This window comes from Silene latifolia, unplaced genomic scaffold (genome assembly GCF_048544455.1).
Source record: "Silene latifolia isolate original U9 population unplaced genomic scaffold, ASM4854445v1 scaffold_57, whole genome shotgun sequence".
NCBI lineage: Eukaryota > Viridiplantae > Streptophyta > Magnoliopsida > Caryophyllales > Caryophyllaceae > Silene > Silene latifolia.
This window is the reverse complement of record NW_027413480.1, coordinates 197,368-269,456: the sequence shown is the minus strand read 5'-3', so window position 1 is coordinate 269,456 and position 72,089 is coordinate 197,368. Positions and strand designations below refer to the sequence as shown.

The 72,089-nt window shown below is 38.4% G+C and overlaps 1 protein-coding gene, 1 long non-coding RNA gene and 1 other non-coding gene across 9 annotated transcripts; all 3 read right to left on the bottom strand.

The window, feature by feature from the left end:
* Positions 1-29,129: 29,129 nt before the first annotated feature.
* Positions 29,130-32,722, bottom strand: LOC141639798 (uncharacterized). 7 transcript variants are annotated; one of them, XR_012542671.1, is made up of 9 exons: positions 32,147-32,722; positions 31,772-31,853; positions 31,455-31,679; positions 30,958-31,047; positions 30,499-30,544; positions 30,093-30,387; positions 29,904-29,957; positions 29,685-29,768; positions 29,130-29,349 (listed from the first exon to the last, which is right to left on the bottom strand). It is a non-coding gene; the product is annotated as an uncharacterized LOC141639798 (long non-coding RNA). The 7 variants fall into 7 exon arrangements; XR_012542673.1 differs by having other exon boundaries at positions 29,904-30,178; positions 30,316-30,387; XR_012542670.1 differs by having other exon boundaries at positions 29,904-30,387; positions 32,147-32,291; positions 32,505-32,722.
* Positions 32,723-35,117: 2,395 nt separating this feature from the next.
* LOC141639773 (high affinity nitrate transporter 2.4-like) lies at positions 35,118-51,690 on the bottom strand. The gene is made up of 4 exons (XM_074448822.1): positions 51,302-51,690; positions 50,670-51,178; positions 45,301-45,416; positions 35,118-36,096 (listed from the first exon to the last, which is right to left on the bottom strand). Exons 1-4 carry the CDS (start codon positions 51,591-51,593, stop codon positions 35,427-35,429), a joined length of 1,587 nt encoding a protein of 528 aa, XP_074304923.1. The 5' UTR covers positions 51,594-51,690; the 3' UTR covers positions 35,118-35,426.
* Positions 51,691-56,556: 4,866 nt separating this feature from the next.
* Positions 56,557-56,663, bottom strand: LOC141639832 (small nucleolar RNA R71). Its single transcript, XR_012542697.1, has one exon. It is a non-coding gene; the product is annotated as a small nucleolar RNA R71 (small nucleolar RNA).
* Between the last annotated feature and the right edge of the window lie 15,426 nt (positions 56,664-72,089).

Sequence of the window (72,089 nt, the reverse complement as noted above, 5' to 3'; positions counted from 1 at the left end):
ATTTACGTATTGCATTCATTTATTTATTTTATTGTAACGATAGTATGCATCATATTCCGCCTAAAAACCAAACCACCTAATAATTGCATGAAAACTGACACATATAGACGTCACGAGTTAGTTTTCTTTGACATTCGCATGTCACACGTTTTTAAGCCATCACCCAAATTAATTCATTCACGCAAACGCTAGTTATTCGTTCACTTAATATGAATTATAATTTAGTTGATGGGATCTTCCTCGTATAAACAAAAATTGAGACTAGTCTTTATAGGTCAAACTCCAATGAGTCCCTTCTTCGTCGGTAGGCATAATATGACCCCTTCTACGTCGGGTAAGTTGGAACTGATTGACCTATTTTATCTCAACACTATGGTCACTCGTACGATCCTGTGACTGTGGTGGACTATAGATAGGATTTACGGAAATCTATCGACCAAGAGTTCTTCCGGAAGAATTAGCTAAACAGTTGGCTTATCAATTTACAGAAATTGAGTCTTGGGATCACTTGTATCATTCTTGAGGGAGATCAATTATGCAAGTGCGAGAGTCTACATGTTTAAAATGAATTTTAAATAGACTTAAATCACCTCGATGAGTTGCTTATTTCGTTTTGTTTTTCTTCCTTTTTCAGTGTAGAACACGAACATTTAAACTGCTAATAACATAATTGGTGGCCGTGAGGACGACCCAATGCCAAGTGTCACATTGGACCGTGAGTCCTGGCTTCGGATCTTCATGGATCGGATGAATCGATCTACTCGATCAAGAATGATGGATCAAACTTCACGGACTGGGAGGCGGCATTACGGAATGTTGCCATTGCTGATGGGAAGCTCAAATATCTGATTGAGCCCATCCCACCAAACCCAGGCCCCACGGTTGAAATTAACGAAATCGACAAGTATAACGATTTCGCCATGGAAGCGGGTGCGGTAAAGAACGTACTTATTTTTGCAATGGAATCCAATTTGCAGAAACGCTTCATAGCTCAAAGTGCAAACAAGATTTTCACTACACTCACTAGGGAATTCTCAAAAGCACCGAGAATCGTGACCTATGAGCTTACCACTCGCTTCTTTGATGCGAGACTCCGAAAGGGCCAACCAGTTAGCCCACACATTCTCGGCATGATTGAGAATGTCGAGAAGCTGGAGACCTTTGATTGTAAGATCAGCGAGAACATTGTTATTGACCGCATTCTTCACTCACTCCACGATGGTTATTCGCAATTTAGAGCGAATTACTATATGAATGATTTGAAGAAAACTCCCCAAGAATCGCACTCCCTCCTCGTACAGACCGAGAAGGACATGAAGTTCGGTGGGAGCATGAAACAAGATGTTCTCGTTGTGTCAAACAAGGGCAAGGGTAAGGGCAAAGTTCAGCCACGGGCCTAGCGAAGAGGCAAACCGAAGTTTAAGAAGTCGGGATCAGGTAAGAGTGGGCCTGGTGAGGCAAGTAACTCATCGGGCGCGACAAAGAGCAAGACCGAAAACATGGAATGCCATCATTGCCACAAGACTGGGCATTGGAGGCGTACATGTCCTGTTTATCATGAGGACATAAAAGCTGGTCGCGTTAAACCTGTTGGTATGTCTTCTCCTTCTACTTTTATTCATATGATTGAGATTAACCACGCAAGTTACGGAACTTGGGTACTTGATAATCGGTTGTGGTTCTCATCTCGTGTAATCATGTGCGGGGGCCTCCGAAATCTCAAGCCTCTCGTAAAGGGTGAGGTTGACCTACGTGTCGGGAATGGAGCAAGAGTGGCTGCCGTCTCGAGGGGAACATATGTGATCCAGCTTCCTAGCGGATTTGAGTTATCATTATATGATTGCTATTATGTACCCATCTTTGAAAAACATTATTTCGGTTTACGCACTTGACAAACTTGGTTTTTCATTTGTAATAGAGAATAATACTTGCATTTTCTCTTTACACAATATGATTTATGGCAAGGCAGTCTCCATGAATGGAATTTATGTTTTAGATCAGACCACCGAAATATTACACGTAGTGAATAAAAGGTTAAAGGTTGGTGACAAAGATCAAACGTATCTATGGCACTGCCGTATGGGACACATAAATGAGAAACGCGTAAAACAGCTCATTAAACATGGAGCTATCTCGGCTTTTGATTTTCAATCATTTGGCACGTGTGAATCATGTCTCATCGGTAAGATGACTCGTATTTCCTTCAAAGGTGTTGGAATGCGCGCTGCTGACCTATTAGGGCTCATACACACGGATGTATGTGGTCCTATGTCAATCACCGCACGAGAAGGCTATAGGTATTTCATCACTTTCACGGATGATTTAAGTAGATATGGCTATGTCTACTTAATGAAGCACAAAAGTGAATCCTTTGAGAAATTCAAAGAATACCAAAATAGGGTACAGAACCTACTTGGTAGAAAGATAAAAACACTACGTTCAGATCGTGGTGGCGAGTATCTTTCTCACGAGTTTGATCAACACCTTAAAGACTGTGGGATCGCCCTACGATTAACTCCACCTGGAACACCTCACCAATGGTGTGTCCGAACGGAGAAATCGAACACTACTTGATATGGTTCGATCCATGATGAGTCACACGGTGTTGCCCGACTCGTTGTGGGGTTATGCTCTTATGTCACCGCTCTAATACTTAACCGAAGTCCGTCTAAAGTCATGACAAGACTCCATATGAACTATGGAAGGGAACGGCCCCTAACTTGTCCTTTATACGGGTTTGGGGCTGCGAGGCTTATGTCAAGTGGAGACCTGAAGATAAGCTCGGCCCGCGATCGGTCAAGACATACTTTATAGGTTATCCTAAGGGAACACGTGGTCATTACTTCTATTCGCCAACCGAACAACGCGTTTTTGTTGCGGCTAGTGCGACATTCTTAGAGAAGGAATTTCTCGAGAATGCAAAGAGTGATAGAACCTTCGACCTGTCGGAGATTCCAGAACCACATACCGAGCAACTATTGGAGGAACCTATTCCTTCAATCCCGGCTGCGGTTAACATTCCTGAGGAACCTAGGAGGTCGGGAAGAGTCTCTATTCCTCCAGACAGATACATTGGTCTGGTCGAGGAACATGACATAGATGACATTCTACTCTTAACGAGTAGTGAACCCGCAACCTATAAAGGTGCCATGACCGATTCGACTCAAAGTCGTGGCTTGAGGCCATGAAATCCGAGATGGACTCCATGTATGAGAACAACGTGTGGGATCTTGTTGACTTACCTGCTAAGGTTCGTCCCCTTCAATGCAAATGGCTTTACAAGATAAAGCATTCTGTGGAAGGTCAACAAGATATCTACAAAGCACGACTAGTTGCTAAAGGTTTCACCCAAGTGCCAGGTTTGCACTACGATGAGATTTTTGCACCCGTAGTCATGCTGCATTCCATTCGGATTATCTTAGCGATTGCCGCTTTTCATGACTATGAAATTTGGCAAATGGACGTGAAAACCGCCTTCTTAAACGGCTTTTTGGAGGAAGAGTTGTACATGGTACAACCCGAAGGTTTCATTGATCCAGCACATCCTAAGAAAGTGTGCAAGCTTAAGCGTTCCATTTATGGACTTAAGCAAGCATCAAGGAGTTGGAATCATCGCTTCGACCAAGTGATAAAAGAGAATGGATTTACTCGATCGGTCGAGGAACCATGTCTATATATCAAGTCGAGTGGGAGCAAGATTGTCTTCCTAATATTGTATGTTGACGACATACTCCTGATTGGGAATGACATACCTCTCTTAACTTCGGTGAAAGTATGATTGAAAAACCACTTCCAGATGAAAGATCTGGAAGAGGCACAAAGAATTCTAGGCATCCGTATCTATCGAGATAGATCACGACGGATGCTATCTCTCGATCGGAGTCTTACATAGACAAAGTCCTAGAGAGATTCAGCATGACTAACTCCAAGAAGGGGTTCCTTCCTATGTCTCCAGGGGTGCATTTGAGCAAGTCTCAGGCACCAGAGACACCGGAAGAGAAAGAGCGCATGACACGGATTCCTTATGCTTCGGCTATAGGATCAATCATGTATGCCATGATATGCACACGTCCTGACGTGGCATATGCATTGAGTATGACAAGTCGATTCCAACAAAGATCCGGGTGAATCACATTGGTTGGCTGTCAAGAACATTCTTAAGTACCTACGGAGGACTAAAGATTGGGCATTGACTTATGGAGGCCCGCAAAAGCTATGCGCAACGGGTTACGCAGATGCTAGCTTCCAAACGGATCGAGATGACTCGAAATCTCAGTCTGGATTCGTTTTTACTCTTAATGGCGCTGCAGATCACCGGAAGAGTTCCAAGCAAACGATTCTGACAGATTCTACGACGAGTCCGAGTACTATGCCGCGTCTGAAGCTACAAAGGAAGCGATATGGATGCGTCAATTCTTACATGGACTATCTGTAGTGCCTAGTTCGAATGACCCGATCACCATCTATTGCGACAATAGTGGTGCCATCTTCCAAGCTAAGGAGCCAAAGTCTAGCCACAAGTCTAGACATGTACAACGGAAAGCTCATCTAATCCGGGATTACGTAGAGCAAAAGGAAGTAGTGATAGAAAAGATTGCTACAGATGATAACATAGCAGATCCTCTCACTAAAGCATTACGACAAGATAAGCATGAAGGGCATGTTAATTCCATGGGAATTAAACGTGTTCCTAAATTGTAGTACTCTTTTATGGATCAGATTCATTCTCTCTTGTACTCTATACGACATCATCGTTTTGATATTTTATATATATTTTGTTTTTCATGTGGATTTGTACGACAAATTTTGAACACCACAAAGTGAACTGAACGAACATTATATTTTTCAGTCCTTAATTGCCCACATGAGCTGTTAACTCTCGCAATTATTTTGTGACGTTGGTTGATGGTGGGTTCAACTAGCCATAAGTCAACAGGTTGGTGACCAATCACAGAGGCGATTTATACGGATATTTCGTAGGACACAATTGTGACAACGACGTGGAGTCCTAAATGTTTTATAACATTCGGTGCCCGGTCGTGGATAGGACCTCCATGGTGATCCTAAGAGTCGATTCTTTTGACTATCGACCGTCTCTTGAGACTAAGGCAGATTTTTGGGTGACTTTGGTTTCTTTCTCACGGTCATCCGTAACAGGGGGCCAAGTAGATTGTTTCGGTCATTTCATGCGTGCTCGGATCGGAAGGAGCTCGAGTTGAAGGAAATATTCAGCCTTTATCAGTACTCGATATTTCTCGGGGCAACTCGAGGAGTCAGAATCGCGAAATGCATGGCCATGCTCGGATACGGATTCGTTTTATCGGTTAAGTTACTCTCTAGTCGGGAAACCACTCTAGATACAGATCGATTGTAAAATACGACCTTTATGGATCCGGATCTGCAAATTGTTTTACATTGAGTGGGAGAAATTTTAAATGAATATGAGAATCGGTTATCGCACATACACTTGTACGGACAAGTGGGAGTTTGTTGGAGCTTGTGTCCTCCAGTTAGTGCGGATAACGTCATTGCACATACACTTGTACGGACAAGTGGGAGCTTGTTGGGGTTGGTGTCCTTAACAATTAGTGCAAGGACTTATAAACCTCTAAAAGGATCAAAGGGCATACTTTTGGTATTATTATCAGTTGATCCACGTTTATCAATAACGGTTAGCTTGCTAGATAAGTTTGACGTTATTGTCATACAGATGGCGGTGATCAACTGGTCCCTAAAAGTCACACCTATAGGATACGTTTGAGTGATGTGACAGTATGAAAATACAGTCATGTAGATGCCAATTTTGACTAACCAGTTAGTCTGAGTTATTTGACTAATAATTAGTTAAAATGTGATGTTGAGATATTTTATTTAATACGGATTAAATAAAAATGGCTAAGGCGAATTAAGCAATTAATTTGTGAAATTGAATATAAGCGTTTTATATTTAATTAAATGTATATTGAATATAATTATACAATACTGTTTTGTCGGACATGTATTAATAATTCAACTAACCCGTATTATTAGTTGATGCCTTAATTTCCGATAACCGATAACAGTTTATAATGAAACCGCGTCATATACACTTAGCGAGTCATGGACCGGACCACGAGTTTAAGTGAAGAGAAAATGAAAAGCCCATTTGGGCTCCTCTCACTCGGTTTGGCCGAGGCTCCCATAGACAAAAGGGGAGTCTTCTCCTCTTGTCTAACTGGAATTCATTTTGCAAACATTTCTAGGGTTTTGGGAATTGTGCCTCCCGAATTCCGGATCTCTCATCCAACACAAACTCACAAAACAATCCCCTCGATATTGCAAGGCAATTAGGGGATTCTCTCTAGCACAAGGGCATTACTCGGACATCTTGGGTGCAACAATTAGGAGGAGATCTACCTTGATCTCTCATTGCCTTTTGCACTAGGACCGAAGGTTATTTCTAATCTTTATCGTTTCATCATGTTTTTCGTTTTATGACTATAATCACATGTAAATTTTGCGTTATAATCCTACAATTAAAGGGTAGTATATGGATATTAACCCACAACCAATGTATCTGTCTGGAGGAATAGAGACTCTTCCCGACCTCCTAGGTTCCTCAGGAATATTCACCGCAGCCGGGATTGAAGGAATTGGTTCCTCCAATGGTTGCTCGGTATTTGGTTCTGGAATCTCCGACAGGTCGAAGGTTCTATCACTCTTTGCATTCTCGAGAAATTTCTTCTCTAAGAATGTCGCACTAGCCGCAACAAAAACACGTTGTTCGGTTGGCGAATAGAAGTAATGACCAAGTGTTCCTTTAGGATAACCTATAAAGTATGTCTTGACCGATCGCGGGCCGAGCTTATCCTCGTGTCTCCACTTGACATAAGCCTCGCAGCCCCAAACCCGTATAAAGGACAAGTTAGGGACCGTTCCCTTCCATATTTCATATGGAGTCTTGTCAACAGCTTTAGACGGACTTCGGTTAAGTATTAGAGCAGCTGACAGAAGAGCATAACCCCACAATGAGTCAGGCAACACGGTGTGACTCATCATGGATCGAACCATATCAAGTAGTGTTCGATTTCTCCGCTCGGACACACCATTCAGCTGAGGTGTTCCAGGTGGAGTTAGCTGTAGGGCAATCCCACAGTCTTTAAGGTGTTGATCAAACTCGTGAGAAAGATACTCGCCACCACGATCCGAACGCAGTGTTTTAATCTTTCTACCCAATAGGTTATGTACCCTATTCTGGTATTCCTTGAATTTCTCAAAGGATTCACTTTTGTGCTTCATTAAGTAGACATAGCCATATCTACTTAAATCGTCCGTGAAAGTGATGAAATACCTATAGCCTTCTCGTGCGGTGATTGACATAGGACCACATACATCCGTGTGTATGAGTCCTAATAGGTCAGCAGCGCGCATTCCAACACCTTTGAAGGAAATCCAAGTCATCTTACCGATGAGACATGATTCACACGTGCCAAATGATTGAAAATCAAAGGCCGAGATAGCTCCATTTTTAATGAGCTGTTTTACGCGTTTCTCATTAATGTGTCCCATACGGCAGTGCCATAGATACGTTTGATCTTTGTCACCAACCTTTAACTTTTTATTCATTACGTGTAATATTTCGGTGGTCTGATCTAAAACATAAATTCCGTTCATGGAGACTGCCTTGCCATAAATCATATTGTGTAAAGAGAAAAAGCAACTATTATTCTCTATTACAAATGAAAAACCAAGTTTGTCAAGTGCGAAAACCGAAATAATGTTTTTCGAAAGACTAGGTACATAATAGCAGTCATATAATGACAACTCAAATCCGCTAGGAAGCTGGATCACATATGTCCCCTTTGAGATGGCAGCCACTCTTGCTCCATTCCCAACACGCAGGTCCACCTCACCCTTTACGAGGGGTTCGATGTTTCGGAGCCCCTGCACATGATTACACAGATGAGAACCACAACCAGTATCAAGTACCCAAGTTCCGTAACTTGCGTGGTTAATCTCAATCATATGAATAAAAGTAGAAGAAGAAGACATACCAACAGGTTTAACACGACCCGCCTTTAAGTCCTCATGATAAACAGGACATGTACGCCTCCAATGCCCATCTTGTGGCGGTGATGGCATTCCATGTTTTCGGTTTTGCTCTTTGTCGCGTCTGATGAGGTGCTCGACTCACCAGGCCCACTCTTACCTGAACCCGACTTCTTGAACTTCGGTTTGCCTCTTTTGCTAGGCCTGGCTGAACTTTGCCCTTACCCTTGCCCTTGTTTGACACAACGAGAACATCTTGTTTCATGCTCCCACCGAACTTCATGTCCTTCTCGGTGCATGCGAGAAGGGAGTGCAATTCATGGGGACTTTTCTTCAAATCATTCATATAGTAATTCGCTCTAAATTGCGAAAAACCATCGTGGAGTGAGTGAAGCATGCGGTCAATAACAATGTTCTCGCTGATCTTACAATCAAAGGTCTCCAGCTTCTCGACATTCTCAATCATGCTGAGAATGTGTGGGCTAACCGGTTGGCCCTTCTGGAGTCTCGCATCAAAGAAGCGAGTGGAATGCTCATAGGTCACGATTCTCGGTGCTTTCGAGAATTCCTTGGTGAGCGTGGTGAAAATCTTGTTTGCACCTTGGGCTATGAAGCGTTTCTGCAAATTGGGTTCCATTGCAAAAATGAGTACGATTTTAATCGCACCCGCTTCCAAGGCGAAATCGTTATACTTGTCGATCTCGTTAACTCCAGCCGTGGGACCTGGGTTTGACGGCATGGGCTCAAGCAGAAATCTGAGCTTCCGTCGGCGGCAGCGGCGATTCCGTAATCTTTGCCTCCCGATCCGCGAAGTTTGATCCATCATTCTTCGATCGAGTTGATGATTCATCCGATTCATGAAGATCCGAAGCCAGGACTCACGGTCCAATGTGGCACTTGGCATTGGGTCGTTCAAGTGACCAGCCATATTGTTATTAGCAGTTTATATGAACGTGATCTACACTGAAAAAGAAAGAAACAAAAACGAAATAAGCAACTCATCGAGGTGATTTAAGTCTATTTAAAATTCATTTTAATCGTGTAGACTCATTGCACTTGTATAATTGATCTCCCTCAAGAATAATACAAGTGATCCCAAGACTCAATTTCCGTAAATTGATAAGCCAACTGTTTAGCTAGTTCTTCCATAAAAACTCTTGGTCGATAGATTTCTGGAAATCCTATCTATAGTCCACCATAATCACATGATCGTACGAGTGACCATAGTGTTGAGATAAAATAAGTCAATCGGTTCCAACTTACCCGACGTAGAAGGGGTCATATTATGCCTACCAACGAAGAAGGGATTCATTGGAGTTTGACCTATAAAGACCGTTCTCAATTTTTGATTATACGAGGAAGATCCCGTCAACTAAGTTTCAATTCATTTTAAGTGAACGAATAACTAGCAACTGCGTGAATGAATTAATTTAGATGATGGCTTAAATCGTGTGACATGAGAATGTCAAAGAAAACTAACTCGAGACCTCTATATGTGTCAGTTTTCATGCAATTATTAGGTGGTTTGGTTTTTAGGCGGAAAATGATGCATACTATCGTTGCGATAAAACAAATAAATGAATGCGATACGTAAATAAAAATTTCTAGTGTGGCCTATCCTAGTAAAAAGAACATAATACAACTTTGGAATCCACCGTTGGACCCGAAAAGCTTGTCTTGATGTTCCATCTTTGTCCATGTAGCGGGAGTGAGCATCTAGTCTCCTTCTTTAGTCTTCTCAAAATTACAATTAAAATTTACAAAATATAAACCTATTTACATTCTAAATAAAAACTGTAATTAAAAGAAATAAAGGGAGATACGAGATCTCAAAATACAACCAAGACCGTGTTCCATCATTACGGTAACACGTTCTACTAAGGCCACACTAAGTTACAACCGTTTGCAAAAATAAATAAATACGTAATTAAAAGCATTCAAAAATCAAAATAACGATAATTAAAATGCATCAACTAAATTAAATTTATTCGTGACATAATTCCGTAATTATGTTAAATTTATCCAAACCACCAAAGATAATTAAAATTATATGACAAAACCGCTTTAGTCAAGTTAATTTTAATCCGAGATAATCCGTTACTATAAATCGTTTTAAAGTAACTTAATTTTACGTGGGTGAACCGTTTCACTATCAAGCGAGAGCATAAATCCGTTTTATGCAAAATTGGCCGAGAGAAAAAAAAAACAAACAAAAAAAAATTTTTTTTTTTTTTTCTGCACTGCTGTACGTGAACAGTACCAGGAAGAAAATTTTTTTTTTTTTTATAAGGCAGAAATGCCGAGAGCCTCTAAAGGCCAAAAAAAAAAATCAATCGGCTTAAACGAGAGCAACAAGAGATCAAAACAAAACGGTTTGATAAAACACAATTGCAATTTTAATCTAATCCGTATCGAAATCAAACTACAATTGTTACATCTTCAACATATTGCAATAATTATCGGTTAAAATTACAACATGTGAAGAACGATTGAAAACAAGAGATCGAACGATCTAACAAAAATGTGTGGCACACAAATCAATGCAAAAACAAGAAAAACAGGCCGTGATACATGAAAGGCCACACGGTTTTCTAAAAAAAACTGGCCGAGACAAAAAAAATTTGCCACACGAAATTTTATGCAATCATTTTGATAGATCTTTAACATATTGCGATGAATATCGATTACAAAACAATATGCAAAGATCAAAATGAAAACAAAACAAAAGGCAACCATCACCGTGTATACAAGACACGGATCCCAAGGCACAAAACAACAACAAAAACGCAGCAATAATAAAAAAAATTGCCGAGGAAAAAAAGTTTGTGCCGCAAGGATTTTAATCAAAAATTTACCGATTCAAAATCCGTTAGATGAAAATCACATAGAAAAATTTACGTGGCCTCGCTCTGATACCACTTAAAGGGTAATATCCGTATAAAACCCATAAATTGAAGGATTATAACGCAAATTTTATACGTGATTAATAGTCATAAACGAAAACCATAATGAAACGATAAAGATTAAGTAATAACCTCCGGTCCTAGTGCAATTCGGCAATGAGAGATCAAAGTAGATCTCCTCCTAATTGTTGCACCCAAGATCGTCTGAGAAAAGCCCTTGTGCTAGAATGAATCCTCTAATTGCCTTGCAATATTGAGAGGATTGTTTTGTGAGTTTTAGTTGGATGTGAGATCCGAATTTTGAGAGGCACTTTTCTCAAAACCCTAATTATTTTGCAAATGATTATCATTAGGTTAACAAAGAGGAGAGGGCTCCCTTTTGTCCATGTTTGGCTCGGCCAAACCGAGTGAGAGGGGAAGCCTTTGGGCTTTTTCATTTCCTCTTCATATTAACTCGTGGTCCGAATCCAAATTACTAAATGTATATGACGCGGTTTCATTATAAACTGTCATCGGTTATCGGATATTAAATCATCAACTAATAACACGGATTAGTTGAATTATTAATACATGTCCGACAAAGACAATATTGTATAATTATATTCAATATACATTTAATTAAATATAAAACGCTTATATTCAATTTACGAATTAACCGCTTAATTCGTCTTAGCCATTTTTATTTAATCCGTATTAAATAAAATATCTCAACATCACATTTTGACTAATTATTAGTCAAATAACTCAGACTAACTGGTTAGTCAAATTTGGCATCTACATGACTGTATTTTCATACCGTCACATCTCTCAAACGTATCCTATAGGTGTGACTTTTAGGGACCAGTTGATCACCGCCATCTGTATGACAATAACGTCAAACTTATCTAGCAAGCCAACCGTTATTGATAAACGTGGACCAACTGATTATGATACAAAAGTATACCCTTTGATCCTTTTAGAGATTTATAAGTCCTTGCACTAACTGTAAAGGACACCAGCCCCAACAAGCCCATGCCAGCAGAAACCACTCGATCGAGTGGAATAAAACCACTCGATCGAGCAAAACTCAGGATAATCTACTCGGTCGAGTAGAATAGTTACTCGATCGGGTAACCCCTCTTTACAGCACTTCTGGATCGAGTAGAAAAGCACTCGATCGACCAACCAAGGATGTAGAAACCACTCGATCGAGTAATAAAACCACTCGATCGAGTCTTCTGTCTTCAATTCAGCTCAAATCCACGCCCGACTGCCTCGTAAACCGTGCCTTCACGCACTCCAATGCAGTATCTCACTCAGGAAAATCCCGTCTTCTCTAAATGCATGCAAAAAGGACGAAAAAGGGTACGATTCCACTACTTTCGCGTTCATTTCTACAAAATGGACAAAACGAACCAAAGTAGCCAATTCGGGGCATAATACTATATAAATAGTACAAAAATGCATAGAAATACGTGCTAAAATAGGCTAAAAAGACTATACAATATGCACGTATCAACTGTCCTTTCTCAGAGGTTGTGCAATGTATAAGTTGGTTTCTCACCTTCATACACTTAAGCCTGCACTAAGGAAATTGCATAGAGAATCCTATACTAGTGTCACTGATCGAGTTAAAGGTCTACAACAGAAGTTTCATATCTTTCAACTAAATTTGCAGCATGATCCTACCAACACCTTACTCCTTGTTGAGGAGGAAGAAGTTAGTCAGGAATATTGTTAGTTCAGAAATGTGGAACTTAGTATTGCTTAACAACGGGCTAAGGAGTTTGATATTAAAATGGGGGATGCAAGCACCACCTATTTTTTCTCCAAAATTGCTGAAAGGAGAAATAGCTTGAATATTACAAAAGTAGTTGATTTGCAGAGCACTATGCACACTGAGTTCAGTGAGGTCTCCAAAGCTTTTATTGATTATTGTTCTAGGTTATTGGGTACTGAAGATCAGGTGACGGGGTTTGATCCTCCTATTATGGCTAATAGTAAATGTCTAACTGCTGCAGAGGGTGTTTCTTTACTTGAGCCTGTTACACCTATGGAAATTAAAGCTGCTCTTTTTTCCATTAATGTGAACAAGAGTCCTGGCCCAGACGGATACTCATCTGTTTTCTTTAGGGAAGCTTGGGATGTGATTAAATATTACTTTACTATAGCCATACCTGACTTCTTTGCCACAGGTAAGCTGCTCAGAGAGGTAAAATCCACCCTTATCTCTCTCATTCCTAAAGGCAATGCTCCTACTTCTGTCTTTGACTATCGTCCAATATCTTTTTTTACCACAATTTACAAAACCATTAGTAAGATATTGACTAATAGACTTAAAAAAGTTATGCCCCTCATAGTTAGCAAGGAGCAAGCTGCATTTGTAGCTGATAGATCCATATTTGATAACACTTTCCTTGCCACTAAGCTTGTAAGGGGCTATGGAAGGAAGTATAAAACTCCCCGATGTGTGGTAGAGGTGGATATAAGGAAGGCTTTTGACACTGTTAGTTGGAAATTTCTCAAAACTATACTTCCTCAATTTGGCATTCAAGTGTAATTTTGTGATTGGATTATTACGATGGTCACCAGTTCCAAATTCTCCTTGAAAATTAATGGGAGTTCTGTTGGGTTTTTTGAAGGAAAGAGAAGACTAAGGCAGGGGGATCCTCTATCCCCGCTTCTTTTGTTACTCTGTAAGGAGGTCCTGTCTAGGATCTTAAGAGATATATCCAAGGTTAGTCAGTTTAGCTGTCATCCTAAATGTGTTTGATGGACTTGACTCACCTAATTTTCGCTGATGACCTACTTGTTTTTGTTCGTGGAGACCTGCCCTCCGTAGTTGCTGTTTAGGATAGCTTGAGTCTTTTCTCTAGTTTTTCTGGTCTAACTCCTAATCCAACAAAGACTAATATCTATTTTGCCGGGGTTAGTGATGCTATGAAGAAACTGATTCTGGACAGCACTAGCTATGTGGAGGGGACTTTTCCCTTTAAATATCTGGGTATTCCCCTTCATTTTTCTAGACTAACCAGGGATATGTTCAACTGTTAAACTCTGTGGTTATTGGCATTGAATCTTTTTGGTGTGCTTCCATCCTGCTACCAAAGGGGATTATCCAGGGTATTGAGAAAGATTGTAGGCAGTTCCTTTGGGCGACGGATGTCACAGGAGGATGGTTTTCTTCAGTTGGAACAAGGTGTGTAGAGATAGAAAACAAGGGGGGTTTGACATAAGGGAAGTTTTAAGCTGGAATAAAATGCTTTTGTTAAAAATGTTTTGGAAGTATTGTTATAACTATGATTCCATTTGGATGTGCTGGTCCAAGGAATACATTTTTCATGATAGGCCTTGTTGGGAACTTGAGGCTGATATTGTTACTTCCCCTATCTGGCATCAGATTCTGAACATGAGAAATGAGTTTGTGGCCAGAGTGGGCAGCAAGGAGATAGCCAAAGGTTTCTTTCAGACATGGCATCATCATGGCGGACTACCTTTGAAGGAGGTGTATGGTATTTTTCATGACACAAGTCCAGTTTTAAAATGGATGGCGCCACTGTTAGAAGGAGTTGTCATTCCCAAACATGCTTTCATTGCTACTCTTGAGGCTCACAAGGCTGTTCCTACTATTGACAATATCTGTAGCAGGGGCATGCCTATGGTGAGTCGTTGTACTCTCTGTTTCAAAGATGTTGAGACTAATAGTCATGTGTTCTTTGATTGCCTTTTCTCAAAGACAATTATGCAGAAGATTCTTCATTGGCAGGGGATCACTAGACAAATTCTCAGCCTAAAGCATGAGCTCTACAAGCTAGCTTTATACAGAAGTAAAAAATGGCGGAAGAAGCTGGCTTGTGTTGCTTATGCTGCCCGGATTTATAGTATTCGGCAAGAAAGGAACTTTAGAATCTTTGTAGGGGCTCATCGTACAATTGAACAAATGCTAAACTGAATTAAGTATTGTGTTTGCGTCAGGTTGTACGCTTGGAGTAAGAGGATCGTAAATTATGAAATGTTTAGCTTACTAGTAGGATGATGATGTCTAGTGAAATCTCCTAGGGGCCTATTCTTTATAAGATCTTGTGTTCCCATTTTATTAATGAGAACTCTGACCTCTTTCAAAATAATAAATAATAATAATAACAATAATAATAACAACAACAACAACAACAACAACAACAACAACAACAACAACAACAACAACAACAACAACAACAACAACAACAACAACAACAACAACAACAACAACAACAACAACAACAACAACAACAACAACAACAACAACAACAACAACAACAACAACAACAACAACAACAACAACAACAACAACAACAACAACAACAACAACAACAACAACAACAACAACAACAACAACAATAATAATAATAATAATTTAGAGAGAGAGAGAGGAGGAGGGAGAGGCGATCGTGCGATCTGCTGCGGCTGCGTTCACCGTTTTCACTGTCACCCTCACTCTGTCACCGGGACCACTTCTCAGGCCGGTCTTCCTTGTCGTCGACGGTGAGATTGACAGTGGGAATATTAGTAGCCGTTTCAGTTTGTGGGTTGTGTGAGTTTTGCGGATTAGGGCATTACGCAAACAAACTATTCACGTCCTCTTCCCGCCGTCCGCCGCCAACAACCATTTAACGACGACCTTTAGACCTCACGTCGTCGTTCGTGGGTGGCTGTTAGTTGGCATTTACGGTGCTGCTGTTATTTAGGGTTTTGCGGGGTATTGTCTTTTGCAGTGTTGTCGTCGTCTGCCTGTGTCGGTCCTCCACTGCACCACCACCCTTAGGCCTTCAGACCTCACGTCGTCGGCCTTTGCTGTGGTGGCTGACGGTGCTACCGTGAGGTTTTTTTTCCCTTCCCTTTTTTCCGTTTTCCTTTCTTTGCGATTTCGGCGTTCTATGTTGGCTGCTGCTTCTTCCTTTCTCTTGCAGTTGGGTGTCGGTCTCTAGTGGTGGTCTGGTTCTCTTGTGTCCGGCCACTGCCTTGCTGGTGTCTGTTTCTGCCGTGAGGGTTTGTTGTGGTGGTGGGTTTGTGGGTTAGCCTAGTTCTTGTTGTGTCTTTTGGTTGTCGGTCATTGGTGGTTCTAGTGTCCCCTGTGTCCGGCTGCTTCTCTGCTGACTGCCGTCACTGTCGTGAGTAGGTTGCTGCTGTGGTGTTTCGTTGTAGTGGGTATTGCTTGCGGGTTGTTAGGCTGGCCGTGGCTGGTTTGTGTTGTTTTTTTTTTTTTTATTTCGACTGCTTTGTTTGCTTAGAGCCTCTGGCCGTTGGTGGGTGTACCGTGTGGTGGTGTTCATCATGGTGGTTATTGGTGGCTATATTTTCCGTGCCGGTTGGAGGCTTTCATGCCTGAGCTTGTGCGGTACCATTGTCCTTTTACGGGTCTTCATGCGAGTCGGGATGGTTTTGGTAAGGGCCTAACTAAGGCTGCATGGCAGAAACATTTTCAGGACCGACATTGTCAGGATGGTGCGTTGGACCTTACGCGTCAGACTCTTACTGATAATTTGACTGTTTATTCCAATGCCGAGAGTACTTTGAGACGGATGGGGCTCTGGTTGTGTGGGGTGTGTTTTATGACCTGCACCACTCGTGTTAGATGTCGGCATAGTCGGGGTGATATTTTGCTGCCTCTGGAGCGTGTTGATGGCCTATACAGTTTTCATATTTATGGTATTCCGAGACCTTTGGCTCCCTCTACTTCGGTTTCTTCTGATGATGGTGTTGAGATTGTTCAGTGGTCTATATCTTCTCTTGATCGTTTATTGTCTTTGGGCCTCTGCACCGTAAAATATATTCCTCCTAAGTGTCGTCTTGGGTTTGCTCAGGCTTCAAAAGGAGCTCTGGATGATGTGGCTGATTCCCCTAGTGATCTCTCCCGCTGGATTCGTTTACTTGTTTTACCGCTGTGTCTGCTTAAGACTTCGCTCCTTGGAGTAATGTTGAGTGTAGGACTGTTATTCGGCGCCAGCGTCAGGAGGAGGGTATTGCCAGGGCTATCCTTGCTTGGGGGGGGTACCTGGGGGGGGGGGCATTTGCAGCTGTTGCAGGAGTGTTTTGATGAGGGTCCTTCTTTGTTTAATGTGGAGGAGGATCTGGATTTGGGTAAGCATAACCTCCATCAATGTCGGCGGAAGATTTCTGATGGTCACTATACTGCTGCTGTTCGGGTGCTTTCTTCCTCTGGGGTCGCCCCCTACTCCGATGCCACTCTTGTGGCCTTGCATGAGAAGCATCCTGTCGCCCCACCTCCTACTTTGCCTCCTTTGTCTGGGGATCATTATCCTCTGGTTGCCTCTGAGTCAATGGTTTTGGATATGATTCGGAGCTTCCCACGTGGTAGTTCTTGTGGGAGGGATGGTTTTCGTGCCCAGCACCTTATGGATTGTTTGAGTGGCGCTGATGTGCCTATCTCTGATGATTTGATCACTTCTATTACTAGGGTGGTTAATCTTTTTCTTGAAGGTCGGTGCCCTCTTGCTTTGGGTGAGTACATTGCCAGCGCCCCTCTCACGCCGCGTGTTAAACCAGGTGGTGGGGTCCGTCCTATTACTGTTGGTACTGTCTGGAGACGACTTGTCTCTAAGGTTGGTGCTTTTCTGGTGGGTCCTTCTTTGTCGTCTTATTTTGCTGGTTTACAGTTTGGGGTGGGTGTGTCCGGTGGAGGAGAGGCTATCTTACATGCCTTGAATCGGCTCATTGAGGCTCGGGGTGCTGAGGTGGGACTTTCCATGTTGCTGGTTGATTTCCAGAATGCTTTCAACCTTGTTGATCGTACGACCATGCTTCAGGAAGTCCGCCGTCGTTGCCCGGTTCTTTCCCGTTGGGTGGAGTTTTGTATCCCAGCCTTGCCCGTCTTTTTTATGGGGAGCATTGCTTGTGGTCTTGTCAGGGTGTCCAGCAGGGTGATCCTTTGGGTCCGTTGCTTTTCGCTTTGGTTTTGCATCCCTTAGTATGCAAAATCCGGGACACTTTTGACCTCACTATGCAGGCGTGGTACTTGGATGGAGAAGAATTGTATAAATCAGGGTAACGGGCCTCTTGTTTTTCCCTAGAGTCACCATTTTGGGGGATACTATGGAGGTGGGGAAGGTCTTGGATTTGATTATGGCGGATGGCCCCCGTTTTGGACTACACCTTAATGTCTCCAAGACGGAGGTCTTTTGGCCTGTTGAGGATCCTCGGAGTCGGCTCCCTGGGGTTTTCCCCCCTTCTATTGCTCGGCCCGTGCGTGGTGTTACAGTTTTGGGTGGATCTGTCAGTACTTGCCCTGGTTTTGGCAGTGAGATTGTGGCGAGGAGAGTAACTAAGACCATTGAGCTAATGGACTTGGTTGAGAGGATTGAGGACCCGCAATGTGAGTTGCTTCTACTTCGAGCTTGTACTGGTATTTATAAGCTCTATTTCTCCCTTCGTACTTGCTCCCCTAGTGTTTTTGGGTCCGTCCATCTTCCTTTTGATGCTGCTCTTCGTTCCAGCTTGGAACGTATCGTCACCGCGTCTGGCCCGGGTTTTGGGGATTGGCAGTGGCGCCCTACTACTTTCCCTTTTCATCTTGGTGGTCTTGGTGTCTATGCAGCGGGGGATGTTTTACATTATGCTTTTATTGCGTCCCGTTTGCAGTCTGCTGATTTGCAGGCTAAGCTCCTCGGACCTTCTGGTATTGTAGCTGCTATCCCTGCTTTTGATGATGCCGCTCGGGGTTTTACTGCGACTACAGGCTCTGGTATCTTAGGTAACCCTAGTGAAATTGCTGCCCCCAAACTTATGAAGAAATTGGCAGACATTTATTTCGAGACGGTTGCTGCTGTCTCAGGGTCTGTTTTCTCTTTGACACCACGCCAGCTTGCTTTGTGGCAGTTTCAGTAGGGTTCCCACTCCTCTAATTGGTTGTGTGCGGTTCCCATCTCGGGGTTGGGTCAGACTATGAACGGAAGGACTTACCGTAGTGTGCTTGGGTATCGTCTGGGTGTTCCGTTATTCACGGTCTCTAGGCCCTGTCCTGCTTGCTCTCGGGTTTTTGCTGATGATGTTTTTGGGGACCACGTTGTTTCTTGTACTGGTACTATGGGCGTTAAACATTGGCATAACCTCATCCGTGACACTCTTTTCGACATCTGCTATAGATCTGGTATTTCTGCGGGAAAGGAGGTTGGTATCGGTTTGGTTAACGGGCATGGTGGTTCTCTTCGTCCTGCGGATTTGCTGCTTTATTCTTGGGACAGAGGACGTGCTGTGTGCGTTGACTTGACGAGGTCTTCTCCTTTGACTCGGATCGGGATGACGGATTTTGTGCCTGGCGGGTTGTTGATCTTCTCGGCGTAAGTGTGCTAAGTACGGGGGATTTGTGCGCGGCGTGGTTATGGTTTCCTTCCCTTCTCTTTCTCATCACTTGGGAGCCGGGTTCGGATGTTGTTGCCTTGCTAAAGCGGATCCGAAAATTCTCGGTATCTCGGGATGCGGGGCTCGGGTGCCCGCTTACATTTTTACTAGACTTAGCTTTGCTGTTGCTAAGGGTGTGGGAGCCCAGCTTGTTTCTCGGCTCCCCATCAATTTCATGTAAACTTTTATTTTTATTTTAATGAAAGTTGCGCGCATCGTTTTTTTATAATAATAATAATAATAATAATAATAATAATAATAATAATAATAATAATAATAATAATAATAATAATAATAATAATAATAATAATAATAATAATAATAATAATAATAATAATAATAATAATAATAATAATAATAATAATAATAATAATAATAATAATAATAATAATAATAATAATAATAATAATAATAATAATAATAATAATAATAATAATAATAATAATAATAATAATAATAATAATAATAATAATAATAATAATAATAATAATAATAATAATAATAATAATAATAATAATAATAATAATAATAATAATAATAATAATAATAATAATAATAATAATAATAATAATAATAATAATAATAGGTGAAGAAAGGTTAGTGAGAGAGAGAGGAGAGGCGATCAACAGGCGCGTCCCTGCCGTCAACTTCCTCATCATCACAGCACCTTTCTTCACCACCATGATCGCCTCGCCACGCCTTTCTTATCGTCGGCTTTAGGGTTCAGTTTAGGGTTCAGGTGGGTGTTTTATTGCGGTTTTGTGAAGTTTGAAGGTGATCGTGTTTCTCCTCTAGGGCTTAGTATTGTGCTCTCATCCGCCGCTGACTGCCGCCATCCACCCCACGTCGACCATTTGGTCCTCACGTCGCCGGTCAGGGGAAGGAGTTATGGTTGTTTCACGGTGGATTTCAGGGTTGCGGGGGAACCATTTCGTGCAGCGTTTTATCAGGCGGCATTGTCGTTTTCTTTCTGCGACCACTGTCGTCCTGCGCCACCACCCATTGGCTTTCTGACCTCAAGTCGCCGCCATTGCTGTGGTGGTTGACGGCGCTGCCCCCTGCCGGTGAGTTTTTCTGTTTTCTTTGCCTTTTTGTGTTCCGTTTTTGTTTCTCGCTGTTTTCTGTTTTGCGACGGTGGTCCGGTGGTGCCCCGGTACTGTGGTCAGCCGCTGCATCCTTTGCCTCCTGTGTGTGTAGGTGTAGTGGTGTTTGGTTGGGGTCCGGGTTGTGCAGTTCTTTTAGGGCTATTGTCAACCATTTTTGTGGTGGTTGGTGTGTTGGTCGCCCCAGGTTGTTCAATACCGCCTTGCGCGAGGAAGGGTGTTGGGTTTAACTGTCCTTTAATGCCCGAGCTTGTGCGGTACCATTGTTCTTTTTCGAGTCTTCATAGGTGTCGGGATGGTTTCGGTAAGGGCCTTACAAAGGCAGCTTGGCAGAAACACTTACAGGTCCGGCATTGTCATGATGGTGCGTTGGACCTTATGCGTCAGACTCTTTCTGATAGTTTGACTATTTATTCCAATGCCGAGAGTACTTTGCGGCGGATGGGGCTCTGGTTGTGTGGGGTGTGCTTTATGACCCGTACTGTTAGAGCAAGATGTCGGCATAGTCGGGGTGATTTTGTGATGTACCCGGAGTGTGTTGATGGCATTTACACCTTCCATATTCATGGTGTTCCGAGACCTGTGGTTCCTTCTACTTCGGTTTCTTCTGATGATAGTGTTGAGCTCGTTCAGTGGTCTATATCTTCGCTGGATCGTTTGTTGTCTTTAGGCCTTCGCACCGTGAAATCCATTCCTCCTAAGTGTCGTCTTGGGTTTGCTCGGGCCTTGAAAGGGGCCTTGGATGCGGTGTTTGATGCCCCTAGTGATCTCTCCCGCTGGGTTCGTTTGCTTGTTCTACCACTATGTTTGCTCAAGACTTTTGCTCCTCGGAGTAATCATGAGTATCGGACTGCTATTCGGCGTCAGCATCAGGAGGAGAGTATTGCCAGGGCTATCCTTGCTTGGGGGACACCTGGGGGGGTTTTGCAGTTGTTACAGGAGTGTTTTGACGAGGGTCCTTCTTCTTTTTCTGTGGATGAGGATCTCGATTTGAGTGAGCTTAACCTCCGCCAATGTCGGCGGAAGATTTCTGATGGCCATTATACTGCTGCTGTACGGGTGCTTTCTTCCTCTGGGGTTGCCCCCTACTCCGATGCCACTCTCGTGGCCCTGCGTGAGAAGCATCCTGTCGCCCCGCCTCCTTCTTTGCCTCCTCTGTCTGGGGGTCATCATCCTCTGGTTGCCTCTTCGGCGGTGGTCTTGGATATGATTCGGAGCTTCCCTCGTGGTACTTCTTGTGGGAGGGATGGTTTTCGTGCACAGCACCTTATGGACTGTTTGAGTGATGTTGTTGTGGCTATCTCCGATGATTTGATCACTTCTATTACTAGGGTGGTTAATCTTTTTCTTGAGGGCCGGTGTCCTCTTCCTCTAGGTGAGTACATTACCAGCGCCCCTCTCACACCACTTGTTAAACCGGGAGGTGGAGTTCGTCTTATTGCTGTTGGTACGGTCTAGAGACGGCTTGTCTATAAGGTTGGTGCTTCTATGGTTGGTCCGTCTTTATCTTCTTATTTTGATGGGCTTCAATTCGGGGTGGGTGTGTCCGGTGGAGGAGAGGCTATCTTGCATGCCTTGAACCGGCTCATTGAGGCTCGGGGGCTCGGTGGGGCTTTCTATCTCTTCTTTGGTTGATTTCTAGAATGCGTTCAACCTTGTTGACAGTTCGACCATGCTTCAGGAGGTCCGCCGTCGTTGCCCGGCTCTCTCCCGTTGGGTGGAGTTTTGTTATTCCAGCCCGGCCCGTCTTTTTTATGGGGAGCACTGCTTGTGGTCTTGTCAGGGTGTTCAGCAGAGTGATCCGTTGGGGCCTTTGCTTTTCGCGTTGGTTTTGCATCCCTTGGTTTGCAAGATCCGGGACACTTTTGACCTCACTTTGCAGGCTTGGTACTTAGATGATGGTACCATTGTGGGTGATACTTTGGAGGTGGGGAAGGTTTTGGACTTGATTAGGTTGGATGGTCCTCGTTTTGGATTACATCTTAATGTCTCCAAGACGGAGGTCTTTTGGCCTGTTGAGGATCCACGGAGTCGGCTTCCTGGGGTTTTCCCCACTTCTATTTCTCGGCCTATGCGTGGGGTTACAGTTTTGGGAGGACCTGTCAGTACTTGTCCTGGTTTTAGCAGTGAGATTGTGGCAACGAGAGTAACTAAGACCATTGAGCTAATGGACTTGGTTGCGAGGATTGAGGACCCGCAATGTGAGTTGCTTCTTCTTCGAGCTTGTACTGGTATTTCTAAGCTCTACTTCTCCCTTCGTACTTGCTCCCCTAGTGTTTTTGGGTCTGTCCATCTTCCTTTTGATGCCGCTCTTCGTTCTAGCTTGGAACGTATTGTCACCGCGTCAGGTCCGAGTTTTGGGGGTTGGCAGTGGCGCCTTGCTACATTCCCTTTTCATCTTGGTGGGCTTGGTGTCTATGCAGCGGGAGATGTTTTATTTTATGCTTTTATTGCATCCCGTTTGCAGTCTGCTTGTTTGCAGGCTAAGCTCCTCGGCCCTTTTGGTATTGTAGCTGCTGGCCCTGCCTTTGATGATGTCGTGCAGGTGTTTACTGCGACTACAGGTTCTGGTATATTAGGTCACCCTAGTGAAATTGCTGCCCCCAAACTTATGAAGAAATTGGCAGATATTTATTTCACGACGGTTGCTGTTGCCTCAGAGTCTGTTTTCTCTTTGACACCACGCCAGCTTGCTTTATGGCAGTCTCAGCAGGGTTCTCACTCCTCTGATTGGTTACGTGCGATTCCTATCTCAGGGTTGGGGCAGACTATGAACAGGAGGACTTACCGTAGTGTGCTGGGGTATCGTCTGGGTGTTCCGTTATTCACGGTATCTAGGCCCTGTCCTGCTTGCTCTCGGGTTTTTGCTGGGGATGTTTTTGGGGACCACGCTGTTTCTTATACTGATACTGTGGGCGTTAAACATCGGCATAACCTTGTCCGGGACACTATTTTCGACATCTGTTATAGATCTGGTATTACTGCGGGGAAGGAGGTTGATATCGGTTTGGTTGATGGGCATGGTGGCTCTCTTCATCCTGCGGATTTATTGCTTTATTCTTGGGACAGGGGTCGTGATGTGTGCGTCGACCTGACAAGTTCTTCACCTTTGACTCAGACTGGGTTGGCAGATTTTGTGCCGGGCCAGGTTGTCGCTGATGATGCTCAGCGAAAGTGTGCTAAGTATGGGGATTTGTGCGCGGTAGCGGGTTATGGTTTCCTACCCTTCTCTTTCTCTTCACTTGGGGAGCTGGGTTCGGATGATGTTGCCTTACTCAAGCGGATCCAGAAATTCTCGGTATCTCAGGATACGGGGGCTCGAGTGACCGCTTACATTTTTACTAGACTTAGCTTTGCTATTGCTAAGGGTGTGGGAGCCCAGATTGTCTCTCGGCTCCCCACCAATTTCATGTAAACTTATATTTTTATTTTTATTTTAATGAAAGTTGCGCGCATCTTTTAATAATAATAATAATAATAGTAATAATAATAATAATAATAATAATAATAATAATAATAATAATAATAATAATAATAATAATAATAATAATAATAATAATAATAATAATAATAATAATAATAATAATAATAATAATAATAATAATAATAATAATAATAATAGGTGAAGAAAGGTTAGTGAGAGAGAGAGGAGAGGCGATCAACATGAGCGTCCCTGCCGTCAACTTCTGCCGTCAACTTCTTCACTGCCGCACCTTTCTTCACCACCAGGGCTGCCGCCTCACGCCGGCCTTTCTTATCGTCGGCTTTAGGGTTCAGTTTAGGGTTCAGGTGGGTGTTTTATTGCGGTTTTGTGAAGTTTGAAGGTGATCGTGTTTCTCCTCTAGGGCTTAGTATTGTGCTCTCATCCGCCGCTGACTGCCGCCATCCACCCCACGTCGACCATTTGGTCCTCACGTCGCCGGTCAGGGGAAGGAGTTGTGGTTGTTTCACGGTGGATTTCAGGGTTGCGGGGGAAGCATTTCGTGCAGCTTTTTATCAGGCGGCATTGTCGTTTTCTTTCTGCGACCACTGTCGTCCTGCGCCACCACCCATTGGCTTTCTGACCTCAAGTCGCCGCCATTCTTTGTGGTGGTTGGCGTTGTGCCGCCCTGTAGGTGAGTTTTTCTTTTCTTTGCCTTTTTGTGTTCCGTTTTTGTTTCTCGCTGTTTTCTGTTTTGCGACGGTGGTCCGGTGGTGCCCCGGTACTGTGGTCAGCCGCTGCATCCTTTGCCTCCTGTGTGTGTAGGAGTAGTGGTGTTTGGTTGGGGTCCGGGTTGTGCGGTTCTTTTAGGGCTATTGTCAACCATTTTTGTGGTGGTTGGTGTGTTGGTCGCCCTAGGTTGTTCAATACCGCCTTGCGCGAGGAAGGGTGTTGGGTTTTACTGTCCTTTAATGCCCGAGCTTGTGCGGTACCATTGTCTTTTTTCGAGTCTTCATAAGTGTCGGGATGGTTTCGGTAAGGGCCTTACAAAGGCAGCTTGGCAGAAACACTTACAGGTCCGGCATTGTCATGATGGTGCGTTGGACCTTATGCGTCAGACTCTTTCTGATAGTTTGACTGTTTATTCCAATGCCGAGAGTACTTTGCGGCGGATGGGGCTCTGGTTGTGTGGGGTGTGCTTTATGACCCGTACTGTTAGAGCAAGATGTCGGCATAGTCGGGGTGATTTTGTGATGTACCCGGAGTGTGTTGATGGCATTTACACCTTCCATATTCATGGTGTTCCGAGACCTGTGGCTCCTTCTACTTCGGTTTCTTCTGATGATAGTGTTGAGCTCGTTCAGTGGTCTATATCTTCGCTGGATCGTTTGTTGTCTTTAGGCCTTCGCACCGTGAAATCCATTCCTCCTAAGTGTCGTCTTGGGTTTGTTCGGGCCTTGAAAGGGGCCTTGGATGCGGTGTTTGATGCCCCTAGTGATCTCTCCCGCTGGGTTCGTTTGCTTGTTCTACCACTATGTTTGCTCAAGACTTTTGCTCCTCGGAGTAATCATGAGTGTCGGACTGCTATTCGGCGTCAGCATCAGGAGGAGAGTATTGCCAGGGCTATCCTTGCTTGGGGGACACCTGGGGGGGTTTTGCAGTTGTTACAGGAGTGTTTTGACGAGGGTCCTTCTTCTTTTTCTGTGGATGAGGATCTCGATTTGAGTGAACTTAACCTCCGCCAATGTCGGCGGAAGATTTCTGATGGCCATTATACTGCTGCTGTACGGGTGCTTTCTTCCTCTGGGGTTGCCCCCTACTCCGATGCCACTCTCGTGGCCCTGCGTGAGAAGCATCCTGTCGCCCCGCCTTCTTCTTTGCCTCCTCTGTCTGGGGGTCATCATCCTCTGGTTGCCTCTTCGGCGGTGGTCTTGGATATGATTCGGAGCTTCCCTCGTGGTACTTCTTGTGGGAGGGATGGTTTTCGTGCACAGCACCTTATGGACTGTTTGAGTGGCGTTGTTGTGGCTATCTCCGATGATTTGATCACTTCTATTACTAGGGTGGTTAATCTTTTTCTTGAGGGCCGGTGTCCTCTTCCTCTAGGTGAGTACATTGCCAACGCCCCTCTAACACCACTCGTTAAACCGGGAGGTGGAGTTCGTCTTATTGCTGTTGGTACGGTCTGGAGACGGCTTGTCTATAAGGTTGGTGCTTCTATGGTTGGTCCGTCTTTATCTTCTTATTTTGATGGGCTTCAGTTCGGGGTGGGTGTGTCCGGTGGACGAGAGGCTATCTTGCATGCCTTGAACCGGCTCATTGAGGCTCGGGGGGCTCAGGTGGGGCTTTCTATGCTGCTGGTTGATTTCTAGAATGCGTTCAACCTTGTTGACAGTTCGACCATGCTTCAGGAGGTCCGCCGTCGTTGCCCGGCTCTCTCCCGTTGGGTGGAGTTTTGTTATTCCGGCCCGGCCGTCTTTTTTATGGGGAGCACTGCTTGTGGTCTTCTCAGGGTGTTCAGCAGAGTGATCCGTTGGGGCCTTTGCTTTTCGCGTTGGTTTTGCATCCCTTGGTTTGCAAGATCCGAGACACTTTTGACCTCACTTTGCAGGCTTGGTACTTAGATGATGGTACCATTGTGGGTGATACTTTGGAGGTGGGGAAGGTTTTGGACTTGATTAGGTTGGATGGCCCTCGTTTTGGATTACATCTTAATGTCTCCAAGACGGAGGTCTTTTGGCCTGTTGAGGATCCACGGAGTCGGCTTCCTGGGGTTTCCCCCACTTCTATTTCTCGGCCTTTGCGTGGGGTTACAGTTTTGGGAGGACCTGTCAGTACTTGTCCTGGTTTTAACAGTGAGATTGTGGCGACGAGAGTAACTAAGACCATTGAGCTAATGGACTTGGTTGCGAGGATTGAGGACTCGCAATGTGAGTTGCTTCTTCTTCGAGCTTGTACTGGTATTTCTAAGCTCTACTTCTCCCTTCGTACTTATTCCCCTAGTGTTTTTGGGTCTGTCCATCTTCCTTTTGATGCCGCTCTTCGTTCTAGCTTGGAACGTATTGTCACCGCGTCAGGTCCGAGTTTTGGGGATTGGCAGTGGCGCCTTGCTACATTCCCTTTTCATCTTGGTGGGCTTGGTGTCTATGCGGCGGGAGATGTTTTATTTTATGCTTTTATTGCATCCCGTTTGCAGTCTGCTGGTTTGCAGGCTAAGCTCCTCGGCCCTTCTGATATTGTAGCTGCTGGCCCTGCCTTTGATGATGCCGCGCAGGTGTTTACTGCGACTATAGGTTCTGGTATATTAGGTCACCCTAGTGAAATTGCTGCCCCCAAACTTATGAAGAAATTGGCAGATATTTAAATCACGACGGTTGCTGCTGCCTCAGAGTCTGTTTTCTCTTTGACACCACGCCAGCTTGCTTTATGGCAGTCTCAGCAGGGTTCTCACTCCTCTGATTGGTTACGTGCGATTCCTATCTCAGGGTTGGGGCAGACTATGAACGGGAGGACTTACCGTAGTGTCTTTGGGGTATCGTCAGGTGTTCCGTTATTCACGGTATCTAGGCCCCGTCTGCTTGCTCTCGGGTTTTTTTTGGGGATGTTTTTGGGGACCACGCTATTTCTTGTCTTGCATCTTGTGGGCGTTAAACATCGGCATAACCTTGTCCGGGACACTATTTTCGACATCTGTTATAGATCTGGTATTACTGTGGGGAAGGAGGTTGATATCGGTTTGGTTGATGGGCATGGTGGCTCTCTTCGTCCTGCGGATTTATTGCTTTATTCTTGGGACAGGGGTCGTGATGTGTGCGTCAACCTGACAGGTTCTTCACCTTTGACTCAGACTGGGTTGGCAGATTTTGTGCCGAGCCAGGTTGTCGGCGATCTTTGCTCGGCGAAAAAGTGTGCTAAGTATGGGGATTTGTGCGCGGTAGCGGGTTATGGTTTCCTACCCTTCTCTTTCTCTTCACTTGGGGAGCTGGGTTCGGATGTTGTTGCCTTACTCAAGCGGAAATAGAAATTCTCGGTATCTCAGGATGCGGGGGCTCGAGTGGCCGCTTACATTTTTACTAGACTTAGCTTTGCTATTACTAAGGGTGTGGGAGCCCAGATTGTCTCTCGGCTCCCCACCAATTTCATGTAAACTTATATTTTTATTTTTATTTTAATGAAAGTCATTGCATGATCTTATAATAATAATAATAATAATAATAATAATAATAATAATAATAATAATAATAATAATAATAATAATAATAATAATAATAATAATAATAATAATAATAATAATAATAATAATAATAATAATAATAATAATAATAATAATAATAATAATAATAATAATAATAATAATAATAATAATAATAATAATAATAATAATAATAATAATAATAATAATAATAATAATAATAATAATAATAATAATAATAATAATAATAATAATAATAATAATAATAATAATAATAATAATAATAATAATAATAATAATAATAATAATAATAATAATAATAATAATAATAATAATAATAATAATAATAATAATAATAATAATAATAATAATAATAATAATTATAATAATAATTATTATAATAATAACTATTATTATTATTATTATTATTATTATTATTATTATTAGTATTATTATTAGTATTATTATTATTATTATTATTATTATTATTATTATTATTATTATTATTATTATTATTAATAATAATAATAATAATATGTTGCTAATGGTGCTCAGCGAAAGTAATAATAATAGTAATAATAATAACAATAACGACAATAATGATAATAATACTAATATTAATAATGGTAATAATAATATACGATAATAATAATTAACTTGAGACGGTAGTAATTGTGACGGTTGCTAGAAACTTCCACCACCCACCTTATCCACCCAAAATCTCACAAAATCTATTGTGTCGGTAAATGGGCATATTTTATGGCATTTGGCATCTCACTACTACAAAACTTGTAATGGACATCGGACTTTTCGCTATATGGACATCGGATACACAATCGATGTAGAGTTTGGTCATGTCCATTGTGGATTAATGGACATCGGATTTTAGACCGATGTCCACTAAAATTTGCACATCGGATTTTTAGGAAAACTGATGTCTATGTGATCAATGGACATCGGATTTTTAGGAAAACCGATGTCTATTTGATCAATGGACATCAGTTTTTTGCAAAAATCCGATGTATAATTATTATTTTTTATAAAAAAAAATATTACGCTGTTGCCCATATTAGTCGTACACATGACGACAATGCAAAATGATTCCCTAATTAACAAAAAATATTTGTATACAATCAATCGGTTATCCAAAGCCAATTACAAAAAAGTTCCATCTACATAATGTGTCAAATTTACTTAGACAATTAACCTATACAAAATATAAACTGATATGCAAACTGACTAATTATTTAAAAAACAAGGCCGAAGAGACGAGACTACTTGGCAGCTTCAGATTTGCTCATCTCCCATTGGGCATATTACCAAGAGAATCTGGTCAACACAACAAAGTTAACGAGAAAACAAAATATCAACATAGAAGATCCTATATAACTAACGAGACACATACATTACTGTATTTTAAGTATCACAACTACTAGCAATACACTCACCTGAATGTGAGGAGCAGAAAAGACGAGGACATAAAACCGTTCGTTAGTCAAAAATGAGCTAAGTTTTAACATTAATGATGATGACGATGATTTTCCATCTATTTTAGCTTATCGCACCCAAATGAGAAAAACTAGTGAATCAATGGTCACATCAAAATGCGAACTCAATAAAAAGACTAATGAGAGTCCAAGGGGAAAGACTTAAACAACACTTGCCTGTATTAATGTTGTTGCATCTGCAATGACGAAAGGCACATGTAGAAGGGGCCATTGTAAAAGGTGCTCTGATATGGTACCAGCCTGCAAATGAAGTATTGACATGAGCATTCAACAAATTATCACCAAGTTGTTTGATTGTTTGTCTATATTTTATAATTATAGGTGAAAATGAAAAAGAATAAATAAATAATTACGTTCCCATATCGTAATAAGTACCTGTAAGTATTTGCTGCCATCAAAAAAGCGAAGTGGCTTGAGCGACTGGTGGGTCTGATACATTGTTGGAACATTTAGAAGACTATAATTAAAACACCAATGTTAAAAAAAAAATCTGAAAGAACCAGTATCAACATTCTACCCCAGTGCTGATACTAATAAGGCAAGCAAACCAAGTGTACAACGAACCTGCGCCAACATTCTGATGCAGCAGCCAGTAGGTGTGTGACATGCACACCAAAAATTAGCTCCAGATGAACAGAAAAGAAAACAAACTAAACCAACCAAATACAAAAAATGTCATTAACTATACCGTGTTAAATTGATTTTGATAGACGATAGTTTAATTAATGACAACCCCGTCATCCAATCAGCGTTTAACAAACGCAATAAAGAGGACGAATCAACATACATCTGATCAACTCCTTATCCCATCCATGAGTTTCCGCTGATAAGCCTGAATCTTCAAAGCTTTAGCATTACACTGCAAATTTACAAGGTCACAATGTCAATATGACAAACCACTCACAAACAGATATTATGATAAGCTATTAGCTGCCAACTATTGTGGAGAGATTTGTTCATACAAACTTACAAATTAAAGGAATGTGGATGGATGCATATATGGTAACAAGAGCTTCCTGGAAAGGGAAAACAGAATACTAATAAGAATATTATTCTCAAAACCGCCAATTTCATGGAACACATCAAAACCTCGGCAATTAAATCACGAAACAACAAAATTTAAACAACCTAAATGACACTTGATATCGCTTGAAAGAGGGTTTTGAACAACAGAGGAGGTTAGTTAAATGAACTGAAAATAATCCATTCTTTTTACTCAAAGCATCATCATCTTTTTACTCATAACAATCAGGCTTGGTGTTATCTCATTGACGCAGAAAATCTAATCATAATGAAACATCTGAAAGGTTGCTGCCATATATTATGAAAAAAAGCCTCATCAGACGGATAAAGTCATGCCCTGTCTCAAGACAAATTACTCAATGAGGCATAGTATAAATATGGAATAATAATGCAAAAACTGAGATACCTCTGAGTCTTGCCGAAATGATGTTTTATCGAGTTCTGGAATCACAAGAGTATCTTTAGTAATACGAGCCACAGCCACCATGTCACAAATCTGCAATTTTATAAAGACAATCAACCTTTGCTCAACCTCAAAAGAATATCACTCACAGGGGTGAATCTGTTATAAGGGGAATCGAGTCGTTGTGGACATCCGTATGGCCAGTGACGACTTCAAAGATCAAGTGTAAGACATTATATGCCTTCTTCACATGAATAAATATATGGCTAATTGCATCTTTATAACCACAACAATAGGAATAGTCTCCAACTCTCCACATGTAAAGAGCTATATATCATTCAGGAAAAATACGGTGCAAATATACTTAATAATTAAAGTCATTAGACCAATTATATACCATGACAACATTAGAGTCACATAACCAGTCAAGACTTGGCTCTATACAAACCCGAGCAGGAGGTAAGACAAAAATCTGAAGTATCTTTGTATGAGTAAGAAACCTGCAAAAGTGTGTAACTACTCTTTGCTGCCATAAATGTGTACTCATTTGCTTTATTCTCACTTATGAAAGCCTTGTTTTGTAACTAACTTGCCCAGTTGAATGCCAACTAACTCTTTAGTGCAATACACAATTCAACTGATGCTTTTCTTCAAATGTAACACCAGAAGACCCCTTCCAATGCTTTCGGGATAATGCTTGACAGCTTGCCTTGCCTGTCAGCAGACTATAAGCCATTTAGGACATCACTTATTAGATTGCATATGGTATAAAACTATATATATTGACATTGCATGTTGGATGAGAGTCAGTACATACATAGAGTGTTGGATTGCTTGATCTGCAGAAAATGCAAGCAGAAACTCATCAACGACAACTTCCCTGCTCTCATTTTTCTTATCTGAGAAAATTGTCAAGGAGAAGAAATGTGGGCTGTATCGACTATCAAGTATGAGCTTCTATTAGAGAGCTACACGATGCAGTACCGTTGAACGATCAAACTATCGTATATTAATGAGAAATTAATCAATTATCCGTCAGTGGAAACTTCATGTGACCTTCAAAGTTAAATAAGGACGATATAATGACATGAAAAAAAACTACTAAAGAGAGAAGCTAGAGGGATTTCATGGCTCAAACTTAATGACATGTAAGTTAAGAAACTTCAAAAAGGTAAGCAAAATGAAAGGATACAGTCTTCAAAAAAATGGCGAATCTCAGCCAAAAGATGGGGAGGTAGCTACTTGTTGTCCTTGTAATGTTCCTACTCAGGATCATTGGCACAAACAACAATTATCTTATCATCTTTCTCCCCCTGATGGGGAGGTAGCTGAATACCCTTCATAGAAAACGAGTTATCACTAAATTGAAATCAAATTTAATTGCAAACCCTAACCCAATTACTTAATTGTACCCTAACATGATAAAAATAATTGAATCCCAAAACGCAAACATCATAGAAAACACAAAATCAGTGAAAAATGAAAACAATTCCTCTAAAAAACATATGAATTGCGATGAATTTAAAGATAATTGAAATTAAAAAACATACCTGATTAAAGATTGCGAAGTGAAAGGTTGACGAATTCTGCCGAGATGGATATGGGTCGTCAGTGAAGAGGTGGCTGCCGACAATAACACGGTGGTTGTCGGTGACGGGTGGCTGGTGGTGGTGATAAGGTTGTTGTGGAAGCTAGCATCGTATCTCGTATATAAGAGTTAGGTTTTGGGTGTGTGACGGTCGTCAGAGTAATAGGAAAAATATAGGGATATTCTCTAGTGTACCCCTCAACTTTTTCATTTTCTATGATATACCCCTCTTTTCATGCAAAAAAACTTTGACCGTCAATAACTCTTGGCTACAAATTCAGAATACGATAAACTTTTTTTCCAAATTGACCGTCTTTAAGAGGTCTTCCGTTTGAAAAAAAATTCACCGACGTCTCAACTTGTAGTCGGGAACTATGGTCGGTCAAAGTTTATTCGTTAAAAAACGTTTGACCAACCATAACTACCGGCTAAGAGTTCAAAAAGCGGTGATTTTTTTTTTCAAATTGAAGGCCTTGACGAGTTAATTGGTTTGGAAGAAAAAAATACCGTTTTCTAAACTCGTAATAGAGAATTATTGCCGGTCAAAGTTTTTTTGCGAAAAACGAGGGGTACACCATAGAAAACGAAAAAGTTCAGGGGTACACAAGAGAATATCCCAAAAATATAAGACGAGTGATTAATTTTGAGACTGTTAATGGTTTTTTAAGACCGATATTTTGTCGGTCTCAATTTTGAGTCCGACGAATATTTTTTGAGACTCAAAATAGCGGTCTAAAAAACGGCTATTTCTTGTAGTGGACGAGGAGGGAGTACGGGGTTGAGGACGGGGTTGGTAGCCGGAGTGGGGGAGAGTGAGTACGGGGTTTTGGGGGTTAGGGTTTAGGAGTGAGAGTGAGGGAGAGGGAGAGGATTTGGGGAAGAATGTATGTAGTCGAAATTATAAGTGATGGCGGTGAGGCAAATATTTTTGCCGCCTATAATTTTCACTTTAGATGCACATCGGTTAAATGCAATGTTCCATGTCCATGACTTTTATATAGACATGGGTTTTATTAAATATCACATGTCCTTTAAAATCAGAAATAATGGACATGTGTTTTTTAACGCAACCGATGTGCATATAAATTATATGCACATCAGTTTTTTGCAAACAAGCGACGTGCATGTTATGTACATCGGTTTTCCAGATTATCCGATGTGCATCGACTGATGTCGATAACGAGTTTTGTAGTAGTGTCTATTGTGTTTGTCATGTGTATTGGTGGACTTAACGGTTGTGCTTGCTTATTTATTGTTGAGGAGACGGAAGGCGGTTGGGAGACCGTCTTCCGCTTGAGTCGCCTCTTGGAGATTCCTACTCCAAGAGGGATGTTCACATTAGTGGCTTGAGTTACGGAGTGACTCGTGTGGTTGAGGCACGATGTCTTGCAGGGGATCCAGTTGGCTTCCGGACCTGGTACGCCTGGGCTTGTCCCGGTACCTGTTTGTGGTTGTTGGTATGTCTGGGCATGTCCCGGTACCAGTGTGGTTGTCGGTATGTCTGGGCTTGTCCCGATATCGTAGCGGCGGTTGTTGATAGCATGTCATTCATATTAAGTCTTGTTGCATACTCACACACTTTGAGTTATGTCACACTTTAATTATTGAAACTGACGTTTGTGTGTCTGTGTAATTGTCACCTATTTCCGGGGTGGCCTGTGTCGATCCATATGATATTTCCGATCATATGAGGAGCAGGATGAGTACAGGTTTTGCTTGTTGACGTGATTGGATTTGGGCTGCGCCTTGGACTCGGAGTTATTTATTCATTAGTCTATGTTTGTAATATTTAAATTTGTTATTTATTTAATGATGTTTCTTAAATGTAATTCCGATTTCACTGACTCGGGAAACCGAGATGGTAATATTTCCTAATTACCTTGGTCGCGTAAGAAGGGGGTGTTACATATTTACTCCAAATTCGATGAACATACCCATTAAGGACTTCCCATGGAGGGTTAGCTCCTAGAACGAAACAATAGACTGCCTGATTCAATAATTCTACCTCCTCTTTAATGGCATCTGGTTTGAATTGTATAAGATCATCCATGGTCTCCTCATCATCGAAAACAACTATTGATTTCCTTCCACGTTTAGTTATCCACAGGTTGTTAACATGGTTCCTCTTCATCCTCAAAATATAACCCTAGTATTCCATTTACTTCATGCATGGGCTTAGTACGTAATAGTTCGTCCTCATCTGGTCCCTTCTTCTTCTCATTTTTCTGGCCAGAATAGCTCCTTCTTTGAGATTGCATTCGTTTTAATCTACTAACTTGTTTGCTCTTAGTTTTTTGTGCCGAATTTTTAGCCATAATCAACTATAAATCAGGAGAAAAAATCGCCCTCGATAGAGACTGTTATCGCCTTCTGTCATTAGGGTTTATCATCCCTCTTAACCTAGGAACTCTTAGATCAACTGGTAAATGCTTGTTTTTAATATAATCAGTGTTCTCATGTTCGAGCCCTAAAAATGCATAAGTGTTAAAACTCATGCGGGAGAACTTTACCTACCTAATGATCCTACCCGACTCGAATTCGGACTAAACATGATGATATACACTACAAAAAAATATCAAACAATATAGGGCATAATAAAAATTAAGAATTTGGAATGTGAGACTTTGAGAGCAACAATACAACACTAGTGCAATGCTCAAGCCCGCTCATGTGATCTAATTAGGTTGGATTCATGAATTGGAATAATTTTAACTGGTCTAAGTTACCTCTTCATTGCTAAGAAGATCCACTTAACAAACTTGCAAATACAACTAAGTCGATAAAGCACACCCATTCCACACCCATAATTTCTCAATATGAATCAACGAACATCGGCTAGGGGTCGGCGTTTGTGATTATAAGTTAAAAGGAATGAAAAATAAACTTAGGGATCATGCATAGTAAGGGGTTGGGTTTTTTGTGTAAACGATGGTGAAGACAATGCTTTAATCCCACGCTCAGACCTGGAACTTTCTGCAAACAACATGCTCCTTTCGTGCATTCCTCGACTCTTCTCATCTTCGTTGTACTCAGTCATATAGTAAGTCTCTTCATTAGCACCCTTTGAAGGAGGCGAAAACATACTGCCCCATTGTGGGAAATAGATCAAGGCAACTGGGAGAGTGCATCCAATGGTCATGACTCCCATGTATAAAAGACCATCGTGAGTGTTAAAACGACCGGTAGTGAAGAAAATGTATTGAGTCAACCCAGCTCCAATGTTTCCTCCAGCTCCTGTCATGCCATTGATGATTCCTAGTGATCGTCGGGACAGAAACGGGACAATCCCAAAGGTGGCCCCACAAGCGGCTTGGACACCTATGGAGAACAATACTAGTGCCACTATAGCCGTTGGTAGAGTACTGGCGGCTCCAAGCCAAATGCAGAACAATCCACCTATGGTTTGGAGAATCCAAAGAGTCCACAGTCGTCCTCTCATGCCAAAGTAATGTGCGCTCCAGTCTGAGGCTAAGCCTCCCATTGGACGCGTTATAAAGCTAACCAATCCAAAACTACCTGCTACCAAACCCGCAGTATGCAAGTTAAGGTTAAACCTGTTGACAACAATGATAACTGTATTAGCCACAAATACAATTGATTTATTACTTGGTTCTCTCTCTTTCTATTTTCATGAGAGGCGAGAGTTTATTAACTAATAACAAGAATATGAAAATGTAGCATTATTATTCTTCATATAGTGGTGTAAAATAAGGTCCCTTGTTTTCAATTATATGACAATTCTGAGTTAAAGTCTAGAAGACATAATCTTAGAACATAAATAATCTCCACAAATTTCTCTGGTTTTAACATGCAATTCATGAAAGCTTCAACTAAATTTTAAGAATTCATCTCCGGGGACAACAATTTGTCTATGAGTTTGTCTGTTAGACGACACGTGGAGATAATTTTTTTTTTTTTTTGCTCTACTTCAAATTCCCCTTAAACTTATTTTGCTACAAATAAATTATCTTGCTCTAAACATATTAAATCTTTTTTCTATAAATTTGTTTTATAAACAAAGTCTTAAATCAAAACTAATTGAGAATAAAATTTCAGTATAGGAGTTGTAACTTGTAACATCCCTTGTTAGGGTTGTCCCATTTATCTTATTCAAACTTATTGATTCATATAAGTAAGATGAGAACTGTTAAATAAATGTATATCATCGCTTTAATTAATGGACTCGATATTTACAAAATAGAAATTTATGCAAATATAGAAATACGGAGTACATAATTAGTTGCATGGTGAATTAGACTTAGAACTTGTTTGGATTTCAAAATATGAGGGCAATGGATGGGATAGGGAAGGAGGGAAGGGAAAGGGAGGAAAGGGAAAGAGAATGAAGAGTGAATGTTGGGAAATAATTTACGTTCAATTTTTTTCTATGATGGAAGGATTTTAGTTTATACTCCCTCCGATCCAGACAAATGGTAACATAGGAAAAAAAGTGGTTATTTAAGAAAAGGTGGAAAAATGAGGGGTAAAGTAGGGAAGTTTGATTGGGGCCACATGAGTTTAAATGGATTAAATAAGTAGTTGGTGAGTGGGTGGGTGGGTGGATGATAAAGTTATAAATAGGTAGTGGATGTAAGGGTAATTTAGTCTTTTTTCATGCCAAATATGGTATGTTACCATTGGTGTGGTTCATCCATTTTAGGTAAGTGTTACCATCTGTCTGGATCGGAGGGAGTAGATGGAAGGAAGAGAGAGAATAAGGGATTTTTTTTTTATAAGGTAAGAAAATTAACTTATAATATCCTCGAGGATGAGAGGGGTAAAAGGAAAACAAAAGCTTTTAATTTACCATAATAGAACCAATAAAACAACAGCTAGTCTTACTTGTGACGGGCTAATTCCGTCACAAGCATGTAACCTCTCACAAAAAGGGAGAGGAGACAAGGTGGGGCACCCCCATGTGCTTCCCACTCACCCCTCAATGGGCATTTTGTGAGAGGAAACGGTATTTGTTATAAGCTTATGACGGATATCGCCGTCACGAATGAAAATTTGTGATAAAACAAGGGCAAAAAGAAGACTACCAAATACAAGAATCAAATGTAAAAACACAACCCTAGAAATCAGATTTTGTCTCCCATAATTACTTTTTGGTGACTAATTTTGTCTTCCACAAGAAGATTATTGTTTTCAGGGTCTCTGCAATGTGTACTATGGCCATTAAAAGTCAACTGTTTTAAAATTAAAGGTAATGATAAATCTACTTCAATTTTTACTAATATCATCCAAGTTGTAAGAGATTGAATAGTAAGATACTTATATATATACATTTAAATGACATTAAACAAAAGTTTAAGCGTTATCATCGGCCAATATTAAACACAAGTACTTGTGGTAGGCGGTTTTACACAAATTTATTGTAAAACAAGTCTTTTAGTAATCATTTTAACACACTAATAAGATTATGTTTGAATGCATTTTACAATAATATTAAAGTAAAACCGCTTCATAAAAAACTAATTCATTAAAACACACATATATTGACTAACTAGATAGCATCCCGCGCTTCGCTCATTCTGTTTGTATATTGACAATAGATATATTATAATTAAGATTTACTAATAAATAAAATAGAGATAGCTAATTATGCATGATCAATGTTTTATAAATGAGGTATATTCGTTACCATTGTGTACATACATACATACTTATTGTCCCTGTGTATACTCGCTATCACCGTGTAGATACATACATATTCGCTATCACTATGTACATACATACTCGTTATCGTTGCGTGTATACATACATTGTTGTGTACATATATACTCGTTATCGCACTATTTAAATCCTCTAAAAATCTTATATTATTTAATTTGTAGTTTGCTCATTCCCAAGTTAAAAAAACTTATCTCTTAATAGTTATCTTTAACTTTTTTTAATAAATACAATGACTCTTACAAATATATTTTTTCTTGAGATCTAATGTTCTAGGTTTATAGCATTTATTAAACAATAATTAATACATTGTTGATATTTATGCAACCTTTATTATGTTCATATTTAAGAATATGTTGTATTTAATGCTTGAAATTATAGTTGCACAAATATATATATATATATATATATATATATATATATATATATATATATATATATATATATATATATATATATAGTGATAAGTTCTTCTAAGTCCCTTCCATCAATTGAGTCCCTAAGTCTTTCTAAGGGCCTTAGGATGAAGGGGATGGAGGGAGGAGATTGCATCTCAATGGAGGGCTAGAAATGCATCTAGCTAATCTTCCTCCCTAATCATTCCTAATCTCCTCCTTATTCTAATCTCATTCATTCATTCACTCATCTCATTCCTTCATTCAAAAAAAAAAAAAAACCCCATCTCTCATCCTCTTTTTCTCTCATCACCAAACCACAAAAAAAAAAACCAAACAAAAATCATCCACAAAAAACCAAACAAAAAAAAAACGACTCCCTCACTGCCTCCCTCCCGTCCCCTGAAACAACCACCCCATACCCGACCACCACCACCGTCCTTTTCCCTCTTCCTTTTCCTCCTGCCGTCCCCGCCACCGTAACCATCCACCACCACTACATCTCCCCTATAAAAAAAAACTAGATCTACAAAAACCTACCCACACACCTTCACCGACAACAACCACCACAAACACCTCCTTATCCATCGAAAATAGCCACCTATACTGCAAAGAACAACCACGGCTAAGATCTGACCACCGTCCAGATCTGACCACCGTAAACCACCCGCCATGCCTACAGCCATTATGAACGTATGCAAACTGAGCAAGTACGATAATATAAGCGAGAGAATGATGGGCAGATTGTATATACTGAAAACTGAATGGGAGAATTAGTGGAGTCCGTACGTGAAACTCTTGTTTGGCCGTCATATCTTATGATTGGATCAGTATTCCACAAGATAATCATTCTCACACAAATTACACTTGGTTGTTTCAATTTTTTTTTGAGTGTAATTTGGTTCTCCTTTTTCCTGAGTTTAATTTGGTTCTCGTTTTTTTTTCTTTTTTTTTTAAAAAAAAAAAATCAGATCTACTTTTGAAGGTTTTTATTTATTTTAAATTCGTTTTCCTTATTATTATATTACATTTTCAAAGAAATCGGGTTTTTATATTTTATTTATCGGTAGTATTTTGGTTTTTATTTCGGTGTTTTGGTTTTTATTATTATTTTTGCTAGGTTATACCATATTTCAGAGCTTGGTTTTGTGTGACGAGTTTCAGAGCTCGGGTTTGTGTGACGAGTTTCAAAGAAATCGGGTTTATTTTTATTGTTTCACATTTTCAGAAAAAAAAATGGGTTAATACCCTAAAAGAGATCGGTTTTTTTTTGTTTCAAATTTTCGTTTTTTATTTGTGCATTTTTGAATTTTGTTATATTGTCTTGTGAATTTTTTGTGCATTTTTGAATTTTGTTATTTTGTCTTGTTAATACCCTAAAATCTCTTCTTTTTCCTGTTAAAATTACACTTTTTTTCTGTTAAAATCACACTATTTTTTGTTAAAATTACACTTTTTTCTGTTAAAATTATACTTTTTTTTGTTAAAATTACACTTTTTTGTTAAAATTACAGTTTTTTTCATTAAAATTACACTTTTTTTCGTTAAAATTACACTTTTTCTGTTAAAATTACACTTTTTTCTGTTAAAATTACACTTTTTTCTATTACAATTATACTTTTTCCTGCTACAATTACATTTTTTTTTGGTTAAAATTACACCTTTTTTGGTTAAAATTACCCTTATTTCTGTTATAATTACACTTTTCTCTGTTAAAATTACACTTTTTTCTATTACAATTATACTTTTTTCTGCTACAATTACAAATTTTTTTGGTTAAAATTACACTTTTTTGGGTTAAAATTACCCTTGTTTATGTTATAATTACACTTTTCCCTGTTAAAATTACACTTTTTTCTATTACAATTACACTTATTTCTGTTACAATTACACTTTTTTTTGTTACAATTATACTTTTTCCTATTAAAATTATACTTTTTTCCATTACAATTACATTTATTTATGTTACAATTACACTTTTTTACTTTAAAATTACACTTTTTTACTTTAAAATTACACCTCTTTCGGTTAAAATTACACTTTTTCCTGTTAAAATTACACTTATCTTTATTAATAACTAAAGTTACACTCTTGGACTAAAGTTAGACAGACTAATTTGGACTATTTGGACTATTTGGACAATTTGGACTAACTAATTTGGACAATTTGGACTAACTAATTTGGACAATTTGGACAATATGGACTAACTAATTTGGACTATTTGGACTAATTAATGGAGTTATTTACGACTAAATTGAATACAATATTTACAACTAAATTTGGACTAAAATTATACAATTTTGGACTGAAAATACACTAATTACGAATAATTTTGAACTAATAATACACTATTTACGACTAAATTTATATTAAATTACACAATTTGAACTAAAGTTACACAATTCATTTATTTTGAGTCATTGAGATTGTGAAATTTCAATCATTGTCCACTAAAGTGTAACTTAGTAAATTGATAGTATGTGTATCTTTTATCATTTTATGAGTGTAATTTTAGTCCAAAAAAGTGTAATTTTAGTCTACAAATGTGTAACTTTAATCCACAAATGTAATTTTAGTCTACAAAAGTGTAATTTTAGTCAACGAAAGTGTAATTTTAGTCCATAAAAGTGTAATTTTAATCCAAATTGTATAACTATAGTCCAAAATTGTGTATCTTTAGTCCAAATTGTGTAAGTTACAATTTACAAATAACTCCATTAGTTAGACCAAAACATCAAAATTGAAGAGAAAAAAAAAACGGAAATGAAAAAAAAAACGGGTCAATGAAAATTGATCTATTTTAATAGATCTAAGATTAAAATTTTAAAAAACTCACAAATTTAAAACAATATTATATAGCAAGAAGATATAAGGATAAAAAAAACAACAAAAAAAATAAAAAGAACACCCAAACATCAAGTTTTTTTTTAAAAAAAAAAAAAAAAAAAAAAAAAAAAAAAAAAATTGACGTTGGGGCGGCGGCGGCGGTGGTGGTGGCGGCGGCGGTGGCGGTTGGCGACTGTGGTGGTTTCCGGTTGGTGGTGGTAGGTGGATGGTGGATGGTGAATGAGGAAAAGATGAGTAAATGATTTATTTGGATTTTTTGGGTTTTTTATTTGTTTGGTTTTTTGGGTTTTTTTTTTCTTGGTTTTTTTTGAGAGAATATGGAGAAGTGAGATATAGAGAGAGAATGAGGAGATGTGATAATGAGTTGGTGAATGAAAGATGAGGAGGATTAATGTAGTTAATGAGAAAATTAGAGGAAGATGGACAAATTAGAGCATTAACCTTAATTTTTTGGTTCTCATCTAAGCCCTCCATTTCCAAGATCCAAAGGCTCACAATGAGACTTATGGACTCAAATGTAAGAGGTGGACTTAGATGATCTTATTACTATATATATATATATATATATATATATATATATATATATATATATAAAAGAGAGTTTTTTCAAGCGATCTGAGAGCGTCCACATCATCAAAAATCAATTTAGGAAAGTATAATTTTTGATGTAAAAAAAAAAAGTGGAAAATCTTTTAATTATTATAATATGTATATTTCCTAAATTATATTCAAGTGATATTTCCAATTTTTATATCAAACTTTTACATTTCATTTGGCAAAAAAATATCGTTACAAAAATTATGAAAATAATATAATTAGCTTTGTGGTAAAAAAATGCTATCATTAGAGTATAGATTTCATATTATTTGCACATATTAAAGATGGTGTACTTCTTAATACGTAAAATTGTGTACTTTTTAGTATGTTTTGTCCCACATTGAAAAATAAGTAGGTGTGGTGAATATACTACATATAAATAGTAGAATTGTCCCACATCGAAAGATTAGTATAATGTGATGTGATCCTATGATTATAAATAAGAAGCATATTTGGAACTTATGTATCCACCCATAATTTTTTGAGTCTCATAAATATTGTTTTAAAGAGCTCTTAAGATTTTCTATCATTATCTACGATATGATATAAAAAATAAAGTGGAATTGTTGGGAATTACCCAGGAAAGAGTTAATAACATGAATAAGAAAATCAAAAGATACAAAACTAAAGGTTTTACTAATGATAGTCTCCTGACACCGACATGGTACAAAACTAAAGATTTTACTAATGGTTGTCTTCTGAATGCAGTAATAGAGCGTTAATGAGTCGTTATATGCACGATGTAGAGATCCATATCTAATGATCGAGACTAAGTGATTTTACCTTCAAAGAAAAATAATATGTATACATTAGTGGTTTTTTTAAGAAGAGACATGTATTTTTTTTATATGTTATATCTTTCATATTGAAAAATAATGTAGGCATGATGAACATACTACGTCTAAATAATTAAATTATGTATCTCACATTGGAATAATAGTACTATACGATAAAGTGATTCTATAAATATAAAAAGGAGGCATCCTTGAAACTTAGGTATTAACCAAAAAATTTTTGATATAAAAGATATGTACTTTTTAGTATGTTATATGTCCCACATTGAAAAATAATGTAGGTGTGGTGAATATATTATGTATAAATAATAGAACTGTCCGATATATATACATTTTTTATATATTATATTAAAGTGATGTTTATAATTTTGATATAATAACTTTATATTTCATTTGACAAAAAATGTATCGTATGAAAATTATATAATTAGATTGTGACAAAAAAATGCTATCATTAGAGTGTAGATTATATTGTATTGTATTTTCTCATTATTAAATCGGGTTGATGTCGAAGTAGGTGCAAAAAAAATGGTGTACTTAGTATGTTATTTGTCCTACATTGAAAAGTAATGTAAGTGTGGTGAATATACAATGTATAAATATTAGAATTGTCCCACATTGGAAGATTACCATAAGGCAGGGTAATCTTATGATTATAAATAGAAGTCATAACCCAAAATATTTTGATTCTCTTAAGTATTGTCAGAGAGATGTCTTAAAAGAGTTTTTATTATTGTCTCTACAATAATGATTTCTAACCTAAGTTAATCTTTGGAAAATCTTTTAGTTATTATAATATGGGTTTTTCTATCATGTGCCCAATGGGCACATGATAAAGAGCCAATTAAGGAAAGTATTACACCAATATATCATGAGATATTGAATTATGAACTCATAATTACCACATTTAGAGGATTATTGGTATAATACTTTCCTTAATTATCTCCTTATCATGTGCCTATTGGGCACATGATAGAAAAACCCTTATAATATATACTCTGTCTTTCTTATTTATATTCAAGTGATGTTTCTAATTTTTATATAAAAACTTTTACATTTCATTTGGCAAAATAATGTCAGTAAAAAAATTATTAAAATAATATTACTAGATTCATGGTAAGAAATGCTATTATTATAATATATATAGATTTCATATAATTTACACATATTAAAGATGGTGTATTTCATAATATGTTATATGTCCCACATTGAAAAATAATATAGGTGTGATAAATATACTACATATAAAAAATAGAATTTTCGAATTATAGCATAAGGTGGGTGCTATGAATATAAATAGGAGACATCCTTGGAACTTAGACATCAACCCAAAATCTTTTGAGTTTCGTAAGTATTGTCTTGGAGAGCTCTTAAAAGATTATATCATTATATTTTCTACATATAGATTTTGTATTTCTCATATTGAAAAATAATGTAGGTGTGGTAAATATACTACGTTTAAATAATATAATTAGAATTGTGTTAAAAAAATATTCTATCATTAGAGTATAAGTTCCTATCATTTGTACATATTTTAATTATGATAAAAAAAAAATAGAAAACAAACGTCCATGGTAGCATGTGTAATCTATCAAAGTTCAAGGTTAGCATGAGAAATTTTCAATATTATAATGATATAGTTAATTAAATCTTCATTTAAAAGAGAGAGATATCCGTACCAATAAAATAATAAAGGGGGTATTATTTTTTAATTGTTATTTTATTGCCACGCCATCAAACTTAGCGTCCATTTAACAACTTTTACATTAGGGGGCACCATAGGCAGATTCTTAAAAGTAGGAGCAACTTGAAAAATCTGACAAAATTAAAGGGTACCACAGGAAATTTCCGTATCTCAATTATGTTAAATTTTTTTTGAAGAAAAACAACGTACAAATGTTAATGGAGAGTACTTGATCGTATTATTAAATTTAAATATAACTATTAGATATAATGAGTAACAATTGTCTGTATTCGGTATTCGAGATCTGGTTTGATATCGAACTACGTGCAAAAAAAATGGTGTAATTCTGAGTATGTTATTAACTCACGTATATATTAATCTTTTTTTTTGAAAGAAATATTTTAATAATATGTAAACAAATCATAAGACACAAAATGTAAACATTAAACCCTTATAACGTTTTTTTTTTTGCATTATAAATAAGTTAATTATCCCGTTGCAACGCACGGACATTCAAACTAGTTCTCATTATAGACGGGAGATATCCATCTATAGTTATAGACGGGCCAAATATTCATTCACTCTAAGTATAAGATAAGTAACAAGTTGCATGGTTCGGCCCTAAAATATCACTACTTTAAATATATTTGACCCATTTTTAATATAGACGGATATATTCATTTAGAGTGAGACTAATTATTATAGTTGAATAGCTTTTCAACCCAATTTTATGAATAATTGTAAAAAAAAAAAAAACAATGTGCGTACCTATCGTAGAAATACTCTGCAATGACGTTATCGATTGTCAACTCCACACCTAAGGAATAACCATACAAGAGCACAAAGATCCATGTCCGGTAATTGGAGATTCCATGCCAAAGCACCTTTAATTATAAGAATGAGAATAATTTAAATAAACATAAGTTAAAGACTTAGGTTTTATTTGATACTCTCGAAATTAAAATAAACACAATAATATTAGTATTATTATTATATATGTTGGGCTTATTCTATTATTATGTGTCTTGGGCTTATTCTATTAATCAGAAGCAGAGAATTTCGTATTTGACTAACATACTTTAATGTTCAATTCAATGTACTTAAGTTAGTAGTTATCTGCGATGAAACCCATATTAACCCTTGTTTAAGGGGTTAACTTTCTTTATTGATGATTGGTTTTGGAAGGGGAAGCTCGTTGGACTTATTAAGCCCGTTTTGCCTAATTTAACTTGGTATAAGAGTCCACGGTAATGATTCACCAAACACACCACATCCCAATCGATGAGTCCCATCTATTTTAAAACATGGACATAAATTCTTATTTAAGACGGGTCAAATCTATCTATATATATATAAAAGAGAATTTTTTCGAGCGATCTTAGAGCGTCCACATCATCAAAAATCAATTTAGGAAAGTATAATTTTTGATGTAAAAAATAAAGTGGAAAATCTTTTAATTATTATAATATGTATATATCCTAAATTATATTCAAGTGATATTTCCAATTTTTATATCAAACTTTTACATTTCATTTGGCAAAAAAATATCGTTAAAAAAATTATGAAAATAATATAATTAGCTTTGTGGTAAAAAAATGCTATCATTAGAGTATAGATTTCATATTATTTGCACATATTAAAGATTGTGTACTTCTTAATACGTAAAATTATGTACTTTTTAGTACGTTTTGTCCCACATTGGAAAATAAGTAGGTGTGGTGAATATGTAACACCCCACGTTAATTGAAGAGGTCCAGTTATAAGCTTAAATGACTAGTGCTTAAAGGGATTGGAAGTACTACTCATATTAACAAAGTGCACTTTCTTTTATGGTCATCCATGCGAAAGAACTCCAAAGTTAAGCGTGCTTAACTGGGAGTAGTCTTAGGATGGGTGACCTCCTGGGAAGGTTTCCGGGATGCGTATGAGTGAGGACAAAATGCGCTATAAAGGACCCGTGTTGATCTGTGGGCCATGTATACAGCCTGGTGAGCTATCATAAGTAACCGCTCCCGACCCGGTTTGGGCCGGGGTGTTACAAGTGGTATTAGAGCAACCCTGTGACCGTGTGGTGATCGGAGGCAGTTGTTATACGCTCCTGGAGGCAGTGGTTATACGCTCCATTGTGATCACACACCTAGCGGGGGAGGATTCTGGGTTAGCGGTTATGCTCCCAGGCGCAATGAGGACGTTGCGTTCTTCAAGTGGGGGTGACTGTAACACCCCACGTTAATTGAAGAGGTCCAGTTATAGGCTTAAATGACTAGTGCTTAAAGGGATTGGAAGTACTACTCATATTAACAAAGTGCACCTTCTTTTATGGTCATCCATGCGAAAGAACTCCAAAGTTAAACGTGCTTGACTGGGAGTAGTCTTAGGATGGGTGACCTCCTGGGAAGGTTTCCGGGATGTGCATGAGTGAGGACAAAATGCGCTATAAAGGACCCGTGTTGATCTGTGGGCCATGTACACAGCCTGGTGAGCTATCATAAGTAACCGCTCCCGACCCGGTTTGGGCTGGGGTGTTACAGAATATACTACATGTAAATAGTAGAATTGTCCCACATCGAAAGATTAGTATAAGTTGATGTGATCCTATGATTATAAATAGGAGGCATATTTGGAACTTATGTATCCACCCAAAAATTTTTGAGTCTCATAAATATTGTTTTGAAGAGCTCTTAAGATTTTCTATCATTATCTACGATATGATATAAAAAATAAAACTAAAATTTTTACTAATGGTTGTCTTCTGAATGCAGTAATAGAGCGTTAATGAGTCGTTATATGTACGATGAGAGATTTCTATCTAATGATCGAGATTAAGTGGTTTTACCTTCAAAGAAAAATAATATGTATACAATAGTGGTTTTTTTTAAGAAGAGACATGTATTTCTTGGTATGTTATATCTTTCACATTGAAAAATAATGTAGGCATGATGAACATAATACGTCTAAATAATTAAATTATGTATCTCACATTGAAATAATAGCATACGGTAAGGTGATTCTATAAATATAAATAGGAGGCATCCTTAAAACTTAAGTATTAACCCAAAATTTTAAGGTAAAATAGCAGAACATTTCATTCAATCATCGTCTCATTACACTATAACAATAAGGAGCAATGCTAATTATTTAGAATTACACATATAATTGTTCATCATTAAACTATTATAAAATATTACGAGTAATACAATATGTAGAAGTTGTGTAGAAGTGATCTAGATAACCCGTCCACGAGACCACGAGTTAGTTAAATATGTAGAAGTTGTGTAATTGATGTGTATTTCATTAATTAACAATAACGTACATATATAGGAGAGGCAATACAATAACCTAAAGATACAAAAATTCTAGGGCAAGCAAAGCATACAAAATACAATAGGCTGGCATCTGTTCGTCCCCTCCCACCCCCATAAGTCCATTCTATAAATATAAAAGATATGTACTTTTTAGTATGTTATATGTCTCACATTGAAAAATAATGTAGGTGTGGTGAATATATTATGTATAAATAATAGAACTGTCCCATATATATACATTTTCTATATTATATAAAAGTGATGTTTATAATTTTGATATCAAAACTTTATATTTCATTTGACAAATAAGTATCGTATGAAAATTATATAATTAGATTGTGACAAAAAAATGTTATCATTAGAGTACAGATTGTATTGTATTGTATTGTATTGTATTGTATTTTCTCATTATTAAATCAGGTTGATGTAAAAGTAGGTGCATAAAAAATGGTGTACTTAGTATGTTATTTGTCCTACATTGAAAAGTAATGTAAGTGTGGTGAATATACTATGTATAAATATTAGAATTGACCCACATCGGAAGATTACCATAAGGCAGAGTGATCTTATGATTATAAATAGAAGTCATAACACAAAATCTTTTGATTCTCTTAAGTATTGTCATAGAGAGCTCTTAAAAGAGTTTGTATTACTGTCTCTAAAATAATGATTTCTAACCTAAGTTAATCTTTGGAAAATCTTTTAGTTATTATAATATATACTCTGTATTTCTTATTTTATATTCAAGTGATGTTTCTAATATTTATATAAAAACTTTTACATTTCATTTGGCAAAATAATGTCGGTAAAAAAATTATGAAAATAATATTATTAGATTCATGGTAAGAAATGCTATCATTAGAGTATATATAGATTTCATATAATTTGCACATATTAAAGATGGTATATTTCATAGTATGTTATATGTCTCACATTGAAAAATAATATAGGTGTGATAAATATACTACATATAAAAAATAGAATTTTCTCACATCGAAATATAGCATAAGGTGGGTGATTCTATGATTATAAATAGTAGGCATCCTTGGAACTTAGGCATCAACCCAAAATCTTTTGAGTTTCTTAAGTATTGTCTTAGAGAGCTCTTAAAAGATTATATCATTAGATTTTCTACCTATAGATTTTATATGTCCCATATTGAAAAATAATGTAGGTGTGGTAAATATACTACTTTTAAATAATATAATTAGAATTGTGTTAAAAAAAATTCTATCATTAGAGTATAGGTTCCTATCACTTGCACATATTTTAATTATGATAAAAAAAAAATAGAAAATAAACGTCCATGGTAGCATGTGTAATCTATCAAAGTTCAAGGTTACCATGAGAAATTTTCAATATTATAATGATATAGTTAATTAAATTTTTATTTAAAAGAGAGAGATATCCGTACCAATAAAATAATAAATGGGGTATTATTTTTTAATTGTTATTTTATTGCCACGGGATCAAACATAACGTCTATTTAACAGCCTTTACATTAGGGGGTACCATGGGCAAAAAAATGGAACCTCAAGGGTACCATATGCAGATTATTAAAAGTAGGAGTAACATGGAAAATCTGACAAAATTAAGGGGTACAACGGAAAATTTCCATATCTCAATTATGTTAATTTTTTTTTGAAGAAAAACAACGTACAAATATTAATGGAGAGTACTTGATCATATTATTAAATTTAAATATAACTATTAGATATAATGAGTAGCAATTGTCTGTATTCGGTATTCGAGATCTGGTTGGATGTTGAACTAAGTGCAAAAAAGATGGTGTAATTCTGAATATATTATTTGTCCCACATTGAAAAACAATGCAGGTTTGATGAATATATATTACGTATAAATAGTAGAATTGTCCCACATCAGAAAAAAAATCCAAGTTTTGTGAATATATTACTTATAAATAGCAGAATTATCCCACATCGAAAGATTAGTATAAGGTGGGGTGATTATATGATTATAAATAAGAGTTAACCCACGTATATATTAATCTTTTATTTTTTTTTGAAAGAGATATTTTAATAATATGTAAACATGTCATAAGACATAGAATGTACCCATGTACAATAGGTGGGTAGCATTACAACCTTAAGACATTTGATCATGACTTTCTAAGACATAGAATGTAAATATTAAACCCTTATAAAGTTTTTTTTTTTTTTTTTTTTTTTTTTTTTTTTTTGCATTATAAATAAGTTAATTACCCCGTTGCAACGCACGGACATTCAAACTAGTAGTAACAATAAGACAGACATAAACATAATAGTGATAATACATAAGGAAAAACAATGAATTTTTGTCTAAGATGCTCAGGTGGATGATATAACCCGTTTTAATGTTAAGACGAAAGTCTTAGACCTGGCAAAGAGATCAATGGTCGGGTCAATTTAAACTCGGGTTTGCAAGAATTCGGGTCGAGTCAGGTCGGGGCAGGTCATTTAGGTACGAGTCATTTTCTGATGGGGTATTTTCAAATTATTATGCAATAATAAACATTGGGGTCAATTTGGCATTGGGTCGGGGGTCGAATTATTCGGTATTGGGCATTTTGAGTTGGATCAGTTTTGACAGCAATACGGCATACGCCTAATCCTTTCAATCCTTACTGATGGAAAAACATATACGGAGTACTCGGTGTATAATATAGAGAGGGTTATTCGCCCAATTTAGTTAGTACTTGCAAAAGTATCTATTACATTTGTATATGCGTTTTCTTTTGGTAGAAATATAATTGTTTTTAAATAAAATTTCGAGAACAAATAGAGTACATAAAAGTTTGTGCTTAATATTATAGGAATTGAGGTGTAAGGGTACCTTAGAGAACTTGTCCTTGACGACCTCACCGGTCTTTTGCAAGTCACCAAGATTACCATCAGGCAAATCCTGGCCAAGAGTAAGAACCAATATCCCCACAACTATATGCAATATCCCTGGAATAAAGAATGCAATCCTCCAAGCCTCATAGGGGGCCGATCCCATACGACGAATGATCTCGTAAAGGACCGGCATCAACAGCTGGGTGGCCCCACCGCCGGCATTTCCCCATCCTGCGGCCGTCCCATTTACCAACCCGATGAACCGACCGTTGAACATGGTACTAATCCAATATTGACACGACACAAATGTAGCTAGGCAAAACCCTATCATGAACCTCGCTATGACGAACCCCCCTGCATCGGTGATCATGGACATCCCAAAGACAGCTGGCGCAGTCAACATGACTACAAAGGCGCAAGCATATCGGGGGCCCATCAGGTCACATAATGTACCCATCACAAGCCTAGACAGAATACTTCCTGTGACTGATGCCACCGATGCATTACCTGTCATTACAACAGAATGATTAGATATATTTTCGCTAATATACAATCTCCAAACATTGGGTTATACTTATACCAGACCGTATTATATTAGAACTAGCTTAGAATGTAAAATGTGATACTTACCTATATCTGTTTTGGTAAGGTTGAGGTTGTCTCTTAAGATAGGGACCAAGGGTGCGGCTGCAAAAGTAGATACGAAGCATACGAAAAATGATGTCCAACTTAGGTGGAATGTCATCATGTGAGGTTTGGATAAGGAGAATATCTTGAATTGTAAGGCCTTATGCTCCGTATCAACTAGTAGATCAAAGTCGGCCGCCAGGTCCAACGGGACGATGTTTGAAGCAACAGAGAAGGAATTTGATTGTTCCTTCTCGGCGTCTCCGTGTATGTTTCTCCGTGGATCACCTGCCATGGTTAACTGATCAATTTGTAGTATATGGTGGTAGTATTATTAGTAAATGTATTTTGTCTGGTATCAATTGCTTCCTTTTGTTTGTATTATATAGTAGAAAATGTGTTGTAAAGTCAAATGACGCTAGTATATATAAGATGTAACCAAACATTGACAATGTAAATTGGGAGTAATTATTGAAGGGTTTGCAAAGTCGTCAAAACTGAATATTCCTTCAACACAAAGTCACAAGTAGTGTTTAAGCACTCCGTATTATTTAGAATCCGATTGGCTCAATTTCTTCAATTTGGCTAATATATTAAATGTTAGAGGTAGTTTTTAACCACTTGTACAATAGAAGCCAATTCGCTCTATTTTGTATTTTTGTAATCCCTTAGTTCCGGTTATTTGTTTGTCATTGGTTTTGAGACAAAGATAAAAAAAAAGAGGTGATTGTCAATTATTAGATGAGAAGTGGACTAAATTGAGTCTCCATGATTCAATCGTCCATCGTCAAAGATGTTTCTAAAAAGAAAGACAAACAATTAATTGAGACACTACTAAATAGAACACGTAAATAAATAACGAGACCGAAGAAATATTTGATTTTTAACAAAGAAAATGTAAACGGAAATCTTCTTAGGATACCAAAGGACCAGGCGATAAGGTAAGAGTAGAGTAAGACGTAAACATCTGTGGTGAACGCGGCAAAATGTGGTTTTAGTAACATAAGATTAGTGGAGGTAGAGTATGGACATATGGTTCTCGAGGTATGAACCTCAACATCAGTAGATAATCTCGGATCAAATTTCAGAATTAAATATACTTGGCTAATATAAGCCAAACAATTTGTTAATTTGTGTAACAAAAATATGACTTACATAACTTTATGTGAAAGTGGTTGGATTCCTATGTTTGTGAATTGTGGTCGTATCTCTTGTGATAACTAGAATCCTGAAATGACTCATCGCGCTAAATTTTATGTCTCACTTTAAATGCATTAGCAATAGACAAACCTCTTTTGAGGTTTATCTTATGCCAAATCATCTAACATATAAACCTTTCTAACAATAAACCTCTTTGTAACAATAGATCAAAAAATTGAGGGTTTATAATATGGGCCCACAAACAAAGAAAATATATACATAACAATAAACTATTACACATAAGGCCCACTTCAAATCAACAAACCTGGATACAATATTGTAACCATTCTCATAGATAAAGCTTCTAAGCTTTATCCAACAATAGAGAGATTTGTTGATAAACCTCTAAAATAGTGGACAAACCTCTCTATGAACCCCTTATTGCTAATGCCCTAATGGTAAACTTAAGTTCTAGGATTGTGTGAATGTGTGTGTTTTGGTAAAAAATTATCTAATAGTCACTTTGTCTTTAGATGGGTTAAAGTGCTCTATTGTTAGTAAATTTTAAGGTAGTGTGGATGTACTTGCCAACTGAAGGAACAACATAAGAAATGTAAAAAAAGTAAAGGACACAAGAAATCGGTGACACGGAAAACTCAAATGTGGGAAAAACCGCGGGGGAGTCGGTATCCCGCCAAATATATACATTATGACTTTTGGGGTACTGAGGAGGAACAACGTCATGATGCAATTACGACGGAAATAAAGTATAATGCTCTTGTATGATGATGAGTGATATTTTTCTGGAGTAGACGCTTGAAGTGTGGGTGAGTGAATGATTGAATGTCCATTGCTGCTTGCCTTGGCTTCATATTTATAGCTGTTCTTTTGACCCGCTCCTCCTCAGCGCCTACTCCCTATTTCCGTTCAACTTCTCTATTTCTGTCCAACTTCCCTATTTTCGTGTTATTGGTTATTTGACCGAGTTTTATGGACTTTGTTTAGTTTGCTTTGGACTTCAGCTAGTGTTGTGTTTGCTTAAGATATTTGCTTACCATGTCATCAATCCGTTGCTATTGTTTTGCGCCAATGATCAGCTGCCACGTCATCAAGTGAATTTGTTGTAGAAAATTACCCTAACAATTACTACCTAAAGGAATTGCCATCCACTTGCTCAATATAATGATGAGAATTGCTTTCCTTAAAAAGCCGGACTGACAGGAGTCCCATCAATCGCACGCCGCCTATGCTCTTAACTGCCCCTACCACTACCCCCACGACTTCCTTCTCAACTTCTAACACTCTCCCCTTTCAACTTCCTTCTTTATAAATACCTCCAACCCCCTTGTCTCTCTACTTTTCTCTTTTCCAAAAAAACGTCTTTCCTCAGGTATTTTCTCCCTCCTTTTTTTTTTATTCTTATTTTCTGCTCACCATGACCAAAAAATCTACTCACCGCCCCTTATCTTGTGATTCTCTACCACCTCCCTCTACTTCTAATTCTTTTGGAACCACCGGAGTTCTTTTTGAGCTGTTATTGTGTGACTCCTGTTACGCTCACTCTGATATTTCAGAGGTGAGGCAGACATTTGGGCTAGATGACCAAGTGGAAATTCATATTCCTCAACCCGGTGAACCTGATGTGACTCATATTTGAGCACATTTAGCCCCTGAATTAACCGCGTTCTTATGCTTTATAGTGCATAATTGGGTCATTTACTATCTTAAGTTTCCCATTTTGCATATTCTTCGAGGTTTTGTCTCCTTGGTAGGAAAGGAGAGCTAACCTTGCATTTACATGGCGAAATGGAGCTAAATGGATCGCACCTAATGACCAAGCATCAAAGAGAAGACAATACTAGATGGCCTATGTAGATAATAAAGTAGATTGGGCAATGATGAAAGGATCCTTGCATCTTCAACAAGATCCCCGCGGATTGTTGAGGAACGAAGAGAAAAGAAGCTGTCTGACCCAGAATCCGAGCGGATTGCCACCAATCCGGGCGTTTCCCAGCACCACCATCCGAGCGACCTCCAGTCAAGACGCTCGTCTTGAAGCCAAAGGATCTGAGCGTCTCCTCTATGATCCGCTCGGATCACAGGACAGAACCCACCGTGCCAAGACTCAAGCCGCTCGGGACGAGCATATCCATACGGGACTAGCAAAACGGAAATGCTCATTTCCTTGGAGAGGAACATTTCCTCAACTTTTCTTAAGAGTCTTAATAGTCATTTAAGCCCTTAGTAACCCCAATCCTTGTACCTAATTTTTAGTATAAATACCCATTTGTACTACTTAGATTAGCATGCTCTCTTAATTCTTTTTTAATCAAGTTGTAATCAATTAGTAAGCAATCTTAATGCTATCTTAATACTCTCTTAATCTTGTAATCAACTTTTAATCTAGTCTTAATACAAATCTCAATACTTAATCTTTCCTTAATTTCTCTATTGTTCTCCATTTATTTGGGGTAATTACAAGATTATTTGGGTTTATTTGGAGGATTGATAACCTTCCATCAATCATCAAGTACTTCTATTATTCTTTGCATTATTATTTAGAATCATCTTCATAGGTATAATTCTCTCTTAACCTTGTTTAATTATTGTTAATCATTTTCATTTATTCATCATGTTTTGCCTTGCTGGTATGATTGACAACCTTGTTAGCATGTTAAACTTGATAATGAGTGAGTAGTTTCCTTAACTAGGGTTAATGGGGAATTAGGGGAAACCAACATGAGGATTGATTCATGCTTAATCTAATATGTTTTCATAATTAATTTGCTTGCTTGTTGTGATTTCAACTTATGCACATGTTATGTTTGATGAAATACGAGCCTATGAATTCTTACATTTTTTACCCATCACCTATCTTTTCAATGAGACTTGTAAGCTTATACACCAACTCGAGTCTCATTAGACCATGCATATAGTTGGATAGGAAGGATTAAGTCGACTTGTAGGTGTTGTACAATCTAATCGATTCGGCTCCGGGACCCAAACCTTCCTAGGGATTGTAAGCTTATACACCAACTCGATCCCATCACAACAATAATTGCTTGCTTATAACTTGAGAATATGTTTGTATGATCAACTCCCATGAATCCCTTATGAACCCATGACACCCTAGTGCTTTTAATCAATTGCTTACATCTCATTTTAATCACCTTGCTTGTTTTTATTACTTTGCTTTCATATTGTTAATTAGTTTAGTTGATCTCCTATCTCAACCCAAATATGACACCCTAAGACACAATCATTTGCAATTGAAAATCCTACATTAATACCCGTCCCTTGGGATCCGACATTTACTTACCTCTTTGCTAAGAGTAGTTTGGGAAGTTATAAATATTGTTTTGGTTAGGTAGCTTTTGACGACGAGTTTAATCCGACACCAAAAATGGCGCCGTTGCCGGGGACGGTGTTAACTTGATTTGATTTTCATTAATTGTTTTTAGTTGTGTCTTTCTTTACCTTGGGGAAGTCAATCTCCTCAAGGTTGTTCTAATTGTTTTCGAGTTGTTTGATATTTTGCATGTCTAGGAGATCACAAGGTAACTTGTTACCTATTGATCTTGAAATTGAAAGAACTTTGACCAAGAATAGAAGACTTGCTAGAGGTGTACTTTGAGAGGTATTGGAGAAACTGTGAACATTCAAACAAATAACATTGAGTTTACCAACCCTTTTGCAAGAGAAGGAGAGGATAACCCAATACAAAACCCACCACAAAATCAACCCACAATGCCTAAATTCTCATCACATTCCGTACCAACCGAGGAGAACCTAGCAAATGGTACTCCTACACCACAATATTTAACCGGTAATTTCATTGCCAAATCCGCATTCATACAATTAGTTGAGAGAAGTCAATTTGGAGGGATGCCTAGTGAAGACCCTCACGCACATATTGAGACTTTTTGTGACTATTGTGATACGATTTCTCAAACCGGAGTTACTCAAGACCAAATCCAATGGTGCTTATTTCCTTTTTCTTTGATTGGTACCGCGAAACAATGGTTGAAAAGCCTAGACAAGGCTACTCTTGGTATTGATTCTTGGAAGAAATTGACACTTACTTTCTACAAAAATTCTATCCTCCAGAAAAGACTAACATGTTGAGAGCCCAAATCACCGGGCTCAAACAAAGGGATGAGGAATCTTTGTACGAAGCATGGGAGAGATTTAAGGACACTTGTCGTTCTTGTCCACACCATGGACTTAGCGAGTGGTTCCTTGTACAGCAATTTTTGAATGGTCTATATGAAGACTCCCGAAACATTCTTAATATAGGATCCAATGGTATGTTCACCAAAGTTGATGACAATAAAAAATGGAACAAAATTGAAGAAATGGCGGTCCATAACTCGCAAAATAGTAGACCTCGGAAGGCTACTAGAGTAGGAAAGCATGAGGTGGATTCCATTACTCAATTGGGTGCTAAAATAAGTGCTCACATTGACACCATTAATTTGAAGTTTGAGAAGGCCATGGCTAAACTTGAAGAGGCCTCCAAATCACCCAAGCAACATGTAAATGCTATGGTAGCATCATCATCAATTCCAAGTGGTGTATGTGAAAGTTGTGGAACTTTGGGACATGACCAAAGCGAATGTAGGGGAACAAGTGAACTGTAACACCCCCATTTATTCAGGAGCCTTTAGCTAGACATTCCCAAGTAAATAGGACTGTTACCATCTCGGTTTCCCGAGGTAGTGTATAACAAAGTACAACAAACCAAAGTACTTTAAATTAAAACTTTAATGATTACATGTTTATTTCAAATTATCCAACTAAAACTTAATATAAAATATTTACAACTCGCAGCGGAAATAAATAAAGTGATATAAATTGTTCTATGTGATCTAGACTTCAACTATGGTCCAAGTCGAGCTCTCTCCCCAATGCTCCCAAGTCAGCTAGCTCCAAACCTGCTATTTAAATCTGCTCCCCATTTAACCGGAAATATTAAATGGTTCACCACAGGATGCCATCAATTAAAGCAGGCATCAATTTTATTTTGACACAGAAGCAAACACGTCAACCAATGGTTGAGTAGGATAAAATATATTAAAACAACCAATCTCTCACAATCAAATATTCCAATCTCAACTGTTCACATGTCACATCTCAACATCAACTATCCACGTTATCCACCAGAGACCAAGCCTGGGGCCTTCCAAATATTCACACACGTTATCCACGGAGACTAAGCCTGGGGCAGTCCAATCACCACTCACGTTATCCACCAGAGACTAAGCCTGGGGCAGTCCAATTCTCATAAACCGTTCCACAATATAATCGTATATAATATGCATAACTCCAACAACCAACAATATTAATCACTCAATTAACTTAATTGAACAAGCAATCATAAAACAATCACCCTTCCAATAACATCCATGCATTAAACACGATAAACAGATATAGTTGAGTAGATTATCCTACCTGGCAAGCAAGCACTCCAATTACGCAATCCAAATAAATAAAGCAAATCCAATCCGAATATAATTCTTCACAATTTCCGTCACCTATATAATAATAACAATTACAACAATTATAATTACTAACTTTATTTGTTTATGTATTTATTCCTTTTATTCAATTATTCAAATTAATTATTTACTATAATTATTAAAGGTTTATGATAACTAAAAACCTGATTTAACTACGAACCCGACTCACCCGAGCTAATTAAATAATTAAAACCCGTCACACTACAAACACATACCACCTTAACATGGTTTATAAACCATGGCCAACACCTCTCTTAAAACCCACCAAACCCGACACCACAAGCCACCACAGCCACCACCCAACCTCGACACCCCTAGCCTGCAATCCCACGCATCCAACTCGCCCTTAACCACCAGCTAAACCACCACCAGCAACCCACAAACCCACGCCCTATCACACGACACCAACCGCAGCACTCACCTGACACCCCCACAAAACACGCTCGTAACCACCACCTAACGCCACCTTCACCGCCACCTACAACCACCAATCAACTCCCCTATCCTCCCTCGACAAAAGCCACCCAGCAACCCCCCTAACCAGACCACCTACAACCCCTTAAATCCCCCCCGAAAACCGCCTGCCAATTACACGACCTCCTCCCCTGTTTTCCCGTCACCACCGCACAACCACCATCTGCCACCATACCAGCACCACCAAAGTGGTCGACTCAACCACCCCAACACAACCCCTCTATACCCAGGTCAAGACATAGCCAATTAGGGGTTCAATTACCCATTCCAATCACCCACAACCAACCCGTATAACCCCTCCTGACCAGCCACCTTTCGCCGCCCTAACCACCACCCTAGCAAGGTCCACGTCGGTCAACTAAGCTCAGGTCAGAATCTCGGCAGTGCAAGGTTGCTCTAGGTCCAAATTTCGAGTCCTATGGTGGTCTATATAAGTCATACTATCGATCTAAAGTTGCTTGCATGAAAAGAATATAAACCGCTTTAAGCTGAGTTAATTACCTCAAGTCGACCAATTGATTTTGTTAATTCTTCTTTCTTTCCGCCTCCTAAAGCTTCTTCTTTTTATTTGTAATTTATTTATCAGATTTAAGCTGGTATTTATAGTGTAAGATTTAGAGAATACGAGGCCAATTAGGAAACCATGTAACTTTCCTTATTCTAATTAGTAGTAGGAATTGTCATTATAATTAAATCATTATTATTTATCATATACTATTAATCCTATCACAACTATAATTTTCTCATATAATATTTACTAATTTATTATTGCCATAACTTTATTATTATTATTATAATTATAATTACCTTTATACATTATTATTAATTCCCGATATAAATTCCGATTACACTAATACCAATTAAATAAGTTCGGCCCATATAATAATACGACACAGTCCAACACTCGATTACCAACTAAGCCCAAAGCACAAATATTAGCCAAACCCAATTCCTGACTCGAATTATTAATTTATTACTTAATTAACGTCTCACTTGTATTTATTATTAGAAATGTCATTTAATTACCCATTAAATTACATAAATTATTCTTATAAATTATTATTAAAATACGAGGTATTACAGTCTTCCCCCCTTAAAATGAACTTCGTCCCGAAGTTCGCCCACAACTACCATCATCCAACATTATCATTCAATACCATCATCCATTTACGATTATCATCCATACCAATCGCATCACAAGGTATCACAACAACAATTCAAAACATTCGTAGTATTACATTCCTTCCCCCTAAAAATTAACTTCGTCCTCGAAGTTCGGAATACCAAACAAATGGAACAACCAAATCATTATTATAATATAAAACATGAAACACACATTGTAATATAAAACAACTTTTATTTCCAACACTAATTAATGGTTAACTGAATACAAAAATATTTGATTTACCTCCAAGTAGCAAAACCACAACTTAAACTAACTTTATTTAAACTATTGGCGAACACATTGCCAAAATAGGTAATAATCTATAACAAAATACACATAATTGTTTAGTTAATCTTTTTTTTTTAAATAATGGTATCTAACTTAAATATGGATGCAATTACGGTGAACATATATATATATAGCTTAGGGCAACACATTCCGCATATCACTAGACATGGTAATCTACTTCACATAATTAACAACATCAAATATAAATGTGCAAGAAATAAGAAACAAAACTTATACTCTTCAAGGCTAGGAAAAACATGTTATAATTTTTAAAAATCTTTAATACATAAGAACATAATTAATTATTGAGAACATATACTTTTTAGAAAATACAGAAAGTTATTAAACCATGAGAAAAAGAATCAAGTCAAAAATTCAAATGATTAATTTATAATGCATTTTACAAGTTACTTGGTCGAAACAGAAATCTTACAGCAACTTGTCAGAAACTTAGGTCAACTTGTAAAAATCACCATAAATTGTCAAAATATTTTCTTAAAACGTGGCTTACCAATTTAGAAACATGCATGAGTCTAATAAACAGTGGCGTTGGAATTATAACAAATAATTAAGTAGTTTTTAAATGGCAAATTTTACAAAAACATGGCGCGAAAACATCACTGTACAGGAATATTTCGACTACTGTCCACTAAAATATTTATTTCTCCTAAACCGTATATTATTTGAACATGAGACCAGTGGCATATGAAAGCTAACTCACAAGGGTATCACACATAAAAATGTCGGGCAAGAATTGTAAACCGACAGTAAATGACAACCAAAACAATCAAGGATAAAATGTCGAGAAATCAACCAAAATCACATTCTTCACAATTTCACTTATACCCATCATACTTTACATATTAATCATACTCACACCTCCCACATACATGCCAACATACCTTCCCCATATCAACATGCTCATATCAATACTTAAAAGAAATCATCCGCAATCATTAACTAAAACAGTCATTCAAATAAGACAAACAAATTCCTAAAGGAAATATACTATATTCATTTTAAATTACCCCACTCTGAAATGTCTCTCAAGGTTCCCGGTTCAAAGCTGAGAGGGCCATGGCACGAATTAAGGCGCGCTTCTTAACCGCACTAAGAGGGGCTCCTAACAGTTTCTACCCGGGGTTCATTTTATTTAGACACATCCTAAATTCATTATTATTCATTGGTTAGGCTCACAGGATCGTTTTGCTCGATACCACTTTGTAACACCCCCATTTATTCAGGAGCCTTTAGCTAGACATTCCCAAGTAAATAGGACTGTTACCATCTCGGTTTCCCGAGGTAGTGTATAACAAAGTACAACAAACCAAAGTACTTTAAATTAAAACTTTAATGATTACATGTTTATTTCAAATTATCCAACTAAAACTTAATATAAAATATTTACAACTCGCAGCGGAAATAAATAAAGTGATATAAATTGTTCTATGTGATCTAGACTTCAACTATGGTCCAAGTCGAGCTCTCTCCCCAATGCTCCCAAGTCAGCTAGCTCCAAACCTGCTATTTAAATCTGCTCCCCATTTAACCGGAAATATTAAATGGTTCACCACAGGATGCCATCAATTAAAGCAGGCATCAATTTTATTTTGACACAGAAGCAAACACGTCAACCAATGGTTGAGTAGGATAAAATATATTAAAACAACCAATCTCTCACAACTGTCAATATTCCAATCTCAACTGTTCACATGTCACATCTCAACATCAACTATCCACGTTATCCACCAGAGACCAAGCCTGGGGCCTTCCAAATATTCACACACGTTATCCACCAGAGACTAAGCCTGGGGCAGTCCAATCACCACTCACGTTATCCACCAGAGACTAAGCCTGGGGCAGTCCAATTCTCATAAACCGTTCCACAATATAATCGTATATAATATGCATAACTCCAACAACCAACAATATTAATCACTCAATTAACTTAATTGAACAAGCAATCATAAAACAATCACCCTTCCAATAACATCCATGCATTAAACACGATAAACAGATATAGTTGAGTAGATTATCCTACCTGGCAAGCAAGCACTCCAATTACGCAATCCAAATAAATAAAGCAAATCCAATCCGATTATAATTCTTCACAATTTCCGTCACCTATATAATAATAACAATTACAACAATTATAATTACTAACTTTATTTGTTTATGTATTTATTCCTTTTATTCAATTATTCAAATTAATTATTTACTATAATTATTAAAGGTTTATGATAACTAAAAACCTGATTTAACTACGAACCCGACTCACCCGAGCTAATTAAATAATTAAAACCCGTCACACTACAAACACATACCACCTTAACATGGTTTATAAACCATGGCCAACACCTCTCTTAAAACCCACCAAACCCGACACCACAAGCCACCACAGCCACCACCCAACCTCGACACCCCTAGCCTGCAATCCCACGCATCCAACTCGCCCTTAACCACCAAATAAAACCACCACCAACAACCCACAAACCCACGCCCTATCACACGACACCAACCGCAAAGACTCACCCGACACCCCCACAAAACACGCTCGTAACCACCACCTAACGCCACCTTCACCGCCACCTACAACCACCAATCAACTCCCCTATCCTCCCTCGACAAAAGCCACCCAGCAACCCCCCTAACCAGACCACCTACAACCCCTTAAATCCCCCCCGAAAACCGCCTGCCAATTACACGACCTCCTCCCCTGTTTTCCCGTCACCACCGCACAACCACCATCTGCCACCATACCAGCACCACCAAAGTGGTCGACTCAACCACCCCAACACAACCCCTCTATACCCAGGTCACGACATAGCCAATTAGGGGTTCAATTACCCATTCCAATCACCCACAACCAACCCGTATAACCCCTCCTGACCAGCCACCTTTCGCCGCCCTAACCACCACCCTAGCAAGGTCCACGTCGGTCAACTAAGCTCGGTCGAATCTCGGCAAAGGCAAGGTTGCTCTAGGTCCAAATTTCGAGTCCTATGGTGGTCTATATAAGTCATACTATCGATCTAAAGTTGCTTGCATGAAAAGAATATAAACCGCTTTAAGCTGAGTTAATTACCTCAAGTCGACCAATTGATTTTGTTAATTCTTCTTTCTTTCCGCCTCCTAAAGCTTCTTCTTTTTATTTGTAATTTATTTATCAGATTTAAGCTGGTATTTATAGTGTAAGATTTAGAGAATACGAGGCCAATTAGGAAACCATGTAACTTTCCTTATTCTAATTAGTAGTAGGAATTGTCATTATAATTAAATCATTATTATTTATCATATACTATTAATCCTATCACAACTATAATTTTCTCATATAATATTTACTAATTTATTATTGCCATAACTTTATTATTATTATTATAATTATAATTACCTTTATACATTATTATTAATTCCCGATATAAATTCCGATTACACTAATACCAATTAAATAAGTTCGGCCCATATAATAATACGACACAGTCCAACACTCGATTACCAACTAAGCCCAAAGCACAAATATTAGCCAAACCCAATTCCTGACTCGAATTATTAATTTATTACTTAATTAACGTCTCACTTGTATTTATTATTAGAAATGTCATTTAATTACCCATTAAATTACATAAATTATTCTTATAAATTATTATTAAAATACGAGTTATTACAGAACAAGTGAATGCTTTCCAAGCATACAAGAGTGGCACCCCTTATTCAAACTATTATATTGAGAACACCAAATTTCACCCCAATATTTCATACAAAAGTCAAAATGTTCAAAATCTTCAACCAACATACACCCCACCTCCAATGAGAAATCAAGCTCAAAGACCCTTTTACCAAAACCAAGGTTATCAAAATCAACCCTCTTAGAATCAATCCAATGATCAAGGCTTTGATGTTCAAAAAGCGGTCCTCTAAATGCAAAAGAATCAACAAGAATTTTTCACTCAAATGCAAAAAGATAGCCAAGCAGAAGATATAACCATCAACAACATACTAGCTCACAGAAAGATGTTGGAGACACAAATGTCTCAATTAGCATCTTCTAGCTCTCAAAGACAAAGGGGCAATTACCACCTCAAAGTAATCCCCCAAGACATGAGTCGGTGAGTGCCATCCATTTGAGGAGTGGTACAAGGTATGAAGGGCCAAAGAGGCCCATTTATGAAGATGTTGTGAATGCTAGTGACAAGGAAAGAGTTGTTGAAAACTCTAAGAAAGAAGAAGAACCCACCACCATTCAAGAAGTTTCAAAGAAGAAGAATGAAGAGAAGGCTAAGGAGAAAGAGCCTATTGTGATTAGACTTCCATTTCCAAGTCGTCAAGCTAAGCCTAAGTTTGATGAACAACTTGGAAAGTTCATGGAGATTGTGAAGAACTTGGAAGTCTCAATTCCATTCACGGAATTAATCAACCATGTTCCAGCCTATGCGAAATACATGAAAGATATTCTTACAAAGAAGAAATCCATCCAGAAGCTAGAGACTATTGCGTTCACTAAGGTGAGTAGTGCCATCCTACAATGAAGTTCACCTCCAAAACTCAAGGCTCCGGGAAGTTTCTCTATTCCATGCACCATTGGCGACACTACAATCAACAAAGCTTTATGTGACCTTGGGGCAAGTGTGAGTGTCATGCCATAATCGGTGTGCAAAAGGCTAGGAATGGGAGAACTCAAGTGCACTAATATCAAGCTTCAAATGGAGGATCGATCAACTAAGACACCTTTAGGGGTATAACAATCATTTTTAACCTCGACAAGACAATGAGAGCTCCCCGCTTATATGAGCCATCTTTCATGATCAATTATTATAGCCGAGAAAGTGATAGGAAGAAGTTGGCATCTCAAGCAAAGAACAAGCTATGGGTAAAGAATCACCACCCATATGGAAGAAGAAAGAGGATAATCTTCAAGATGATCCGTCCAAAGAGTAAGGAAATTGCAACAATGAGAGCTTGAATAACTCACCATCACCCATGACAAGTAATGAAGAAGGCCTCATTGGCCATGATAACAAGAAAAAGGAGTTGTTTCCACAACTCATCATACTATAGGGAAGCAAGCTAGTGAAGTATGCGGTCTATGGGATGACGAATTCGATGGGTTAGTCAATCCCTACCTTGGCAGTGCTATAGACCTAGGCTTTGGTGACTATTTCAACTCAAGTCACCACAATGAAGAGCACAATGTGCAAAGGTCTATTGAAAATCTTTATAATGACAATGAACAAGCCTTCGACTACTTCTTCAAGGTGTTGAGCAACATCAACAACACCTTGGCTATGCCCCCTTGACATTTCATCTCAAGAGTGAGAGTTTGGTGGAGTCCTCCCTAAACCACCATTTGTAAATATTCTAACCCCTTAACTCGCATTTTTATTCTTGTATTGCATTTTTATCAATTTTGGATTTACATTTGTACATTTTGATCAAGATTATCATTTTGAGAGAAAGTGAGGGAGGGACTTAAATGTTTCTTGATGTGTAGTGTTTTGACTTAGTGTGGGGATAACAATTGCATAGGCTATCTCGGCCTTCGTAGTGCACCCACAATGAAGATCAAAGGAATGAAGAAGAAATGACTTGGAGATATGAAAATACCCACGGGTGGAACTGAACCCGTGAGGTACAGGGATGATCCGAGCGTCTCAAGAAGAACCCGCTCGTCTTGGATAAAAATCCGAGCGTCCTGACAGAGCGACGCTCGTCCTGGAAGAGTTGAAAAGAAAAAAATTGGTACTGAACTACAATCCGAGCGTCTCCTCAAGAATCCGCTCGTCTCAGTCCAAAGACGCTCGTCTCAGTGAGAATCCGCTCGTCCTGGTTACATCAAAATTTGGGATTTCACTCTAACTATGAATCCGAGCGTCCCCAGAACAATCCGCTCGTCTCAAGCCAGAATCCGCTCATCTCCTCCTGAAGACGCTCGTCTCAACACGGGTTTCATTTTCTGAAGTTGACTGAGCTATAATCCGAGCATCCCGTGCATAAGACGCTTGTCTCCCTCTGCTGAAATTCAAAAACACGGGATTTAAAACTCCCTTTCCCATTTCATTTCATTCATTCAAAACACAAACACACATTCAAAACACAAACACACATTCAAAACCCTCAATCCCTCCATTCATAAAACTCAATTTCCTCAACCAAATTCACCAAAATCAAACCCAAACTCCCTCAAAACTCAAAGAAATTACTCCTTTATCAACAAAAAGCCATTAAAACATCAAAATCCTCAAAAATTGAATCGATTTTCTAGGAATATAAGCAAATTTCGGAAATCCTAAATCGATTTGGGATTCATTGAAGCTTGAGGATACTAGAAGAATTCAAGCAAATCATTGGTTGTTGATACATACAAGGAGAAGAACAATGGTTAGGACTAAAGGTGGAAACAAGGCACCTACAAAATCATATCTTTCAATGAGGCAACAAGCTCTTCAAGCTTCCAAAGCTTTGGTGGTTCAACAAGCAAGAGTGGAAATTCAAGAAACTCCTCTTCCAATGGTGGAAGCTACTACTCCTATCCTGGTTATTGAGCAATTACATGAATATCCGGAGGTAACTTTCACATCCGATTCTCATAGGAAAAATTTTATGTCTCTTGCTAAGAAATCGATTTTGCCCACCAAGTTTATTTCCCACGATGCTTTAACCAAATTGGGTATCCTTTAAAGGACCAAAAACTTCTTTCAGTCTATGGGGTTGCTTACATTATTTGATATGCAAGAATTAACCTACCCCTCCCTCACCTTAGAATTTCTATGTTCATTGAAAGTCACAAAGGTGGAGACTCGAAGGAATATTGAATTCCGCCTTGAGAATGTGGATAGAAATATGTCCTTTAATGAGTTTGGCAAGGTGTTCGGTCTCGATAACGACTCGACCTATGTGAAGAAACCTTCAAAATATAATTTCGCCCCTTTGTAGAAAGCTATCACCGAAAGAAAATTCGAATCATACCATGAGTGTCGTGCCCTTTATGTTCACCATCCGGGCATAAGGGTGTAGCACAAGGTTGTGGGAAATACTCTTATTGCTAGGAAGGGGACTAATCATTTCACCGAACTTGATTTCATCTATCTTGAGTCAACCTTGAATCTCGATAAGAAGTTCACCCAGAAATACAATATTCTTCAACTCTTCATCGAAAGGTGGCTTACGATCGACCATGGCAAAGAAGGTGCGGCCTTTATAGTAAATGGGGGATTGGTAACGTGGTTGGCAAAGCACTTAAACCGGGATTTCAACAAAGATGGGACTTACAAGCCGATTAAGGGAGGCCACCTTATTGATCTAGCCACTATGGTTCACAAATTCCATTGGGTCAAGAATGACAACCTTGATAACAAATTTGAGTGGATTACAAAAGATGCCAAGTCCTTCATTCTACCAAACAAAATTTGCCGACTCAATGTCCGAAGCACAAACTATCTTCTTCCACTCTCTGGTGAAGACGAGATGATCATACAACAACAAAGGGAATTCAATGCCGAATCCTCCGCCTCCGCTATTGTGACTCCACCCTACCCGTTCACCTACCAAGAATTCAGACCCGAAGGTATTGCGGTAGATAACGATTACTTGACTCAATTAATGCAACACATGCATAAGCAAGCTTATGAAGACCGAGTCAATGCCTATAGAGCTCAATATCCGCCATCTTACACCTAGCTAGGCAAGGAATTCTTGACCCATCATGTCCTTTGCCTAATTGGGCGAATAGGGAAGTGTTCTTTCCTAATGCTCCTAGGGATGCTAGCATGGGTGGTGAGGAGATTGTTGTTGAGAGTGAAGAAGTTGAAGAAGAAGAGGAAAATGAGGAAGAAGAGGATCAAAGTTCAAGTGATGATGGTGAAGCCTCCGGGTCTATGGAGATAGATTATGATGATACTAGTGAGAAAGTTGATTATGATGATGACTGTGACACCCCTCGTTGAGGCAACAAAATATAACTAGTAAATCGTGGCGGAAACACGAGATTTTTAAAACTTTTAAAGCTTCTAGTGAAGTCCAACGCGAGGTATCACCAACACGATAGATAAGTTTAGATAGTTAAAGTTAAGTTTACAACACAAGTCTAATTATTGGGGAAACGATATCCCACGAATGAACATGTGTCTAAAAATAGGTGAGTCTATTAAAGTGATAGCTAATTAAGGTCCAAGGTAAGAACTCGCTAGCTCACACGGTCTTCCCCACTTAAGCTTCATCACCAACCTGTCATTCATAATAAATATGAAAGCCACAGTCAGTGGGGAGTAACTCAGGGTTCTCCCAACCACAATATGTCAAAATACAAGTAATTAGGAATTCAATTAAACAAACAAGCATAAGAATAAATACTTACGGTAACAAGAGAATCATGATTAGTATACAAAATGCAATAAGAGTAGTTATACATGAATGAGAGAAGAATAATTAGGTCAGACGGTCACATATTAACTCGACTCAAATATAAGACAAAATTACAAAGTATGGACTCAAACAAGACAACCCTCTAGACTCCAACCTCTTGGTAGGACGACGATCATAATACGGTCCTAGTCTAAACCTGGCCAGACTCTCGGGATGGACGACACCCGATTCGACAAACGATACCAAATCGTATCCAAGACTCGAAATATGGTACACCTAACCGTGCCTGAAAGTCGAGTAACCTCAAGCGGAACCTTGTCACCTAACCGTGACCCCCGGTCCGAAGAGGCGGAAGGAAAAATAGCCCAATCCGGAAACATGGCACCTAACCGTAACCAATGGTCCGAAAGGGTAAATAAGGAATGTCAAGTCGTCACACAATGTAAATCGTCACACTTGGGTCCAAAAGAGAACAACAATAATTCGCATTATCATAACATAAACAAATCCTAAATTGACCATTTACCAATCATAAGAAGGATGCATAATTAAATAAATGATTAATAGAAGTTATAAGTGAAGAGAAACCATAAGAGAACTCCCAGCCGGTTGGGGACCAAACCCGCACCATTTATGAGCATTGGAACAAAGAGTAAGAAGCCTATGAAGTAAATCGTGCAACATAACGTATAAAAACACTTAACTTAACCAAGTAGATGGTCACTTGATAAGAAAACAACCTTAAAATGAATGTTGTCCACAATGAGTCAAGCTCAAACTTTACAAAGATTTAAAATGTCACTTTCCGAAATTCATCAAGGATGAGCTTCGGCTCATTTGCACCAGAATTTAAATAACACCATTATAATGAAGAAATTCAACCAACACACCACCAATTTTACCCAAAGTTGCTTCAACATCATTGTTGGACACATAATCAACCTCCAAGTATCAATTATACAATTAAAAACAAGAATCCACAACATACAACATTCATAAATTACTCCATGTTCATGAATAAGACTTAATAAGGTAAACTCAACATAAAGATTCCATGTTTTTCACTCAAAAGCTTAGATCTCAACATACCCACATACTAAATCACCATTTAAGACATATTTCAAAACAACCATACTACCAACTTCATCATTTATAATATTAATCCAATAAATAATCTCATGACATAATTAAACATGTCAACTAAGCATGATTAAGACGGATTTTTCTCTAATTAACATATGTAAACAACCCATTTAATCCCATTGAACAAACATGTGACAAAAGACTAGAAATTAGTCAAACAACCATAAGACGGTTTCAAAAACCAATTTATCCAACAATGAACATGTGAAACATGTAAAGATTCATACTTTAACAAACACAAGAATAAACCACAACATATAAACACATTAAATTGACATAATGTCGAGTAACCCATCACCGTTACCTTTTGCACTTCAATCTTCTATTGAGTCGTCAATGATGTAGCTATCCTCCTCCGGGTTGTCCAGATTCTCCCCTAAACACAAAAATCAAGATATTAAGTCAAGAACCCATGTTCTTGTAAGATGAAAATTTCGAAATAGAGGAAAAGATGACAACTTTCTTACTTAGGAAGAAGGGGAACGAGACAAGAAAGAGAACGGAGTGATAAGGAGCGAAATTGGTGAAGGATTGAGTGAGATATGATGATTTTTAGGGTTAAGTGGAGATGGTTCAACAATGGAGTGTGTTTGTTGGGAATTTTCAGAAATTAGGAGTGAGGAGGATGAAGTTGTGAGGGCTTAGTTGGGGTTTTGTGTAGAGAAAAGAGAAGGAAAAGGCCCATGAGTCATGATAAGCCCAATAACTCAAAATGAGTCTGTTTCTACTAGAATTTTCGTCCCAAGTCTACTATAACTCGAGTCGGAGAATAATATTATTAAAATCTACACTATTATCACCGTTACACGGCTAAGACAATATTTTATGAAAATAAGCTTTAAATAATAATTATTTAATAAAAATTACTTAAAAGTTCATTTAAAATATAAGAAAGGCGCGGGGTGTTACAATCATCCCTCCTTTTAAAAAGTTTCGCCCTCGAAACTTGAAACGAAAAGGTATTACCTTAAGAAAACAAACTAGGGTACTTGACACGCATGGAAGCCTCCGGCTCCCAAGTCTCTTCTTCTACATCACCACACTTCCACAACACTTTCACCAAGGGCCCCACTTTGCTCCTTAGCTTCTTCTCCTTCTTATCCAAGATACGAATCGGTCTCTCCTCGAAAGAAAGACTAGGCTCAAGCTCGGGAATTTCATTTTGCAACACATGACTAGGGTCGCTAATGTATTTCCTAAGTTGAGACACGTGGAAAACATCATGAACTTTACCCAAACTCGGGGGCAAATCCAATCTATAAGCCACGGCACCAATCCTTTTTATCACTTCATAAGGTCCAATGTACTTCGGACTCAACTTCCCTTTAACTCCGAACCTCTTTACTCCTTTCATCGGGGACACTTTCAAGAACACCTTGTCTCCAACTTCAAACTCCAAGGGTCGACGGCGAACATCGGCATAGGATTTTTGACGATCTTGGGCGGCTTTCATTCTTTCACGGATGAGCTTCACTTGATCAATCGTCTCGGCTAACTTGTCGGGTCCTAGATCACGAACATCACTTGCTTGATCCCAACAAATTGGACTACGGCATTTCCTTCCATAAAGGGCTTCATAAGGGGCCATCTTGATAGAAGCATGATAACTATTGTTGTAAGAAAGTTCCACCAAAGGTAAGCTCTTCTCCCAACTAGAATGGAAGTCAAGGGCACAAGAACGCAACAAGTCTTCTAGAGTTTGAATCGTCCTCTCGGATTGTCCATCGGTAGCGGCATGAAAAGCGGTACTCATCAACAACTTACTACCCATAGCATCTTGCAAAGCTTTCCAAAATCTCGAACAAAAACGAGGGTCACGATCCGACACGATCTCCTTAGGAACACCATGGTAACGAACGATCTCTTCAACATAAGCACTAGCAAGACGGTCTAAACTCCAAGTCTCTTTGATAGGGATGAACCTAGCACACTTGGTCAAACTATCCACAACAACCCATACGGCATCCTTTCCACCAACGGTCTTAGGCAAAGCCATCACAAAATCCATGGAAATGGACTCCCACTTCCATAAAGGAACATCCAACGGTTGTAGCAAACCACCGGGTCTCTTATGTTCAATCTTCACTTGTTGACAAGTAAGACACCTTCCAACATATGACACAATGTCATTCTTCATGTTAGGCCACCAAAACTGAAGCTTCAAATCTTTATACATCTTGTCTCCTCCGGGGTGAATCGAATAAGGGGATAGATGAGCTTCATCTAAGACTCTCTTCCTCAAATCAACGGCATCGGGTACGTACATGCGTCCTCGGTAACGAAGGTAACCTTTAGCATCAATCTCACAATCCTTTGCTTTCCCTTCAAGAAGCTTGGCTTGAAAACTTTTAAAGGTAGCATCGTCCACAAGGCTATCAAGGATCTCACGGTGAAGAACGGGCTCGGCAACCATAGCACCAAGATAATCAAAACCACTCTCCACAAGTTGCAAACTCAACTTACGAAACTCGGCACAAAGGTCATCGGGGAGTACACGAATGGCACTCAAGGAATGAGTAGACTTCCTACTAAGGGCGTCGGCAACCACATTTGCCTTTCCTTCATGATACAACAACTCTACGTCATAATCATTCACCAATTCCAACCATCGTCGTTGTCTCATATTCAAATCCTTTTGGGTGAAGATATACTTCAAACTCTTATGATCGGTGTAGATACGGCAATGAACTCCGATGAGATAGTG

What these genes read in the sequence shown, in the direction of transcription:
- LOC141639773 (XM_074448822.1), bottom strand. Translation starts at nt 51,593, where the DNA reads ATGGCAGGTGATCCACGGAGAAACATACACGGAGACGCCGAGAAGGAA. An exon ending in CCTTACCAAAACAGATATAG is followed by an intron (nt 51,179 to 51,301) that starts GTAAGTATCACA and finishes TTGTAATGACAG; the next exon opens with GTAATGCATCGGTGGCATCA. An exon ending in GCAGAGTATTTCTACGATAG is followed by an intron (nt 36,097 to 45,300) that starts GTACGCACATTG and finishes TGTTGTCAACAG; the next exon opens with GTTTAACCTTAACTTGCATA.